This window comes from Anomaloglossus baeobatrachus, chromosome 5 (genome assembly GCF_048569485.1).
Source record: "Anomaloglossus baeobatrachus isolate aAnoBae1 chromosome 5, aAnoBae1.hap1, whole genome shotgun sequence".
Taxonomy (NCBI): Eukaryota; Metazoa; Chordata; class Amphibia; order Anura; family Aromobatidae; genus Anomaloglossus; species Anomaloglossus baeobatrachus.
The window spans coordinates 560842631-560914719 of record NC_134357.1 but is presented as its reverse complement, the minus strand read 5'-3'; the positions used below and the strand labels follow the sequence as shown (position 1 = coordinate 560914719).

The following is a 72089-nucleotide window of genomic DNA, read 5'->3' as shown; positions in this document are numbered from 1 at the left end:
TGCACGAGAGATAACAAGTGCTGATTGCATGGTCTTCTCCTCAGCTTCCTGATTTCCTGTGTGTCTCCAGCAGTGAGAAGCAAACACATGGGGAGTCAAAGAGAACAGCTGCAGAGAAGCGCACAAGCTCCAGGGCTGGGGATGTCCGCTCTGGTGCTGGGGGGGTCCGCTCTGGTGCTGGGGGGGGGTCAGCTCTGCTGCAGGGGGTGATTCATACCTCAGCAGCACTCACAGGAGTTTCAAGGTGCGCGCTCGACTCTGTAATAATGAATAGAAGGGAGAAACAGCGAGGCGGGGCTACAGTGGGTGGGCAGAGCCACGGGATACAAAGCTCACGGGCGGGACTCGGGATCAAAGGCTCAAAAGTGTGAGAGTCCCGCTGTATCCGGGACGGCTGGGAGGTTTGCAAAGACCGAACTTTACTATTTAGGTTCCCTCATCTCTGCCCACAAACCCTTATTACAGTTTAGATTATGGGTGTAGAAGAGACAAGAACTAAAAGGGGTCTATCTCTCGATGGAGAGCAAGTAACATTTATGCTACCTATCCTGGGGTTTTGTGAATTTAATGGGATTCGGTCACTAAGTGTTTACCTCTTAATTAAAAATCAGAATAATATAAAGACAGTGTCACATTAGGTACGGGGAAGTACCAAGTGAATGGCGAAAGGGAAACCCTGTGTGTAGCAAAGGAGAAGATGGTGACCTCTGACCAAGCCTACCGCAGGGCTCTGGGTTTCCTCACTGCTCTAGATAGGTTCCGCGCCTATGCACCGAGCCGGATACCTGACCCTAGGCTTACCCTGATCTGGGCGCGGATGGGACGAGGTCTTCGTCAACCCCTCTAGGCACTAAAGGACACACAGGGATAAAAAACAAGGGGAGATAATATACAACATCTCTAGATGACTCAGTAAGAAGTTCAGTAAACAACGATCCTACTGGTGTGTGCAAGCCGCCTGCTTGAATCCAGAGCTTGTGAAAGAGCTGAAAATCACCAGCCCAAGTCCAGAGAAAATTAGAGTATTTAAACCCAAGGGGAAATACAGATTATTAGCAACTGAAGTACAGAGGAGTTCCCCTGGGTCCTAAAGAAATAAGGATGAAAACCCAGCAAACCCAGCAGAGGAGATACCAGTACACTGAATACTAACAGAAGAAATAATAGAAAGTCAGGGAGTATTTTGCGCAGCCAAATGCTGTGACCTTCTATTGTCGGACACCTCAAGACTGTCTGTTACCCGTGACAGATAGTGACTCTGATTCCAATGATGTGTAATTTACTGCTAGCTGTAGTTTTGATAAAATTACTGTATTATCACTAGGGGATTATCACTAGAGAGCTAGTAAACCTGCTGCCATGTAGCCTCCATCTCCATTAGCTCTATACTACCCCACCCTCACCTGCTTGGCAGCTTTCTGTCTATGCTGATTGTACACAGCTACCAATCAGTGGTGTGGCTGGGTTTATACACAGAGGAGCATGGTTATCGATGGCTGGGGCGTTGGCTGCTGAGTTGGAGGTCTCTAGGTCGAGGGCTGGGGCCAGTAGACAGGTTGGTGGGCCCTGGACGGGGTCACTTGCGGTGGAGGTAACCGGTTCATTTGTCACCCCCTTGCTTTGCTCTTCCTCCAGGTGTTGGGGCCTTCCACTGTCGTAGGCCCGCATCCCAGCTACCGAGCCCATCATCGAGGCTCTCCACTCCTCCATGGCGTCCAGCTGCTGCTGCCTCATCCATTGGGTTAGTCGCAGCACCTCCGCCTCCAGGTCCTCTGCAGTCCATATCAATGGGCGCACCGGTGTGCCCTCTTGGCGGCCCGGGTCTGCCATCTCAAGTGCTCCTCAGCGCAGGAAGCGAAAGTATATCCGCTCCCGCCGAATTCCAGGGCAAACTCCTCACTCTTGACACCAGTAAATGGGAAGGGAGGTAGACGAGAGGGACGGTGGAGGGTTGTCAGGAGGAGGTAGGAGAAGTAGAAGGGATTGTCTGTCGTGATGCCACCTGTGGATTGCGGCCAGGAGTGGATCTCTATCTCCTGGGGCTGATGGTATTGGCAGCCGGTATGGTGTGTCTCCCCACAGGCGGAGCAGTGACCCAGGAAATGGCTGCCGGCATGGGAGAGCGGCGCCAGTTAAGGAAGAGACAGAGACAGGGTCCGGTTCAGGTCGTTTACTCACTAGTTCAGTATTGCCCGAGGGTGCCGGTTTCTGCTGCAAGGCTTCGGTCAATTCCGGAACCCTGGAAGATCGGGTCCGGTACGGTGCTCTGTGGGCCCTTCCTCCATGTGCGCTGTTCTCAATTACCATGGTAAGAAACAGCTTGGAGTGCACAGCCAAGAAATATATCTCAAATTTCAGAGGGGGGGTGCACATATCAAGCAAAACTCTATATAAATAGAGAGAAAAAGCACTTGACCAGAAAAGCACTCACTTCAAGAATAAAAATATATAATATCAATTTTATTCGTGTATCAAAAAAAGTTTTTTTTAAAAAAAAACACACATACAAAATACAATGCAGTGCATATATTTAAAAAAAACACCAAGAAAAAAATATATGCGACCCAATCCAAATCAGACTCTTCCTAGAGATGGCAGATATTGAATTGAAGTTACCATAAATAACACCAGGTTTTCAACAATTAATATAGAGGAACCAAAGATATATATAAAACTCTATATAGGAGCTCAGGCTGGAACAATCATTCTATTTCTAGATAACCTGGTGACCTAGTGTTCAAAACAGCAAACTTACTGCTCAATATAGAGAGAAAATTCCTATTATGGCAATTCTTTATCTAATAAACGGGAGAGGAGAACCTGGCCCAAATAACCTGGTGACCTAATGGTCAAAACAGCAAACTTATTGCTCCATATAGAGAAAATTCCTATTATGGCAATTCCTTATCTAATAAATGGAAAAGGAGAACCTGGCCCGACGCGTGTCGCTATTGCAGCTTCATCAGGGGTGTCACAAAGTATAGCAAACATAGACAGACATTTATACCCGTGCACATAAACAATTAAAAACACATTTCCTACCGGTGTGGTGCATGATCCTCCATAGCGTTAGTAATCAGGAAGTACTCAGGGGAACAGGAAGTCACTTTTGAGATCCTGTACAGCGCTTGCGTTAATTTACGCAAAATGCGTACGTAAAATGTTTTGTGAATAAGGAAGTGGAACAAATCCTACGGTAAAAGCGTTAAGGTACAAGGTCTCAATTACCATGGCATAAAGCGACCTGTGGACCCCCTGGTAAGATTAAGTGTCCCAGCCCGTTGACAGGTGATGCGGGTCCGCTGTGGGGTCCGGCTGAGATCCTCACCTCGGATCCTATATACCACTGTGTCTTGGGCAATTTGGGTGGTGGTTGGGAAAACTTGAAATCTTCCCGTCTTGCAGATTCTGGCCGCCAATGTGGAGTCTGACTGACCCTAGGGCTCTGCACCCTGACTGCGCCGATCCCGAGGGAGCAATTAAGCTCTCCACTCTGGCGACCATATAGCCCAACAGAGCTCTAGGAAACCCGTTTCTGCTGCTGCTCTGCTCGTGGCCCCTAGTGGATTGGGGACCTCAGGTGTGGTAGCATCCTCTAGACCCAACCAGGTTTGAGACCTCTCGTGACCCAACTAGCCTGGTCCACAGTTGGAGAAATGGCAACCTGCTATTGTGTATGAGTGGTGGAGTGGTGGAAACCGGTACCAACCTTCTATAGAACCAGAATGAGTACTACACCTTAAGTGAGGTGCAGTACCCTGTGGCGACCAAAGCCTCAGGGGCGCCACAGTACCGTCACATTTACACTCCCATATAGCCAAAATAACCTAAATAAAAAAAGAAAAGGTTGCCCTAAAATCATTATGCAATAATTCAGATATAGTAACTATTAGCCGACAAGGGGTATGGAATAGTCATCCAAAACAGGGATGACTATATAAGGGAGCTCAGATTATTTTATCCAACCCCATACACTAAGGGATTACAACTATGCATCCTTTTTCTATATGTAAAACAAAATATGCTCTTCTCATAACAAAAGCTTTTGAGAAAGGAATCTCAAAGAGAACCAACCACCAGGATTTTGCTATATGAAGTAAAGGCAGTGCCATACTGGCACTAGGATGCTGTATTCCAAGCAATGCTGTGGTTTCATAAACCAGTGCACCCTGCACTCTAAGCTGTTGGGTCAACTGTTTTCTTCCAATCAGTCCAAAGTGGCGTTTCTGATGTCGCACTGCGGTGGAGAGGCTCTCCTGGGTTTGTCCCCCGTGGGAACGAAATGACCCAATTACTACTGACCTGTTGAAATTTCTGCAGTCCTTCTTGAGAGACTTTGAGGAACCGGCTTAGGCATACCTCCCAACTTTTAAAGAAGGAAAAGAGGGACAAAGTTTGCGGCGCGCATAGCGCGCCGCGGCAAATTTTTAGGCCACGCCCCCTAACCACACCCATTTCACAGTCACGCCCATATCCACTCCCCATCCACACCCATTCAGCACAAACACGCAGGCAGCCGGCGGGCCTCCAGCACGGACACGCAGGCAGCCGGCGGGCCTCCAGCACGGACACGCAGGCAGCCGGCGGGCCTCCAGCACGGACACGCAGGCAGCCGGCGGGCCTCCAGCACGGACACGCAGGCAGCCGGCGGGCCTCCAGCACGGACACGCAGGCAGCCGGCGGGCCTCCAGCACGGACACGCAGGCAGCCGGCGGGCCTCCAGCACGGACACGCAGGCAGCCGGCGGGCCTCCAGCACGGACACGCAGGCAGCCGGCGGGCCTCCAGCACGGACACGCAGGCAGCCGGCGGGCCTCCAGCACGGACACGCAGGCAGCCGGCGGGCCTCCAGCACGGACACGCAGGCAGCCGGCGGGCCTCCAGCACGGACACGCAGGCAGCCGGCGGGCCTCCAGCACGGACACGCAGGCAGCCGGCGGGCCTCCAGCACGGACACGCAGGCAGCCGGCGGGCCTCCAGCACGGACACGCAGGCAGCCGGCGGGCCTCCAGCACGGACACGCAGGCAGCCGGCGGGCCTCCAGCACGGACACGCAGGCAGCCGGCGGGCCTCCAGCACGGACACGCAGGCAGCCGGCGGGCCTCCAGCACGGACACGCAGGCAGCCGGCGGGCCTCCAGCACGGACACGCAGGCAGCCGGCGGGCCTCCAGCACGGACACGCAGGCAGCCGGCGGGCCTCCAGCACGGACACGCAGGCAGCCGGCGGGCCTCCAGCACGGACACGCAGGCAGCCGGCGGGCCTCCAGCACGGACACGCAGGCAGCCACAGTGAGGCGGCCGGTCGCCTTCACAGACAGGCGGCCGGCCGCCTTCACAGACAGGCGGCGGGCCGCCCGCACAGAGAGGCGGCCAGCCGCCCGCAGAGAGAGGCGGCCGGCCGCCCGCACAATGAGGCGGCGGGCCGCCCGCACAGACAGGCGGCGGGGGGCGCCCGCACAGACAGGCGGCAGGGGGGCGCCCGCACAGACAGGCGGCAGGGGGGCGCCCGCACAGACAGGCGGCAGGGGGGCGCCCGCACAGACAGGCGGCAGGGGGGCGCCCGCACAGACAGGCGGCAGGGGGGCGCCCGCTCAGACAGGCGGCAGGGGGGCGCCCGCACAGACAGGCGGCGGGGGGCGCCCGCACAGACAGGCGGCAGGGGGGCGCCCGCACAGACAGGCGGCAGGGGGGCGCCCGCACAGACAGGCGGCAGGGGGGCGCCCGCACAGACAGGCGGCAGGGGGGCGCCCGCACAGACAGGCGGCAGGGGGGCGCCCGCACAGACAGGCGGCGGGGGGCGCCCGCACAGACAGGCGGCGGGGGGCGCCCGCACAGACAGGTGGCGGGCCGACCGCACAGACAGGCTCCGGCCGGGGGTGAGGGGGGAGGGAGGGAAATCAGCGCTGGGGAGATTAGTTTACTGTACCAGCAGCAGCACAGGCAGCGCTCCTCTCTATGCCACGTCTACTAGGATGGTAGGAGGGAAAAGCAGGGAGGCGGAGAGAGAGTGGGTGGGCGGAGCCCGGGAGCCGGCCGTCCCGCCCGTGGCAACGGGACAAACAACGTAAAGCGTGAAAGTCCCGCTGTATCCGGGACGGTTGGGAGGTATGCAGCATGTTAGAATGTGTACATAAGATCCCGCTGGTGGTGGCCGCAGCTTATAGGCCCCAAATCTGGTGACAGGTTCCCTTTAAAGTGAACCTGTCAGGTGCAATATGCACTCAGAGCCAGGAGCAGTTCTGGGTGTATATTGCTAATCCCTGCCTAACCGTCCCTGTATACACTAGCATAGATAAAGAGATCAAGAACAAATATTTTTAAAGATCTTATATCTTATGCTAATGAGCGCGGGGACTAGTCACAAGGGCGTTACTTCACTTGGCTAGTCGGCTCGCATAGCATGTTAGCATGTTATTACGCCCCTGTGTGAGTACTAACACGCTATATGAGCCGACTAGCCAAGTGAAGTAACGCCCTTGGGACTAGTCCCCGCGCTAATTAGCATAAGATATAAGCTCTTTAAAAATACTTTTTCTATAGATGCCTTTATCTATGCTAGTGTATACAGGGACAGTTAGGGAGGGATTAGCAATATACACCCAGAACTGCTCCTGGCTCTGAGTGCAGATTGCACCTGATAGGTTCCCTTTAAAGGGAAACTGTCACCAGAAATTTAGCAAAAAAAATAAAAGATTCCCCTCTGCAGCTCCTGGGATGAATTCTGGAAAGGTTCCTGTTGCTATTGTGCCCCCTTTGAGACCTAAAATAATACTTTATGAAGTCTTACCTTTTTGTATGCAAATCTGTTTTTATGGTCACGGGGGCGGGCTGCCTGGCGTCCGTTATTCCCCCTCCTGCCGTTGTACGCCGTCCCCCATTGCTCATTTCCATACATGAGGACGCCTTCCTCATGTAACTGTCCTCCTGAAGTTTTGTGCATGCCCAGTGCCACTCTCGCGGGAGTAAGCACTGTGCAAAGTGTGAACGCTTTTGAGGTGATTGCGCAGGCGCGAGATTATGGGCGGCGCTGTGATTGTCATCAGCAGCGTCATCCAAGTACCTTCCCATAATCTCGTGCCCGCGCTTCTCACTCTGCCTCCACCGTTATGCGCAAGCACTGGCCATATGAACCACGTTACCTATTACCATGGGCGCGAGATTATGGGCGGCGCTGTGATTGTCATCAGCAGCGTCATCCAAGTACCTGCCCATAATCTCGTGCCCGCGCTTCTCACTCTGCCTCCACCGTTATGCGCAAGCACTGGCCATATGAACCACGTTACCTATTACCATGGGCGCGAGATTATGGGCGGCGCTGTGATTGTCATCAGCAGCGTCATCCAAGTACCTTCCCATAATCTCGTGCCCGCGCTTCTCACTCTGCCTCCACCGTTATGCGCAAGCACTGGCCATATGAACCACGTTACCTATTACCATGGGCGCGAGATTATGGGCGGCGCTGTGATTGTCATCAGCAGCGTCATCCAAGTACCTGCCCATAATCTCGTGCCCGCGCTTCTCACTCTGCCTCCACCGTTATGCGCAAGCACTGGCCATATGAACCACGTTACCTATTACCATGGGCGCGAGATTATGGGCGGCGCTGTGATTGTCATCAGCAAAGTCATCCAAGTACCCGCCCATAATCTCGTGCAAGCGGTAATAGGTAACATGGTTCATATGGCCAGCACTTGCGCATAACGGTGGAGTCAGAGGGAAAAGTGCGGGCACGAGATTATGGGCGGGTACTTGGTTAACGCTGCTGATGACAATCACAGCGCCGCCCATAATCTCGTGCCTGCGCAATCACCTGAAAAAGCGTTCACATGCGCAAAACTTCGGGAGGACAGTTACATGAGGAAGGCGTCCTTGTGTATGTAAATGAGCAATGGGGGACTGCGTAAAGCGGCAGGAGGGGGAATAACGGACGCCAGACAGCCCGCCCCCGTGACCATAAAAACACATTTGCATACAAAAAGGTAAGACTTCATAAAGTATTTTTGTAGGTCTCAAAGGGGGCACAATAACAACAGGAACCTTTCTAGAAGCAGCCCAGGAGCTGCAGAGGGGAATCTTTTATTTTTATTGTGAAATTTCTGCTGACATGTTCCCTTTAACTGGTAGGGCAGCCAGGATAAAGCAGAGCTGAAGTTGTTGGGAAGCTAGGACCCAGCAGCTCTGCTCCACAGGCAGGAGACCACTGATCGGTAATAGAAGCCTGCAGATGTCACTCTGCATAGGTTATTGCCACTGCTATCTGCAGGAGATAAGTGCTGATTGCACGGTCTCCTCAGCTTCCTGATCCCCGCGTGTCTGCAGCAGTGAGAAGCCGCACAGGGGGAGTCAGAGAACAGCTGCAGAGAAACGCAGGCTCCGGGACTGGGGGGGGTCGGCTCTGGTGCAGGGGGGGGGGCTCTGCTGCAGGGGGGGGGTCGCTCTGCTGCAGGGAGGGGTCGCTCTGCTGCAGGGGGTGATTCATACCTCAGCAGCAGTCACAGGAGTAGGTGCGCGCTCGGCTCTGTAATGAATAGTAGAAGGGAGAAACAGCGAGGCGGGGCTACAGTGGGTGGGTGGAGCCGGGACAAAGCCTCACGGGCGGGACCCGGGATCAAAGGCTCAGAAGAGGGACTGTCCCGCTGTATCCGGGACGGTTGGGAGGTATGGCTTAGGTAATCTCGGCTACGTCCTCTCTTCTGCACTTGTGTCAAGGAGTTTTAACTGTGGGTCAGTACGCAGGTCAGTTCCATCTTTCCAGAGGCCATTTGCTTCCCAGGTTCCTGTTTCCGCTCCAGTACCTGAGCCTACAGAAGTAATCAGTTTCAAAATGTCTGATCTGCAATATGAAAATCTCCAAGTCATTTTTTTGTGTTTGGAGCAGAGCACCTTGACCAAACCTGTCCTTTGAAGCCGGAACCCTATTGCCTGGAATTGAAAGGAGAGATTACCCTCGGCAAAAGCAAGCCTTCTTCCTCTTCCTCATTTCAGTCCATGTTCGCATTGTTTGGACAAGTTCAGCTCCCTGAGACGGTTCATCTTTACTCCAGTTCCATTGGGAATTTTGTCGCAGGCGGAGGGGCCACGCTCGCTACGCTCGGGTCCAGGGCTGCTGCTGCTCGGTGGCTCAAGTGGTGGGCCGGACCCGGGGACTCGAGCAGCGCTCCTCGCCCACGAGTGAAAAGGGATGGTTTGTTTGGGGAGATAGTTCGTGACGCCACCCACGGGTCGTGGTGATAATGGGCACCACCGCTGCTGGTGACGGGGATCCCGGGAGCGATGGCATGCAGCAGCTAGGATGTTGGTTCCCCCTCCGTGGGTATGGGTTGGTGATCTCGGGGCCCGGTGGTGGTATGGGGAGGCAGGAAGGCCGGGGTGCAGGGTTGCAGGGGCAGCGCGGCGCGGTGACGGTTGGCACTGTTGTACTCACTCAGGCACAGATTCACAGAGTCTCTGGCAAACCAAACGGCTGGATGGACGGGTCCCGCAGCCGGCTGCAGTGTCTTTGCTCTCCCCGGACAGGTTGATGGTGGCTGTCTTTCCCTGCACCGCTGTGAATGTATTGACTCCGATGGTTGCCCACTGGTAGTCCGCTCCCCGGCGTGTATGTACCGAAGGAGCCCGTTTTGCCCGCAGGCGCTGGCCCTTGGATTTCTAGCCTATGGCGGTGGCTCTTTATCCTCACTGTGTGGACGGTTGCCTTCTGTCGGGTCTTGGTTGTGAGGGAACCCCTGTGGTCCCGGTCACTATCGGATTTGACCTTTTCGGCGGCTCCTAGCCTGGTTGGGGTCTGATGGCCCTGCCTTTGTGCTTGGTACAGATCTGCTCCCCGGCTTGGTACCGGCGGGCCACCGCCCGTCCCCGGTTCTACAGTTCCGCTGACATGCACCACTCCTGCAGACGGCCACCACCTTCTGCCGACCTTGCTGACAGTGCCTGGGCTCCTACCCAGACACCAACAGTTTTTTCCTCCTGTCACTTCCAGCTCCCAACTTAAATTGACTGCTTTTCCCGCCTCCAGGCCTGTGAACTCGGTGGGTGGGGCCAACCGCCTGGCTCCGCCCCTCCTGGTGTGGACATCAAGCCTGGAGTGTGGCAACAAGGATTTTGTTTGACTGTTGTTGCCTAACCAGGGGAGGGGGTGTGTGTGATGTTGTGTTTGTGACTACCTGGCTAGTCCAGGGCGTCACATTTTCATTCAGCAAGCTGTGGTGGATCATTATCAGATACCTATTCGACACCTTGTGAAGCCCTTGTTGGTGTCATGTGTGGATGGAATTCTCCTTTCCGAAGCCAGATGCTTCTTTGCTGAGCCTATGGAATTATGCATGGGAGATACACATTCGGAGAAGATTCCCTTTCTTGTGCTTCCAAACTTGTCTTGTCCGTTTTTTCTAGGTCTGACTTAGCTTTATGATCTTGAGTCTGTTCTGGACTGGAAATTTGGTGAGGTGCACTGCTAGGGTCTAAGATGCGATGCTTCGAGACCTGTTCCCTTCCGTACCAGTCTTCTGTGGTTCCTTTTTTCCAGCCTGTCCTGCTTTCTGCCTGTCTGCCAGTTACCGTTGACTTGGAGGAGAGAAGACCTTCTTCAGGCCTAAGGAAGAGGAGGCGTCAGAAGGGGGTACTGTAGTGCAAGCATCCCTGCACTCCTCTCTCCCTCCTGAAAGGGACACAAACTACAGTAATTCACCGCTGCGGCCGGCCCGCACCATGCTGCCTGGCTCCCCTGCTGTCCTCCACTTGTGTGGTGTGCACAGGCCCGGTAGGTGGAAGCCGAAGACACCCAAGTCATCCATGCACATGAACGGCTGCCCTTCTCTTAAAGGCCCAGCACGCCATTTCCTGGAAGTGCCTCTCAGTATATCAATGAGAGGTAGTGGGTACTTAAATCATTCTCCTACTGAGGGAGGTGCCTGAGCAACACTATTAGCATACCTCCCAACTTTTGAAAAGAGGAAAGAGGGTCAAAGCCACGCCCCTAGCCACACCCTCTTGTCAGTAAGGGTCATTCAGCAGATGCCCCGGACTGTTTATTCATAGTCATAGCAGCCAGAATTTTCTAATATTTATATGTGTCACTATATGACACATTGCTTATTTGTGCCTATAAGGCCGTGTGCTCACATTGCATAAATTCAGGTTTTTTTGATTCTGTCTGCACCAAACTACACAATCCATTTTTGCTGCATTTTTTTATGCCTTTTCTCCATTATTTAATGTGTTTTTGGTTCAGATGTGAATCTGCATTTTTAAGTGTTTTTATAGTGCAGAGAAGCTTTTTCCTGCATTTTTTTTACGCTCCACATAAAAACCTCTAGACAGAAAAAAAAAAAAAAATGCAGAGTTCAGCAGCGTCTTCTCATGGAATCACATCCACTTTGCTTGGACAATTAGGCACAGCAGGATACATGTGCAAAAAACAGCAGAAAAAAACGCACCATTTACACTACATGTGACATGTACTAAATGTTCAAGCAAAGTGAATGAGACGTCATGAAATCTCCGCCCCTTTTACGTCTAAATATGCTACTGAACTGTGTGGATTTGGTGGGTTTCTTTCTTTATAAGCTTCAGGATTCACATCTGCACCAGACATGTATCAAATAAGGGGACAATGCATAAAAAATACCGCAAACACGCAATAATCAGAGAAGATTGGTATTGTGCTCGTGATGCGGATACCTGCGAAAAAACCGCAGCATTTACACAGCGTGTGAACACGGCCTCATCAATACATTTTTATTACATTTTGTATGGGTTTTAATAAAGAAAAATAATAAATTGCGCTATTTTTTTAAACCATTTACTGATCCCCATAAATAATCTGATTGCTGTGTTGTTCGGGTCATTACGATTACAGGGACACCAAATATGTACATATTATTTGCTGATTTGTGATGTTTATTATTTTAGAAAAAAAGTGTAATAAAATTACATTATTCTATTTTTTATTATTTTTAGTAATTTTATTAGAAGAAAAAGAATCTCTTTTCCTCTCCCTGTAGAATATAGGACACAGAGATGGTGCATTGTAGGTTCATCCATATAAAATCCTCAGCATTCCTAGTGGCTCAAAAGCTTAGAAAGAGGAGAGGAGAGGAGAGGAGAGGAGAGGAGAGGAGAGGAGAGGAGAGGAGAGGAGAGGAGAGGAGAGGAGAGGAGAGGAGAGGAGAGGAGAGGAGAGGAGAGGAGAGGAGAGGAGAGGAGAGGAGAGGAGAGGAGAGGAGAGGAGAGGAGAGGAGAGGAGACACATGGATAGTTCCTGGTTTGAATCCAAGGTGGTGAAATTAAAAAAAAACATATATATTTGTATTTTTTTTCCGCTCATTTCTTTATAGTAGTTTTATGGGAAGAAATGAATCTGACTCTTTCCTTCACCTACAAAGAGATGAAGTATTTATCTATGTATCTATCTATCATGTATCCATCATGTATCTATTATATATCTATCCCCAGTGCTTTTTTTTGTAACAAAATATAAAAAATATTTGCCGGTACGCATCTCTGAGGTGAGGAGCGGGGGAAGGGGGTGCTGTCAGGCGCCGACGGCCGAGATTGAGGGGCGGGGGGAGGCATCTCTCAGCCGGCAGCTGAGATTGAGGAGCGGGGGGAGGGGGTGCTGTCATGCTGTTGGGCGGCCGGGAGATCCTGTGCACAGTTTACCTGTTGAGGCACTGGGCGGCGGTAAACGGCAGTTCCCATACAGCTACGCCCCCCCGGCCGCATTGCCGCCCCCCTGAATATAGTGCCGCCTGAGCAAACTGCTCAACTTGTCCAATGGATGGTGCGGCCCTGTTTCTCATTATTCAGTTTTGTAGTCTGTATGCTAATTTCAATCAAGGAGGGGAGCAGAGGCTGACTGGGAGAGCGGTGGCAGATGGAGGGGGCGGCGGCTGATGGGGAGAGCGGTGGCAGATGGAGGGGGCAGCGGCTGATGGGGAGAGCAGCAGCAGATGGAGGGGGCAGCGGCTGATGGGGAGGGCGGTGGCAGTTTGAGGGGGCAGCGGCTGATGGTGGGCAGTGGCTGATGGGAAGAGCAGCGGCAGATGGAGGAAGGTCAGCAGATGGAGAGAGGGGGGGCGACGGCAACTATAACTTACTGATGCGGCACTTGCAGGGATCGCTCTCCTCAGCTTCCACAGATGCCGGAGTGAAGCTGAGGGGAGCGGTCACTGGCCCCAGATCCACAGTGATTGGAGAGATCGGTCACAAGGCCGGTCTCTCCAATCAGAGATGGGGGCGGAGGGGTGGGTGAAGCAGAGGTCACCCAGCTCTAGCCAATGATCAGTGCTATAGCTGCACTGATCAAGGCTGGATTTCAATGTTTCAGCCATTTTCAATGGCTGAAACATTACAGTGGCTGTGATTGGCTGAGCGGCGTTCGTCCGCCAATCATAGCCTCCGTAGGTCCGGGGAGGTACCACCCCTCCTGAGGTCAGGCAGGTCCTGCAGCTCCAATAGCTGCTCTGCTTGTGCCTCTACTCCACACATGGCTAATTTGTATAGTTTACAAATTAGCCATGTGGACAGATCAAGAGGTGCTGGCCCTCAGCGCTCTTCAGATTTTCCAGTACGCCGTACCGGCATGTATTGCCTCAAAAACAGCACTGTCTATCCCTCTGGCTATTATCTATCATGTATCTATCTATTTATTATCTATCTATTACATATCTATCATGTATGTATCTATAATCTATCTATCATCTATCTATACATGTATCTATCCATCTATCTATCCATGTATCTATCTATGCATGTATACATGTATCTATCGTCCATTTATCTATCATCTATCTATCCATCTATCCATCTAGCTTTATAGCTTAATAATCTGCTTCTGGTTTCTTTATCTATCTATCTATCCATGTATCTATCCATCTATTCATGTATCTATCCATGTATCTATCTATCCATCTATCTATCTTTGTAGCTTAATAATCTGCTTCTGGTTTCTCATCTATCTATCTATCTATCTATCTATCTATCTATCTATCTCTATCTATCTAGCTATCTATCTATCTATCCATCTATGTATCTATCTATCTAGCTATCTATTTATGTATCTATCTATCTTAATAATCTGCTTCTGGTTTCTCATCTGTCTGTCTGTCTGTCTATCTATCTATCTTTGTAGCTCAATAAACTGCTTCTGGTTTCTCTACTGCAATACAGAGGTCAAGATTACCAAATATTCCTATCTCTTTCAATACATGCAGTGGTTCAGTGGTAGAGCTGTATGGACAATGAGTTCAAGTCCAGGCCCTCCTGGTAGACCAGAGTAGATGAGAAATTAAAAATTTAATTTATTCACTGCACTGAGGGGAGGAGCCTGGATATCAGCTGTGAGCCACGGGACTGCGGGAGAGAGCTCTCAAATCGGGACAGTCTCGCAGAATCCAGTATGCTTTTAGTGATTTGTTCCCTAGCCAGCTAGTTGTCAGGTCCACTTGTCCGCTCCCTAGCTATTACCTTGTTCCTCTCTGCCCCGTCCTGTTGGCACCTTGTGCCTCTCCTCCCTGGCCATGCTACCTGCCTCAGCTGCCCCGGTAGTTCCTGTCTATACTAGTAACTATACCTGTCCGTCCTGGCCGTGCTATCTGCCTAAGCTGACCCATTGGTTCCTGCCCATACTAGTGGCCTGACCATGCCTGTCTGTCCTGGCCGTATTACCTGCCTCAGCTGTTCTTGTGGTCAATGTCCATACTAGTGACTGTACCTGTCCATCCTGACTGTGCTACCTTCCTCAGCCATCCCAGTGGTTCCTGACTATACTGGTGACTCTACATGTTTTCATCTGTCTCCATCCTCGCCGTGGGGGCCAGCTACCACAGCAATCTACGGTAAGTAGTATTTTTTTCCAAAATGTCATATTAATTGTCATATAAATTTTTTTTATACAAAGAGGCATCTTAGAGCAATGTACATACTGCGTTGTCTGACTTACGTATAACCAACTACAAATGGCATTAAGTTGATTTTAGGTTAAATGATGTAACTTTTTATTGAAGGAGACTTAACGATGCAGAGCCAACAAGTCCTTTTCTATCAAATTCTGGAATATGTCTAATGATGGTACGCGAGATGCTACTGAATAATTATGAGGGTTTGAGATCTTTGGTTTTTTTTTAAATCAAGTTCATTTCTATTAATCAACGAAAAACACATAGCATGTATAAAAGTCCCTTTCCCTGCAAGAACAATTCGGGAAAAGGGATAAGACCGTCTCCGATCATCAAAACAACATTGAAATTATAAAATAAAATAAACAGTGCACCTGCAGCCCACACCCATCATCAATACATGGCACGAGGTAGAGGATTAATTTTGGCGTACTCCCCATAACCTAAATATGCCACGTCTTCCCCAACCACCATATGTGTGTCGGAAATATATAAGAACACCCTAGTCCAGTAATTAATTAACCAGTGATAAGGAGAAGGACCTGGTCTCCCATTCTATCTTGCAACTGTGTCGGGAAGGGAAGACCCAGCGTATCCAACGACGTCCCCAAAATCTTATAGCACCTTTTCAGTGCATTTCTTCTAAATTACACCACCCTCTCCAATCGAAGTAATGATGCCGACCGTTACTAATGAGCTCAAGTCGAACCTCCCCCCAGACATCCAAGAATACATGCGACAGGCCTTGGTTGCAATCGTATGCTGAAGACTTGTGCAATCAGGGCTAAAACTGTTCTCCAGTATTCCTCGATATTCCCACAGGACCACATCATATGCAGCAGATTAGTATTCTCCCGCCCGCATCTAGGACAAAGATCATCCGTCCGGATCACCATCTTATGCAATAGACTAGGTGTCCTGTAAACTCAATGCAATAAAAATAACTGCGACAGTCGTTGGCTTTCAGAGACAGCAAGGCTTGGAATCTGAGAGAGGACCTCATCCCATTGCTCATCCGTCAAAGGTCCTAACTCTCTCTCCCACTTTCCTCTTGTCTGCATAGGGAATTTGTCAAGGTATTTAGGTAACATTGCTGTATATAACCTAGAGAAAACACCATAGGAGCGCTCAAATGTCAACAGGCCCAAAAAAATGTGATTCCGCTCTATACTAATCCTTGCATGGTGTGTCTGTGTCTCCTAGGCATGACGAAGTTGTAGGTACTGATAGAAAGAACTGTGCGGTATCCAAAATTCAACTACCAATTTCAACCATAACAGTTTTGAGAAACGGTGGAAAATTAAAAAGTATCAAAAAGTGTTAACATATATAAATATCCATCACCCAAAGTCAAAAATACATGGTTACATAGAATGTTCCAAAAACATAACCAAACCAATTTCTAAGAAAAAAGGAACCCAAGTAAGAGTAAAACAATCAATCTTTATTGTGAAAGCAATACAAAAGGTGTCATGACAGGATGGTACATAGGATGGCAGCACTAAACCATAGTAGGAGATGAAATCACCCAGTAATCAATGTAAACAAAATAAATGAATCCATTACCCAATAACAAAGTGCATAAAGCAAGTGCATATAGCTATAAAATGAGAAAAGGATCCAAAGACAGACCAAAAAGGTCAGTATACAACCAAGTAAAGATTATACCTGTTAACATCTCCTCCTGCTGGAATGGCACCACCTCGCTTCCCTACGTCCGTTTCAGCACAAGCCTTCGTCAGGGGAGCCCCTTCAGTATCTGGGACACCAAGTAGACACCCCTATCCACCCACATCCTCCAGCCCGAAAGCTTCTGCAACTCCAACTGTCTGCGATTATGCCATAGAGACCTTTAGTTTTTCATCATGATCCCCCACCAATTCTTCCAAATTACAATCCTCATCCATTTAGTTTAGCATTACAATGGCCTTCTGTTCAGAGAAGGAGAATCCTTCAAATTCATTAAACGTTGTAAATATATTACTAGAGTAATAATGACCTGAAAGATTTCTATCCTTATCAAAAAAATGCCAGTGAGAAAATTTAAGCTCCTTTCCAGGACTTCAATCTGCTCAGCTGATAAAACTGTGTTTCAAAACCAAAATAAAATGTCACGACAAAGCATACTGATGCTCAGAGTGCAGCATAACAAAAGGGTAACAACGAAAATTGTAAAAAAGGAAGGCCTTAATGATGGGGAGAGGGGATACCTCCTGCAAATCACCGTAACATCTTTGTATGGGTCCTTCCCCCATTGTCATCACGTGCCTAAGCCTTCTCGCTCACTCTGATCTCACCCTGGCTAGTGAGAAGGCCGATGAGAATAGTAGTCTCACCACTGCACTAATACAACACAAGGTAAAGAAGACAAAGAGAAAATAGACACAAAAAGGAAAAACACTTCAAACTCTTCCAAAGAGCTAAACACCACAGCTGCAACAGTCACAACTCCTCAGCTTCTTCCAGAGACAGGCTCCTCCAAAGAGGTCAGCATAAAATGGGAAGCTGTAACCGACGTAGGATGGTAAGATACATGACTTTTTATAACACAGGGTACTGGTTACAAATGAGATGCAACTGAAATTAAGGCTACAAAGGCTAGCCAGAGTGGAAAGAGTCCTTAACCCCTACAGCACTAAAAGAAAGTAGATTCCCTCAAATCAAGTTGTAGACCTGCGAACAATAAGGCGCTGTGACCTTCTGATCCTAGACTCACCATAGGTCTCCTCAGGCACACTCATGACACATTATCCATATATGCATTTGAGTCGACCATCAGGGTTTTCGGTAGGGGGTACTCTGGCGCCGGGACTATGGCTACTTTACTCTCGATGGGGTTGTCACAGGTGGTTGGTCTTGGCTTCGTGCCCTGGGCGCTCACTCTGTTGCTGGGGAATGGGGTACAGAGATGATTTTGGCGATATACGTGACGCCACCTGTGGTGTCTGGTAAGCGGGATATACCAGTGCTGCCCGCGGGCGGCCTCTGAGGCGATGGTGATGGCAGCTTAAGATCTCTCAGCTCCCCACAGTTGGAGCTATTTTACCTCAGGGCGGCGGGTCTCTAACCAGGAGGGAAGCGACCGAGCGGTGATGGCTGCCTTCTTCTCTGACGTCGCAGTGTCCTGTCGAATGGCGGAGAGATGACACACCGAGTCAACATCAACTTAAACAAGTCCTTTTTACTAGCATATGGTTTGTTTCCAAAAGTTCACAGCAGAAACAGTTCGGTTACCAGAATGCCAATGGTCACAAGTTTCGGAGGAGATTTAATTACAGAGTCTCCCTCTGAGGTAACCTTTCTTTATCTCTTTCTCGGTCCCTGCTCTGAGGGCTCTGTGACTCCCTCTTTAACCCACTCGTTAGTCTCGTCACTGGTTTTCCCAGGGGTCTGATGCTGCACGGTTTCTTTATCTATCCCGAAACAGCGTCGTGAACTCGGCTAGGGGTTAGTAGTCAGACTCTTGATGGGTACCCGGACTCCTCTTATTTAGGATCCCAGGTTAGCGGTCAATGGTTTGGGGATAAACCTGACAAACCTCCTCGGTTCTGTTATACCGGTGTGGACCTGAACTCTTTAGCCGGCTCTCGCCAGACCTAAAGCGTCCCCTTTCCGTCTGGGTTACCCTTTTTCCTGTGTTTTTCTTTTCTTTTGGGGTACCCTCGCTCAGGACGTCGGGCCTATGTTATTTCTAGCCCTTCTTTCGGTCATTAATTTACTCTCGTCTCTTCTTGTCACTCCTTGCTGACTGACTGTTAACTCACTAACTGTCACCCAGTCGTCCTGGCAACCACGTTGCGTCTCACGCTCAGCTAGGCTCCACCTCCCTATGGACCTACTATATAAACAGTCCCAGGAATATGAAGGTAGGGGCTGCTGAGTGAATGTTACTCAATCTAATATAAGATTCTGCATTTCTTCTCTCTTTCACATGTGACCAAAGAGCACTGCACCTTGATGTTAAGGTGCTGTATTCCCCTGTAGCGCCTATCCACAGGGGCGCCATACATTCATATTCATAACCAATAAACTAGCATAACGATGGCCGGCCAGATCTACAAGTGTGCTTCACCTTTTGTGTCCCCCTTCTTCCCCATAGATTGTAAGCTTTCGAGCAGGGCCCTCATTCCTACTGTAGCTGTTGAATTATGTACTATTTTGTTTTGTTTTTGTCTATACAACCCCCCACCGGATTGTAAAGTGCTGTGAAATATGTTGTAAACTTTATATTATTATTATTATATATTCAAGTTCATTTTCTCTTGTTCCGTATTGGAGATCTTTCCATATCCTTCTTCCTCCTGTTCATTTTCTGAATTCCGAAATTCTCTGAATGATGTATTAGAATGAACATTTTGTAATCACTTACCGTATTTTTCGGACCATAAGATGCACTTTTTTCCCCCCAAATTTTGGGGGAAAGTTGGGGGTGCGTCTTATGGTCTGACTATAGGGCTGCGGCCAGGAATGAGGGTGCTGCGGTGGAGCGGGTCATCGGGGGCACGAGCAGGCTGTAGCAGCCTGCTGTGACCACGTGGGCCCGCTCATTACATATGCACGCCCATCTCTCAGCGCAGAAGCCGGCACTGACAGGTGGGCGGGAGGACGAGCGGGGACGCGCGCATAGTAAAGAGCGGGTCTGCATGATCACTCCTGGCAATTACAGCCTGGAGTGATCATGTGCGGCTGTATTCACTGCTCCCCGTGCGTCATCATCAGCGCAGGGTGCAGTGAATCAGTACACTCACCCGTTCCCGTGTGTGGAGCCGTCGCCCTGCAGCACGCGCTGTCTTCCTGTCTGTGTCGGTCAGCTGATCTGTGCTGGTCAGCTGATCGGCACAGACAGGAAGACATCGCGATGCTGCAGGGGAACGGCTCCACACACACAGGTCAGCGGCACAGAGAGGAAGATGATCGGTGCTGCAGGGAGTGAGGAAAAGGTGAGTATAAACGTTTATTTTTTTTTCTCTGTGCTATAGGATACAGGCCATATACCAGGATGGTATATGAGCACGATGGGGGCATATAGCAGGATGGGAGTATATGAGCAGGATGGATGGGGGGTATATGAACAGGATGGGGGTATATGAACAGGATGGGGGTATATGAACAGGATGGGAGTATATGAACAGGATGGGAGTATATGAACAGGATGGGGGTATATGAGCAGGATGGGGGTATATGAGCAGGATGGATGGGGGGTATATCAATAGGATGGGGGTATATGAACAGGATGGGGGAATATGAGCAGGATGCTGGTATATGAGCAGGATAGGGGTATATGAGCAGGATAGGGGTATATGAGCAGGATGGGGGTATATAGCAGGATCATATACAAGGCAGATGGATCATTACCAGGATGGGGTACCTTAGTAGAGAATTTGGGGACATTACCCCCATAACAGTGTCAGCAGCAGATCCTCGCCCCATACCAGTGTGTCATGACCACATTTTTTTGTTTAATGTTTTATTTTCCTCCTCTAAAACCAGGGTGCGTCTTATAGTGCAGTGCGTCTTATAGTCCAAAAATACGGTAAATTATCAGGATTCCAGATCTGTAAATTTTTGCAGTGTCCGTGCAATAGTTATTGTGAGGGTTTTTCTTTAAGAATTACTTTTGTGAAAGAAGGTGTTTGCCCGACATTGCGCTATGAGCCAAATGGCTATCATGGTACAGAGAAAGGCGGCAATCGATCTCCCCCTAGAAGTGGGACTCCTGGGACAAACAGGTGACAAATTTGGAGTGGGAAAAATGTTTGATCAGGGTTGGTCAGAAATAAAATCCATTTTAGTATAGGTTATTACTTATGTTGTGCTCTGATTTGGAAGAACATGAATTTCGAGCACTTTGGGAATTTCACAGAATGGATTGATAAAGGTATAACTAGATTGCTCCCCATTTTTTAGAGGCATGCAATATGTACATTGCGTAATGTTAAGCAAAGATTTGGGTAACACAGAAGAATGACTTTCAGTATCTGCAATTATTATTTTACTTGATAATAACAAAAATAAATGGTATTCACTGATAAAGGGGGTGAATAGATCAATAGAAAAATTAATCAATAGATGTAAGGGTAAGAAAAATTGAGAGTTATCACAATTTTATCAATCATTGTTGGATATTTGGCTGACACTTGTTACACTCCTGTCCCGTGTCTGGGATCTGCTGCCTTCCCCCAGTCTGATAACCTTTATTGTGATCCACATTGGGCTTTGCAATTAGCCTGACACGCTCCATGTGTTGAGCCTAACTGGCCTATATAAGGCTACCAAGAAACACACCTGTGTCCTGTTATTATGGCTTTGTCTGTGCACAGCGACCTGTCTGCAGTCTCCAGACTATCTGTGGATTCCAGTACCTCAGCTACCAATCTGCCTGTGGCTTCCAGTATGTCTGTACCTGTCTGAGGTCTCCAGGACGTCTGAGGCTTCCAATACCTCAGTTACCTGTCTGCCTATGGGTGTCAGTACCTCTGCAGCCTGTCTGCAGTCTTCAGGACTTCTGCTGTATGCCTGTATAATGCTCACCGCAGCACGGTGAGCGTGGATGTGTGAACTCACTAGACCGCAGCCTGCAGTAGCTGACCACAAGCATGACACGGGAGGGCGTAGATGGTGAGCAATTGACTAGGGTTATTGACAATCCTTAAATAGGAAAGGAGTGCGAAGGTGACCGGGAGAGGCTCCACCGGACCATGCACCGGACTCCCCTGGAGGAGCAAACGTGAGCAAACCCCTATACAGGGGCTGTCCGACCCAACCCCAGGGGGCCTAAATACACGATCTCCAAGACAGTGGTTACGACTCACCGTGTCAAAGGGAAAGAGCAAAGTCTCAGGTTAGTGTACCCAGACAGTGGCACAGCACAACATGCGAAGACACGGCAAACTTGAAGGAAGTGGAAGTGACTCTTCCGGATGTGGCACCGCTGTTACAGCAAAGCTCTGTGGACGTGGAACCAAAAGTGGAGCTTGAGACCAGCTTACAGGTCCTTTTGGCAACAGAGAAGCAGCAGTTCCGGAGGCTCAGCAAACAAGCATAAACCTAAGGATAGAAAATGTTGCCCAAGCACTTCCCATAAGGGGAGGGTGCTTTATATACACAGAGCTGCTCAGCAATAGGCTAGGAGGGAATTGCCCCCAAAATAGCTTTGTACTAACAGGACCTGCGATGATGTCAGAGGGAGGGGAGGAGTCAGAGATCACATGATCCTTTGTGCATGCAGGACTCTGCAGTGTTACTGTGGATGCAGGAGAGCAGGGCATGCGTGGGCTGTGTCAGCTTGCTGGAAATGGTAAGTACAGAATGGACAGAAGCCGTTCCAGCCCTGGTGACGCTGCGGAGAAGCCCCCGGTCCCCATGGCCAGTGGGAACCGGAGTCACAGCGCTTGGGGACGGCACAGGATGGAGCATGACAGCCTGTGACTGGTAGAGCCTCTGCTACTCGTCCCAGGTTTTCCAGGATATCTGCTACATGTCTATCCACGGCTTTCAGTCTACTGTCGGCCTACACTTTCCATTAACTCACTATCTGAGCCCTTGACACAATAGCAAGACCATGGTTCCCAATGGCGCAGTTAAACTCTTTTGGAAGAGTCCCTATACGGCTCTGCTCACGTCATACACTTGCAACAACCTCCAGCAGGAATGCAGGGCCTCAGACCTCGGAGCCTAATCCTGTCACGGTGCCGCTGATGGCTCCAGCAAGCTATTGCTTGGTTGGCAAATGTAAAAGGGAATGTGGTAGTAGGGGAAGGTGAGTAGGTGGTCGCAGGGGCTGATTCCGTAGTCCAGCTATGTGTAGTGGCTGAGCTCCCTGGTCTGGTGTGACGTTCATGTGGTTCCTGCAATGTGCAGACACCCAGATCATATGGCATGAAGTAGTAGTAGCCGGGGTGAATGCAATGCCACAAGAAATACAGACACTGGAGGGTTCATGAACAAAGAGAGGGAACTTTTACTCCACATAACCTGCAGTGCTGACACTGCACACTATTAGCCGGCGGCAAATTTTGACCACGCCCATAGCCACACCCATTTGGCAGTAAGGGTCATTCCGCAGATGTCCCGGACTGTTCGTTAATAGTCATAGCAGCCAGATTTTTCTTATATTTCTATGTGTCACTATATGACATGTTGGTTATTTGTGCCTATAAGGCCGTGGTCACACGTTGCATAAATTGTATTTCTTTTTGTGTCTGCCGCTGTCTGCACCAAACTACGCAATAACAATCTTCTCTGGTTATTCCATTTTTGCTGCATTTTTTTCTGCCTTTCCTCCATTATTTAATGCGGTTTTGGTTCAGATGTAAGTCTGCATTTTTAAGTGTTTTTATTGTACAGATAAGCTTTTTCCTGGGGTTTTTTAAACTCCACATAGAAACCTGTAGAGGAAAAAAAGCACCAAAACCACAGAATTCAGCGGCGTATTTTCATGGAATCACATCCACTTTACTTGGAAAATTAAACACAGCAGAATAAATGTGCAAAAAAACAGCAGAAAAAAATGCATCATTTATACTACATGTGAACACGGACTGATTGTCCAAGCAAAGTGGATGAGACGTCATGTAATCTCTGTCCCTGGTGAGTCTAAGGCTGTGTGCACATGTTGCGTTTTTTACCGCGGAAACGCTGCGTTTAGAACCGCAGCGTTTCAGTGGCAAATTGCATGCGTTCAGCTTTCCCAGCAAAGTGTATGAGAAAGCCGAAAAATCAGTGCACACGCTTCGTTTCTAAACGCAGCGTTTTGGATGCCAAAAATCGGTGCGGAAAGAAAAGCAGCCACAGTTCGCTGCATTTTTGTTGCGGTCCGCATGCTTTATCGGCATGCCAGAACGCAGGCATTTACTTGGAAGTGAGGTCAAGAGGTTTCCTGTTGACCTCACTTCCTGGCAAAGTTCAGGAAAGCCCCCGGTATCGCCAAAGTGCCCGCCGTGACCCCCGACCCCCCTCCCAAAAATCCAACATGGCCGCGCGCACAGCAGCGCACCGGCCGCCCTACTCCTCTGTTTCTGTCGCATGTGCCATAACACATGCGACAGAAAACTGCTCCCCAGGCCCTGCCAGGTCACCCCCTATTCCCCCCGGTGTCCCCCGGTAACCCCCGTACCTGTCACAGCGCTGATCCCCACGCGGCCCCCTCCTTCACAGTGCGCGCCGGTCACGTGTGCCGAGCAGCTGACAGCTTCCTGTGTTCAGTGTGAGCTGCGCTGGCTGCTGCTGCTCGCACTCTGCAGCTGTGACCCGGGGAGAGTGGGTGCAGATTCTTTGCACCCACTCTCCTCAAATGGAGGGTCTGCACTACTAGAAAATTGGGGACACGTTCCCTGAGCGTGCCCCCCATGTTCTAGAAGGTCCAGAGGTGACGTGGGACGTCAAAAATGGATACTGCGGACCCAATTTTTTTTCTTTTCAATAAATTGGTGAAAGAGGATATGTTTTTGGGGAGTGTTTTTTCAAATAAATTTTTTTTTGGTTGTCAATTTTTTTTGCTATTACTGTCAATTAGTTATGTCTGGTATCAAATAGACGCCGTGACATCACTAATTGCTGGGCTTGATGCCAGGTGACATTACACATCTGGTATCAACCCCATATATTACCCCGTTTGCCACCGCACCAGGGCGCGGGATGAGTTGGGGCGAAGCGCCAGGATTGGCGCATCTAATGGATGCACCACTTCTGGGGCGGCTGTGGCCTGCTATTTTTAGGCTGGGAATAGTCCAATAACCATTGCTCTTCCCATCCTGAGAATACCAGACCCCAGCTGTCAGCTTCACCTTGGCTGGTGATCTAATTTGGGGGGGACCCACGTTTTTTTTTTTTTTTAATTATTTATAAATAAATAAAAAAAACAGCTTGGGGAGCCCTCCAAATTGATCACCAGACAAGATGAAGCTGTCAGCTGTGATTTGCAGGCTACAGCTGTCTGCTTTACCCTGACTGGCTATCAAAAATAGGGGGGACCCCACGTCATTTATTTTAATAATTTTTTTTTTGGGCTAAATACAAGGCTAAACACCCTTTAGTGCCACATGAAAGGCACTAAAGGGCGCCAGCTTAGAATATGCAGGGGGGGGTGGGACGTTATATATATGTTTGACATCCATTGACACATTTTAGGCTGTGTGCCCACAATCAGGGTTTGCAGCGTTATGGGCGCAGAGTGTTTTCCCTGCGTCCATAATGCTGTGTTGTGCAGTAGAAGCACAGTGGAAGGATTTTTAGAAATCCCGTGCCCACTGTGCTTCTCTTCTCCGCAGCATAAACTGACCTGTGATGCAGCTTCTCGAGCCTCAGCAAGTCAATTTATGCTGCGGAGACAAGAGTGTTCTCTGCAGGTAGAGTAGAACTAAAGTCCACAGCAGCCTGAACCCAAACGTGGGCATGGGCAGCTGCGTTCTCCCGTGGACAACACTCACATCTCTGCAGGAAGGCTGGCATTGTGTACTGGATGTACTGTGGCACTGTCACTGGATCATGTGGTCAAAAACGCACCTGAAGAAAACGCATGAAAAACGCACGAAAAACGCATGCATGTTTGATGCGTTTTTTTCCAAAACGCATTGTTTACAATTCTCCCCTCTGCCAGAGGGTGCTTTTTTTTCAGCGCTGAAAAATACGCAATGTGTTCACATAGCCTAAAGATGCCGCTGAACTGTGCGGTTTTGGTGGTTTTTTTTTTTTATAAGCTTCAGTATTCACATCTGCACCAAACATTTATCAAATAGAGGGACAATGCATAAAAAATACTGCAAACACGCAATAATCAGAGAATAATGTTATTGCGCTGCGTGGTGCGGACACCTGCAGAAAATCGCAGGATTTACGTGTGTGAACACGGCCTCAGAGATACATTTTTATTACATTTTAGATAAAATCAATTTTTTTCCTGAACATAATTAAAAGAGAAAGGTAAAACGCTAGATGAAGAAAACATACCATGTAGAGGATGTATAGGTCCAGATATTCATATAGACTGTCTGTTGAATGGATAGTGCATCGAAATGTAAACGTGCTATAAGCCCAAAAGGCTAGAGTTGTGTATATCATAAAAAATAAAAAAGAAGAGAACCTTACCAAGGGGAATTCCTTAGTGGGGGAATGGATATGTTGAGCCTATGGATAATAAGGTACAGGGCACATTAAAAAGTGTACTCACATGCAGATGTTTAGAAAGGTTACCGATCCCAGAACGTGTGACCCACCTGTATAGGAATGGATGAAGAAAACCGGGCAGAGTATTGGTGGTCCAATAGATTTATATAGACTGAGTTGATAAGTGCAGGTGGGGAGGAAATAGCAGGATGACGCGCGTCCACAGTGGAACGCGGAACAGCGCATGCTCGAGAGTCTGAGAGAGAGACCGCATAGTGACGGCGTGCGCTCCACAGTGGAGCGCACGTGAGCGCATGCGCAGTGAATGACGGCATGCGTTACACAGCGGAGCGCACGCGGCCGCATGCGCGGTGAGTGACGCTGCAGTGTGGTTTGTAGAGGAACGTGAACCAGCGTCTGGCGTGAGGGAAATACTAATCATAATAGCGTGCGCTCCTCAGTGGAGCGCACGACCGCGCATGCGCGGTAAGATAGGAGGGAGGTAATGTTTAGGAGCGCATCAGGATGCAGAGTGTGTTCCACAGTGGAACGCCAACCCGTACGTGAATATGCAAATACAGATATGTTAACAGGAGGCAATTGGACAATAATGTATAGAGAATAGACTCAGTTATCTAAAAAAAAAAGAGGTGATCAATTATTGAACCAAAAATGATAATAAAAAGGTTAAGTAAATAAGCCACTAACCATATGGGTATTACGTATGTGTATACTATACCTCTAAATTCTTGTGCAACAGGTTAATATGTGCATAGACCAAAGGATCAGATGAATGAAGGGGAAGTAGGTGACTACGGAGCCTGAAAGGAAAGGACAAATAGATTGGAATGATAAAAGATGGACACAAGTGGAACATGTCACAATTTAGAATATAAAAATCCACAAAATAGGAAACAATCTCACCATGACACCAGGATATCCATGTTATAAATGAGGACAATAATATATGAAGTCAGGGCAGTACAATAAATAATAATCACAATACTTAGATTCAAGAATATGCTTCATATTCACGATTGAGACCGGCGGGTTCGAGAGTGCCAAGTGTATGGATCCAGTAGGCCTTTCTCTCTTTCAGTTTGCGAACCCTATCACCACCCCTCCTACCAGGAGGCACATGATCAATGACCTGGAACCTTAATTGTGATATATTATGTCCGTGGGTGAGGAAGTGATATGGAATGGGTAAGAGGGTGTACTTGCACCGTATAGTAGATTTGTGTTTACTAATTCGGTCTCGGATATGTTGGGTAGTTTCCCCAACATATCCGAGACCACAGGGACATTTGATGAGATAAACCACGAACGTGGAATCACAAGTAAAAAAGTCTCGTATCTGATATTGTCTGCCTGTCAATGGATGTGAAAAAGTATTGCCTCGGGTCAGGTTATTGCACTGCATACAATGCAAACAGGGAAAATTCCCTTTCTTGGGTGTACTCAGAAAAAGCTTGACGTGTGAGTATTTTAGAAGAGCCTATATCAGCCCTTACTAAGGTATCCTTTAAGTTCTTGGAGCCTTTGTAACAGAACAGAGGGGTTGTACAAAATTCGGGTATCGAGGGATAGGAAGATCTCAAGATTGTCTTGTTTGATTAGGGGAGAGAAAGGGTGGTATGTATTCACACAAGTGATCCTGGGGCCTTCAGTATGTCTCTGAACTGTCGGTGTGATGTCTCTCTTGGCTATGTGCTCAGGATATCCCCTAGCTATAAATTTGTTACTCATTTCTTGAGATCTTAGTATGCGCCGTTCTGGATTAGATACAATCCTCTATACCCGTTTGAGTTGTGAGATGGGTATTGATTGTTTTGTATATCTGGGATGACAACTTGAATAGTGTAGGAGACTGTTCCTATCTGTGGATTTTGAAAAGATGTCAGTAGTAATATAACCATCAGGAGATTTAAGAACCGTGGTATCCAAAAAATTGATGCTATATAGGTCTGAATATAATGTAAAAGATAAACCGGGTCTATATGAATTTAAGTCTTGGAAAAATTTGTCCAGTGAGGTACTATCACCGTCCCAAATGATGAAAATGTCACCTATATACCTTCTCCAGGTGACAATGTGACGAGTCCAAGCTGGATGAGTATGTATATAAGTCTCCTCAAAGTGTGCCATGTATATGTTGGCATATGGGGGGCCCTGTTGGACCCCATAGCTGTGCCCCTTAATTGGAGATAGAATTGGTGCCCAAAAGGAAGAAATTATTCTCAAGGACCAAATGTACTAGGTCGATACAGAAGGAATGTTGAGTCGGTGTAAAAACACTGTGTTTGTTAAGAAACCAGTCAATGGCCACCAGACCATCTTGATGTACGATAATGGTATACAAGCTGTTCACATCTAATGTGGCTAGCAAACATTGTGTAGGAACAGATGAAAGTTGATGTAGTTGTTCCAAAAAATCGGATGTGTCCTTCAGATAGGATGGTATTTTGGGAACCAAAGGAGTCAAAATTCTATCAATTGTGATGGCGAATGGGGAAAGCACAGAATCGGTAGAGGCGACTATAGGACGGCCAGGGGGGAATTGTAGATTTTTGTGTACCTTCGGGAGTGTGTAAAACACTGGTGTAATGGGAGGTTTCTGAACCAAAAAATCTGCAAGTTTGTCTATTGTATTATGTTCAAGAAAAAAATTGATTTTATCTCTGATGAGTGATGAAATGCGTGATGTAGGATCCCCGTTAATAGGTAGGTATGTGGATCGGTCACTCAACTGCTGCAAAATCTCCTTCACGTAATATATTTTGTCCATTATTACAATAGCCCCACCTTTGTCCGCCGGTTTGATTATGATGTCCTTGTTATTTTTTAAGGTAGATATTGCCCGGTTAACTTCTGCTGTAATGTTATGTTTGATATGAAGTTTGCCCTCAGTGGATGTTTTAATCAAACCACTAATGTCTCTTGAAACCAACGAGATATACGTTCCTACGGGATGGTATGTCTTAGGTGGACTGAAGTGACTGGGGATCTTTAATTGAGATCTTTGAGATGGAATGTACCCTGACTAGGTGTGTCAGTGATAGGGGAGGGATCCCCTGTAGAGAAAAATTGAGGTCTTTTTTACAACACATGGTATGTTAACCAATCCTCTGACAATTATCTCCTTGTATTATTTCTTGCATAAATCCCCCCTCTTTCGCTTTTTTTTATATATATATATATATATATATATATATATATATATATATATATATATATATATACATATAGAACTCTAGCCTTTTGGGCCTATAGCAAGTTTACATTTCGATGCACTATCCATTCAACAGACAGTCTATATGAATATCTGGACCTATATATCCTCTACATGGTATGTTTTCTTCATCTAGCGTTTTACCTTTCTCTTTTTATTTTTTATTTTTGTTTTATTTTTTCCTCTAAACTACTGACTACCTATTATGCGATTCCAGACTGAGTGACCTCCCTTATCATTCACCTTCTCATGTTTCATACCCCTCTTGGGTAATACTTCTATACTTTTTTCCTTTTCTTATGACAAGTGTCGTACCTAATGTTACCACCTCTTTGTTTTTTAACACACACTGTTGTATACACATCTATAGATGGTTCACGGGCCAGTAAACCACTTCGGACTCAGTCCAGCGACACACTGATTCTTTCTTCCCTTTGTTTATTCCTAAGGTAGGTCCCATATAACCTATACCACTTATCTACCCATAACGTGGATTTTCTTCTTTCTCTAATACCTTTTTTCATTCCCCTGTTTCAGGTATACTAAATCAAGGTTTAATATTTACCTCCTGTGGAGAATACATTTTGTACACGTACCTCTTGTATGTCTTTTGCAATTCTTTTGGTTCAATACTTACTCTTTGTTATATTTTCCCAGATTATCGTTATCTCATGGAGGACATGAATAATAAAAGTTTATTTGTTCTATATTGTTGCTTGAAGCAATGTCAGTCAAACTCTAATACAATTATGTAATTATGTTTCTTATAAAAATAAGTTTTGTTGATACACCCTGACATCATGTATTGTGATTGTAATTTTTGTTTTATTCCTTTTGTATAGAACTATTGTCCTGGAGAAAGACGCCTGAAGGGGCGATACATTGGACTTTTTCTTCTGTATATACCTTATTAATAAACAACGCGAGTTGCTGACCACAGAATTGTTCCCCTTTCTTTTTGGTGTGCTGAAGCTATTTTGAGGGTTACCATTACAGGGACACTAAATATGTCCATGTTATTTGCTGATTTGTGATGTTTATTATTTTATAAAAAACATGTAATACAGTTACATTATTCTATTTTTTTTTAATTATTTTTAGTAATTTTATTGGAAGAAAAAAAAATCTCTTTTGCTCTCCCGCCAGAAGACAGAACATAGAGATACTGCTCTGTACAATGGAGCTCTATATCCTGTGTGAGAGGCTGCATTGTAGGTCCATATATGTAAAATCCTCTCTTTGACATCAACATTCTTAGTGGCTCAACAGCTTAGAAAAGCTATGAGGCCTGCTGGACACATGTTTGAAAGTTGCTGGTTTGAATCCAATGTGGTGAAATATCCCCCCTGCATCCATCAATAATCCATCCATCCATCCCTCCATTCATCCTTGCAGCTGAACAATCTGCTTCTGGTTTCTCAACTGCAATACAGAGGTCAAGATTACCAAATCTTCCAATGCTTTTCAATACAGGCTCAGTGGTAGACCTGCTCCCTATGGAAATTGAGTGCTCGGTTCATGGGTTCAAGTCCCGGCTGCCCTGATAATCCAGAGCCGATGAGAATTTAATTTAATTTATTCACTGAACTGAGGGGAGGAGCCGGGACATCAGCTGTGAGCCGCGGGACTGTGGGACAGACCTCAAAAATCGGGTCAGTCCCGCAGAATCCGGGACGGTTGGGAGGTATGGGTGTTTTACTTCCTTCTTTTCCAGCATCAGGAGCTATAAAGAGTAAGTGTGAGACCAGGGAGCTTCCTGGAGCTGTATGAAGGATCACTCTCTGTCTCCTCCCACTTGCTGTTTAGTTCATAATGAACTAATCTCTGTCAGGATGGTAAACTAGATGAACTAGTTCACTCTGAAGATTAGTTCATTTTGAACTACTCACTCACGAACTACCCATCACTACTTTTTAGCCCTTCAACCCATTGACTACATTAACAAAAATGTATGGCACCAAAATATACCAAAACACATGTGTTTTTTGGTGCATTTTTCTGTCAGAAGATGCAGATTTCAGGGAGATCATTTCTGCACCCATTCTGCAACATGCGAACAGAGCGCAGCCAACAGAGTCGCCACAATCTACAATATTGGATTGTAGTTGATTTTTTCAGGACCTCATTTTAGCACCTCCATTCTAGATGGTTCACTAGTGAGCCGCCTAAATTGGAGTGGATTTTTTGAGGACCTCATCGTAGCCTCCACTCTGGACAGGTCGGTGCTGAGGTGACTAGAATAGAATTTTTTTGAAGATTGGCCAAAGCCTAAGGAGGAGAAGTGTAACAGAGCGCAGCAGAGTCATAATAATTTACAATATTGGATCGTAGTTGATTTTTTGAGGACCTCATTTTAGCAACTCCATTCTAGATGTTTCACTAGTGAGCTGGCTAGATTGGAGTGGATTTTTTGAGGACCTCATCGTGGCCTCCACCAGTGGCATAACACTAATAGAGGCAGGCCACTTGACCGCTATAAGGCCCGTGAGTCACTGGGGCCCGATGCCAGCACTAGCATCGCCCCCCTCCCGAGGATCACACTTTCATTTATATCGGCATCACAGATGCCAATACAATTGAAAAGAATGATGACAGAAGGAGCAGAACACTTCCTTTCTCATCATTCTCCCGCTGTGTGTCTGTGACACTCTGATGTATCAGCACAGCAGAGTGCTGTGACATCACTACTCCGCTGTGCTAAAGTGTCAGAGTGGCAGAACAGTGGACACACGCTGAGGAGACTCGGGCAGTAGGGGAATGAGGAGAAGAGAGTATATTTGTGAATTTAATCAGGATGGCCAGAAGACTATGGGGAAGAATACTACTATATGGGGGTTGCAAAATAGTATATGGGGGCTGCATATAGCTATATTTTGGCGCACAATATTATATTGGGGCACACAATATGATGGTGCATTATATGGGGGCTGCATATAATAAATGGCGGAATATATATAAGGGGTGCATACTATTATATGGAGGAATTTAAGGGGTGTATACTACTATATGGAGGAATATAAGCGGAGTATTATACTATATGAAAGAATATAAGGGGTGCATAATACTATATGGAGGAATATTAGGGGTGCATAATACTATATGGAGGAATATACGGGGTGCATAATACTATATGAAGGATCCCTTTTACATGGAATATAGGGATGAATTATACATGGAGGACTATGGAGCTGCATAATCTAATATGAAGGACTATGGGGTGCATTATAATACATATAGGACTATGAAGGTTGCATTATATGGAGGACTAATGGGGTTACCTTATACATGGACTATAGAGGTGCATTATATATGGAGGATTATGGGGCTGCATAATACAATATGAAGGACACCTTATACAAGGAATGCGAGGGTGCAATATACATGGAGAACTATGGGGCTGCATAATACAATATGAAGGACACCTTATACATGAAATGCAGGGGTGCATTATACGAGGAGGACTATGGGGCTGCATAATACAATATGAAGGACTGTGAGGCTGCGTTATAATACATATAGGACTATGGGGGTTGCATTATGAGGACTAATGGCATTACCTTATATGTGGACCATAGGGCTGAATTAGAATACATGAAGGACTATGGGGTGAATAATACAATATGAAAGACTATGGAGACTGCATTATAATACATATAGGACTATCGGGGTGCATTATAATATATGGAAAACTATGGGGTGCAGTATAATACACAGAGGACTATGGGGTGCAGTATAATATACGGAGGACTATGGGGTGCAGTCTAATACATGGAGGACTATGGGGTGCAGTATAATATACGGAGGACTATGGGGTGCAGTATAATACATGAAGGACTATGGGGTGCAGTAAAATATATGGAGTACTATGGGGTGAATTATACATAAATGACTATGGGGTGCAGTATATGCAGGACTATGGGGTTCAGTATAATATACAGAGGACTTTGGGGGGCTGCATTATAATACATGAAGGACTATGGGGAGTGCATTTTACAGTAATACATGGAGTAATACATGGAGTACTATGTGAGCTGCATTATAATATATGCAGGATTATGGGATCTGCATTATTATACATGGAGGGTTATGTAGTCTGCATTAGAATACATGGTGAGCTGTTAAGTGCATTATAATACATGCAGGACTATGGGGGCTGCAGGGGCTGCATTTTAATATATGAAGGCCTATGAGGGCTACCTTATTCATGGACTATGGGGCTGTATTATAACACATAGAGGACTATGGCATACCTCCCAACCGTCCCGGATTCTGCGGGACTTGCACGATTTATCAGGGCTGTCCCGCACTCCCGCGGCTCAGAGCTGATGTCCCGGCTCCTCCCCTCAGTGGAGTGAATAAATTAAATTAAATTATCGGCTCTGTATTTTCGGGGCGGCCGGGACTCGAACTCGTGGAGCTGTGATTCATTGTTTCAAAGGGAGCAGCTCTAACCACTGAGCTACTGCCAGTAATGAAAGCAATACGAAGATTTTGTTATCTTGACCTCTATACTGCAGGTGAGACACCAGAAGCAGGTTATTCAGCTGCAAAGATGGAGGGATGAATGGAGGGATAGAGGGATGAAAGGAGGGATAGAGGGAGGGATGGATGAATGGAGGGATAGAGGGATGAAAGGAGGGATAGAGGGAGGGATGGATGAATGGAGGGATAGAGGGATGAAAGGAGGGATAGAGGGAGGGATGGATGGATGATAGAGGGATGAATGGAGGGATGAATGGAGGGATGAATGGAGGGATAGAGGGATGAAAAGAGGGATAGAGGGAGGGATGGATGGATGATAGAGGGATGAATGGAGGGATAGAGGGATGAAAGGAGGGATAGAGGGAGGGATGGATGAATGATAAAGGGATGAATAGAGGGATGAATGGAGGGATAGAAGGAGGGATAGAAGGAGGGATGAATGGAGGGATAGAGGGATGGATGGATGGATGATAGAGGGATGAATGGAGGGATAGAGGGAGGGATGGATGATAGAGGGATGAATGGAGGGATAGAGGGATGGATGGATGATAGAGGGATGAATGGAGGGATAGAAGGAGGGATGAATGGAGGGATAGAGGGATGAAAGGAGGGATAGAGGGATGGATGGATGATAGAGGGATGAATGGAGGAATGAATGGAGGGATAGAGGGAGGGATGGATGCATGGATAATAGAGGGATGAATGGAGGGATAGAGGGATGGATGGATGGATGATAGAGGGATGAATGGAGGGATAGAGGGATGGATGGATGATAGAGGGATGAATGGAGGGATAGAGGGAGGGATGAATGGAGGGATAGAGGCAGGGATGGATGCATGGATGATAGAGGGATGAATGGAGGGATGAATGGAGGGATAGAGGGAGGGATGGATGATAGAGGGATGAAAGGAGGGATAGAGGGAGGGATGGATGCATGGATGATAGAGGGATGAATGGAGGGATAGAGGGAGGGATGGATGCATGGATGATAGAGGGATGACTGGAAGGATAGAGGGATGGATGGATGATAGAGGGATGAAAGGAGGGATAGAGGGATGGATGGATGATAGAGGGATGAATGGAGGGATAGAGGGAGGGATGGATGCATGGATGATAGAGGGATGAATGGAGGGATAGAGGGATGGATGGATAATAGAGGGATGAATGGAGGGATAGAGGGAGGGATGGATGATAGAGGGATGAATGGAGGGATGAATGGAGGGATGAATGGAGGGATAGAGGGAGGGATGGATGGATGATAGAGGGATGAATGGAGGGATAGAGGGAGGGATGGATGGATGATAGAGGGATGAATGGAGGGATAGAGGGAGGGATGAATGGAGGGATAGATGCAGGCATGGATGGATGATAGAGGGATGAATGGAGGGATAGAGGGATGGATGGATGATAGAGGGATGAAAGGAGGGATAGAGGGATGGATGGATGATAGAGGGATGAATGGAGGGATAGAGGGAGGGATGGATGCATGGATGATAGAGGGATGAATGGAGGGATAGAGGGATGGATGGATAATAGAGGGATGAATGGAGGGATAGAGGGAGGGATGGATGATAGAGGGATGAATGGAGGGATGAATGGAGGGATGAATGGAGGGATAGAGGGAGGGATGGATGGATGATAGAGGGATGAATGGAGGGATAGAGGGAGGGATGGATGGATGATAGAGGGATGAATGGAGGGATAGAGGGAGGGATGAATGGAGGGATAGATGCAGGCATGGATGGATGATAGAGGGATGAATGGAGGGATAGAGGGAGGGATGAATGGAGGGATAGAGGCAGGGATGGATGGATGATAGAGGGATGAATGGAGGGATAGAGGGAGGGATGGATGGATGGATGGATGATAGAGGGATGGATAGAGGGATGGATGGATGGATGATAGAGGGATGAATGGAGGGATAGAGGGAGGGATGGATGGATGATAGAGGGATGAATGGAGGGATAGAGGGATGAAAGGAGGGATAGAGGGATGGATGGATGATAGAGGGATGAATGGAGGGATAGAGGGAGGGATGGATGGATGATAGAGGGATGAATGGAGGGATGAATGGAGGGATAGAGGGATGAAAGGAGGGATAGAGGGAGGGATGGATGCATGGATGATAGAGGGATGAATGGAGGGATGAATGGAGGGATAGAGGGAGGGATGGATGCATGGATGATAGAGGGATGAATGGAGGGATAGGGGGAGGGATAGAGGGAGGGATGGATGGATGATAGAGGGATGAATGGAGGGATAGAGGGAGGGATGAATGGAGGGATAGAGGGAGGGATGGATGGATGATAGAGGGATGAATGGAGGGATAGAGGGAGGGATGAATGGAGGGATAGAGGCAGGGATGGATGGATGATAGAGGGATGAATGGAGGGATAGAGGGAGGGATGAATGGAGGGATAGAGGCAGGGATGGATGGATGATAGAGGGATGAATGGAGGGATGAATGGAGGGATAGAGGGAGGGATGGATGGATGGATGATAGAGGGATGGATAGAGGGATGGATGGATGGATGATAGAGGGATGAATGGAGGGATAGAGGGAGGGATGGATGGATGATAGAGGGATGAATGGAGGGATAGAGGGATGAAAGGAGGGATAGAGGGATGGATGGATGATAGAGGGATGAATGGAGGGATAGAGGGAGGGATGGATGGATGATAGAGGGATGAATGGAGGGATGAATGGAGGGATAGAAGGAGGGATGAATGGAGGGATAGAGGGATGAAAGGAGGGATAGAGGGAGGGATGGATGCATGGATGATAGAGGGATGAATGGAGGGATGAATGGAGGGATAGAGGGAGGGATGGATGCATGGATGATAGAGGGATGAATGGAGGGATAGAGGGAGGGATAGAGGGAGGGATGGATGGATGATAGAGGGATGAATGGAGGGATAGAGGGAGGGATGAATGGAGGGATAGAGGGAGGGATGGATGGATGATAGAGGGATGAATGGAGGGATGAATGGAGGGATAGAGGGAGGGATGGGTGGATGAATGGAGGGATGAATGGAGGGATAGAGGGAGGGTTAGAGGGATGAATGGAGGGATGAATGGAGAGATGAATGGAGAGATAGAGGGAGGGATGGATGATAGTGGGATGGATGATAGAGGGATGGATGATAGAGGGATATATAGATACACGACAGATAATAGATAGAGATAGAATCATAGATAGATAGAATCATAGATAGATAGAGAGATAGAATCATAGATAGATAGATAGATAGAGGGATAGAGATAGATAGATAGATAGATAAATAATGTATCTCAATGTTGGTGAAAGAGTCAGATTCATTTGTTCCCATAAAACTACTATAAAGAAATGAGGAAAAAAATACAAATACAATTATTTTATTTTTTTTATCTTCACCACCTTGGATTCAAACCAGCAGCGTTCAAAACTTGTGTCCAGCAACCTCCTGGCTTTCCTAGCTGCTCTAGCTGTTGAGCCACTAGGATTGATGATGTCAGAGGGAGGATTTCACATAAATGAACCTACAATGCAGCCATCTCTATGTCCTGTATTCTAGAGGGAGAGGAAAAGAGGATTTTTTTTCTTCTAATAAAGTTACTAAAAATAATAAAAAAAAATAGAATAATTTAATTTTATTGCACTTTTTTATAAAATAATAAACATCACAAATCAGCAAATAAAAGGGACATATTTGGTGTCCCTGTAATCGTAATGACCTGAACAACACAGCGATCAGGATTATTTATGGGGATCGGTAAATGGCGGGAAAAAAAAGGCGCAATTTATTATTTTTCTTTATTAAAACCCATAAAAAATGTAATAAAAATGGATCACTGAGGCCGTGTTCACACATAGCGTAAATGTGGCATTTTTTCTGCAGGTGTCCGCGCCACGAGTGCAATAACAATGTTCTATTATTATTGCGTGTTTGCGGTATTTTTTATACATTGTCCCCCTTATTTGATACATATTTGTTGCTGATGTGAATCCTGAAGCTTATAAAGAAAGAAACACCAAATCCGCACAGTTCAGCGGTGTCTGTCCACGCACCAGGAGCGGAGATTTCAGGACGTCTCATCCACTTTGCTTGGACAATTAGTCCATATTCACATGTAGTGTAAATGCTGCATTTTTTTCTGCTGTTTCTTTGCACATTTATTCTGCTGTGTTTAATTGTCCAAGTAAAGTGTATGTGGTTCCATGAAAAGACGCCGCTGAATTCTGCGGTTTTCGGGGGGGGGGGGGGGGGTTGGGGGGGGGTTTCTCTGGAAGTTTCTATGTGGAGCTTAAAAAATGCAGGAAAAAGCTTCTCTGTACAATTAAAAAAACACTTAAAAACGCAGATTCACATCTGAACCAAAAACGCATTAAATAATGGAGAAAAGGCAGAAAAAATGCAGCAAAAATGGAAAAAACAGAGAAGATTGTTATTGTGTAGTTTGGTGCAGACAGAAACAAAAAGAAACAGAATTTATGCAACGTGTGAACACAGATTGATAGGCACAAATAAGCAACATGTCATATAGTGACACAGAAATATAAAAAAATTCTGACTGCTATGAATATGAATGAACAGTCCGGGGCATCTGCTGAATGACCCTTACTTCCAAATGGGTGTGGCTAGGGGTGTGGCTAGGGGCGTGGTCAAAATTTGCCGCTGCGCGCGCCGCATGCTTTGTCCCTCTTTCCTTTCTTGAAAAGTTGGGAGGTATGCTATGGGGGTGCATTATAATACATGCAGGACTATGGTAGCTGCATTATAATATATGGAGGACTATGTGGTGCAGTATAATATATGGAGGACTATGGGGTGCAGCATAATATATGGAGGACTATGGGGTGCAGTATAATATATGGAGGACTATGGGGTGAATTATAATACATGAAGGACTATGGGAGTTTTATTATAATAATTGGAGGGCTATGAGAGCTACCTTATACACGAAGCACTATGGGAAATGCATTATAATACAAGGAGGACTATGGGGCGCATTCTAATAAAATGAAGGGTTACGTGGGACCCAATATACTATATGGAAGGCTATGTGGGGCCATTATAGTATTTGGAGAACTATATATATACGAGGGGGGACAAAAACACAAGCTTGGGATGGGAAAGTTTTGTGCTGATGGAAAGAGGCTCTTTCCCGCAGCACCCAGCTTTCCAATGCTCTGATATGGGAAAGCTGTGTGCTGAGGGAAAGATGTATATCAGAGCATGGGAAACCTGTGTGCTGAGGGAAAGATGTATAGCAGAGCATAGAGAAGCTGGGTGCTGAGGACAAGATGGATATCAGAACATAGGAAAGCTGGGTGATGATAGAAAGAGGGATTTCAGATCATGGGAAACCTGGGTGCTGAGGGAAAGAGCCAAGTGTTAACGTCATTATCCCATACCCCAAGTGTCAGCGTCATTATCTCATACCCCGAGTGTCAGTGTCATAATCTCGTACCCCATGTGTCTGTGTTGGGGGGGCCAGGTCCAAACTTTGCACTGGGGCCCATCAAACTCTAGTTACACCACTGCTCAGTACAGAGATGACTAGTTCGCAGTTGTTGCACTGAGGTTCATGATTTCTGGGCATTGTACTGTCTATAAGGCCAGTCACACTGGCGTATGACTCGAGAAAATCTTGCATTGCACGCGGCTTCATGTTAGACAATGATGCAGCTCAGATCTACGATTTTTTTTCTTCAGTCCCAATCGGACTGAGAAAAAAATGGCAGCATGCTGTGATTGCAGGGAGTCTCGACTCACTTGCACTCATACATGTCTATGGGTGCGTGTGAAACATCGCACTGCGCTCGAATGACATATGGATATACGCAAAGACAAGTAATGGAGAAGATGGGGAGATTAATCCCTCCCTCTCCCCTGCACCTGTGATCCGATCACTAGATCGGATAACTGTATAATGACACTTGACTCACACTCGCAGCAGAACCTGACCCGAGTGCCATTAGCATATCGCATCTGATACCTTATGCTAGTGTGGCTCTGGCCTAAGGAAAACCTTCTGTAGAGCAACTCCATTCTAGTTTTCTCAGTACAGATATGACTAGATCGGAGTTGTTGCACTGAGGCTCATGATTTCTGACCTCACTGTACTGTTTATAAGGACGTCTGGTGTACAACTCCATTATAGATGTTTCAGTACAGAGATGACAAGATTGGAGTTGTTGCACCTAGGTCCATGATTTCTGGGTATTGTCTATAAGGACGTCCTCCCTGCAGCAACTCCATTCTGTCTCACTACAGAGGTGACTAGATCGCAGTTGCTGCACTGAGGCTCATGGATTCTGAGCTCACAGCACTGTCTATAAGGACGGCCTCAGCCAGTCCATGCATTGTGTTCCGAGATTGTACAGACGTGCATAGATGTTTGAATAAGCCCTTATACAGATTACATGAAAGCTCAGGGCTAAAGTCGCCAGGATCAGACAACAATCTGATGTGTATGGGGGCTTCCCGACTTACCTCGAGAATGGATGTCAAGGGATAGTAGGAACTGGCGTGTTTAAATTCCACTTGTTGATCCTTTTGTTCTCTTCAAAGATAATCCACCACCAGAGGAGGCGACATCTGCTCTCATATAGAGAACACATGAACATTTGGCCGAGCACTCCTCTATATGATAGTCAAGAGAGAGCTATCGGCCAGACAATTGTAGGGATTATTTACGGGCCTTAAAGGATTTGTTTAGTGAAAACAAGTTATCACCTATCCATGGGCCAGGTGATCACCTGCTGATCAGTGTCAGATCACTGGGACCCCCGCACCGATTGGGAAAACGGAGAATTTTTATCCATATGTTTCAGGTATGTGTGACATCCGTTTTTAACACGGATGCCACATGTACTCATGCTATTCTATGGTGTTCCTCACACATGTTTTCACATGGACCGCGTGGCCCCACGTTTCTCTGCACACAGACATGTCCGTTTATTCTCCGGCAGCACGGGTGTCACACACTGATGTGATCTGTGTAACACGTACCGGAGAAAATACGTGTCTCTGAAATAAAATTATATATTATACTCTCTTGTCTCCAGCCCTGTTGTCACTTGCTTCAGATCCCCGCTCATTATACTTAATGAATATGCACTGCACGGAGGACCTGGAAGCAGCAGCACCAGACACATCAGTGCCAGGGACAGCATCGCAGGGAACTGGTGAATATCCAGCCTTATGTGTGCAGTGAGGTTAGGAGTATCCAAGGAACTCTGATGATATCCTGACGACACCCACGCTACTGTGGGTGTCGCGACAGTGACTTCACAGGTTCATCAAAGTTCATTGGGTACTCCAATGATCCCATGACGTTACTGCTGCGACACCCACAGTAGTACGGACATCACAGGGGTGTTATCAGGATGTCATCTGAGTTAATTGTGAACGCTGATTAACCTGTGAAATCACTGCCATGCCCACACACATACTGCTGACCTGAGCTCACCTTATGAGATGCAGGTCACTGCACAGAAGCATACACAGCAGTGTGTGTGTGTGTGCTCTCACAACCAATAAGGAACGTTCATGTCACGGGCGGAGGGGCCGCGCTCGCTACGCTCGGGTCCGGGGCTGCTGCTGCTTGGTGGCTCGAGCAGTGGGCCGGACCCGGGGACTCGAGCAGCGCTCCTCGCCCACGAGTGAAAAGGGGGTGGTTTGTTTGGGGAGATAGTTCGTGACGCCACCCACGGGTCGTGGTGATAATGGGCACCACCGCTGCTGGTGACGGGGATCCCGGGAGCGATGGCAGGGAGCAGCTAGGATGTTGGCTCCCCCTCCGTGGGTAGGGGTTAGTGATCCCGGGGCCCGGTGGTGATACGGGGAGGCAGGGTAGCTGGGGTGCAGGGTTGCGGAGGCAGCGCGGCGCGGTGCCGGATGGCACTGTTGTACTCACTCAGGCACAGATTCACAGAGTCTCTGGTAAACCAAACGGCTGGATGGACGGGTCCCGCAGCCGGCTGCAATGTCTTTGCTCTCCCCGGACAGGTCGATGGTGGCTGTCTTTCCCTGCACCTTTGTAGAATGTTTTGACTTCAATGGTTTCCCAACGGTAGTCCGCTCCCCGGCGTATATGTACCGAAGGAACTCGTTTTGCCCGCAGGCGCTGGCCCTTGGATCTCTAACTTATGGCGGTGGCTTTTTATCCTCACTGGGTGGACTGTTGCATTCTGTCGGGTCTTGGGTGTTAGGAAACCCCTGGGGTTCCGGTCACTCTCGGATTTGACCATTGTCAGCGGCTCCTAGCCTAGTCGGGGTCCGATGGCCCTGCCTTTGTGCTTAGCTTCACTCCGCTCCCCGGTTCGGTACCGGTCCTACGGTTCCGCAGAGGTCCACTAACTCCTGCAGACGGCCACCACCGTCTGCCGACCTTGCTGACAGTGCCTGGGTTCCTACCCAGACACTAGCAGTTTCTCTGCTGTCACCTTCAACTCCAAACTCCTCTCTACTCCACAACTCCTGAACTTGACTCTCTTCACTACTAAACTAAACTAACTGCTTTTCCCACCTCCAGACCTGTGAACTCCTCGGTGGGTGGGGCCAACCACCTGGCTCCGCCCCACCTGGTGTGGACATCAGACCCTGGAGAGAGGCAACAAGGATTTTGTTTGACTGATGTAAATTATCCAGGGGAGGGGGTGTGTGTGATGTTATGTCCGTGACTACCTGGCTAGTCCAGGGCATCACATTCAGTTCTCCATTGAACGTGACAGCAGTATGGGATCGATGCGGCCGCCCCAAATTGGATTTCGGCAGACCAGAATTAGGGCTTTGATAGAGAAATAAATTGGAAATGAAGGTGTGTCTTGTCTTTACTTATTGAATGATTTTCTCTTTTTATGTCTTTCCAAGTTTCCTTTCGGGGAACGTCATGGACCTCACCATGGATTATGGCAGAACTTTTTTTTTTTACAAAAAATCAAATAAATTGGTGAATGAGAGCTGAGTTGGAGTTTTTTTTTGCTCAAATAAACTTTGTTATTCTCCTTTCAACTACTGGATTAGTAGTAGGAGTGTATGCTGGAGCTGGCATTAACCTCACAAATATTACCCCATTTGCCATTGCACCAGAGCAACGGGAAGAGCCAGGTCCAGCACCACAATTGGTTCATCTAATGGATGTGCCACTTCTCAGGCGTCTAAAAATTCAAATCTAAAAAAAAAAGCATGGGATTCCCTCTTATTTTTCATAACCAGCCAAGGTACAGCAGAGAACGGAGTGTTGCAGCCTGCAGCTGTTCCTGTGCTGGACATGAAAGTTGGTGGGAAGACCATGTAATTTGTTTTGTTTTTTTTTTAATTAAAAAATAAAAATGGTGTAAAACAGCTGGTCAAGCTAACTAACTATCTCTATATCACTATTCTATCAGTTCTATTCATCTTTCTATATCTATAAATTTTCAGGCTCTACACATTAAAAAAAAACAAAGAAAAAAAACCAAAACCATTCATTTCAGTATCCTATTTTTTTTTTTTTTTTACGGGTACCACACGGTCAACCATACCGGTACGTGTGACTTGCACATGTTTAAACACGGACGTCTGAAAGGGGCCTTATAGATACCCATCTACTGAATGTACTATCGTTTTGAGTTGCTGCAAATTATGATGTTCTCCTCAGAGGCTAAAAATACTTCTCAAAATTTCTAAGTAGTTACCCCTCTGTAAAATATGTAGTGTGACCTCTGCCAGAGCCTGTCCTATGGATCAGTGGTGGCACCAGCTTCAGACGCTCAGCGAAAAGCAACTTACGTCCCTTTACATAAAATAGATAAAAAAGGTTCCGCCCCATATGACCTGAATCAGGCGGTGTGAGCCTCATGGAGTTATGTTGCCACAAAAGGAGGGAAACACCAAGAAACACGACTGGAGCCTAATAAATGTGGGGCATAAGCAAAGATCAGGGGGGGGGGGCTAAAGATAAAATAAACTGTCAGCGAGATCTGAACAATTTACTATGGGCCTACATGCGAGGACCGAGGAAACTACCTACAGCAATGTGTGACTGCAGCCCGATACAGATCCAACCGCAGGGACTAATCACTAATTTCACTCCGAGCTTTATCATTATGGAAATGAACATTCATTCCACTTCTACAACAACTTTATTAAACAAGTATAACACGAGTTCTAAAAAAAAAGTATATTCATATAGTTTTATTTTTATAGAGAACCATTGATTCCATGCTGTACATTGGAACGGGTTACACACAAAATACAGATATAAATTACAGTAAATAAACCAATCCTCACAGACTGGTACAGAGGGGAGAGGCCCCTCAGGGGCTCACAGTCTACAGGGTAATGGGGAGGATACAGAAGGTCGGGGATACAAATATATAACAATCAACTTTACAAATCAATACATACAATTAAGCCATGTTGGACATTGGAGACAATGAAAGAAAAAATCTTTTGTATCATAGTCCCGTGCGATTAAGGTGTAAAAATTGTATTTCTGCATTTACCATAAAAATCCTCTCGTTAAATGCATTGAAGGACACAGGAGGTGTGATGTGGATTACACCCCACTGTTCTCTCAGGCTCTAAGGTGGGATGACGGGGGCAAATATATCCAGGTGCCAGTAGTCACAAGCTGTATTTGAAAAACAAAAGGGAAAAGATTAATAACACACAAGAGTTCCCTGTGCGAGCCCCCCCCAACATGCAACATTGCGCCCTGCCCAGCAAGCCCCCCGAAAGTGAAGCATCACCCTCTACCTAGTGCGAGCCCCCCCAAAGTGCAGCCTCTCTCCCTGCGAGCCTCCCAACGTGCAACAAGGCCCCCTTCCTAGCGCGAACCCCCCACCATGTAACACGGCTCCCTGCTCAGCGCGCTCTGCCAACCCCCACCAAAGTGCAGCGCCACCCTCTCCCCCAGCGAGCCCCACCCCAACGTGCAGCCTCTCCCCCCAGCGAGTCCCACCCCAACGTGCAGCCTCTCCCCCCAGCGAGCCCCACCTTAACGTGCAGCCTCTCCCCCCAGCGAGCCCCACCCCAACATGCAGCCTCTCCCCCCAGCGAGCCCCACCCCAACGTGCAGCCTCTCCCCCCAGCGAGCCCCACCCCAACGTGCAGCCTCTCCCCCCAGCGAGCCCCACCCCAACGTGCAGCCTCTCCCCCCAGCGAGCCTCACCCCAACGTGCAGCCTCTCCCCCCAGCGAGCCCCCCAAACCTGCAGCGTTGCCTCCTGCCCCCTGCGAGCTCCCCCAAACGTGCAGTATAGCCCCCTGCCCAGTGTGGGCCCCCCAATCGTGCAGCATCGCCCCCTGCGAGCCCCCCAGACGTGTAGCGTCGCCCCCTGCGAGCTCCCCCAAACGTGCAGTATAGCCCCCTGCCCAGTGTGAGCCCCCCAATCATGCAGCATCGCCCCCTGCGAGCATCCCCAGACGTGTAGCGTCGCCGCCTGCGAGTAACCCCAGACGTGCAGCGTCGCCCTCTGCCCAGTGCGAGCCCCCCAAACGTCCAGCGTCACCCCCTGCGAGCCCCGCCAAATGTGCAGTATAGCCCCTGCCCAGTGTGAGCCTCCCAGACATGTTGCGTCACCCCCTGCGAGCACCCCCAGACGTGTAGCGTCACCCCTGTGAGCACCCGCAGACGTGTAGCGTCGCCCCCTGCGAGCCTCCCCCAGATGTGCAGCCTCTACCCCCTGCGAGCCCCCCCAGACGTACAGCCTCTCCCCCCGCGAGGCCCCCCCCAGACGTGCAGCCTCTCCCCCCTGTGAGCACCCCTACACGTGCAGTATAGCCCCCTGTGAGCACCCCCAGACGTTCAGCGTCGCTCCCTCTGAGCACCCCCAGACGTTCAGCGTCGCCGCCTGCGAGTAACCCCAGACGTGCAGTATAGTCCCCTTCCCTGTTCAAGCCCCTCCAAGCGTTCAGCGTCGCCTCCTGCGAGCGCCCCAAACCTGCAGCGTTGCCTCCTGCCCAGTGCAATCTCCCCAAACGTGCAGCGTCGCCTCCTGCCTAGTGTAACCCCCACATTCCTTATGAAAGCCTTCACAGCATCACCCCCTGCTCTGTGTAACCACCCCCATAAGCCCACTTTCTTATTGAAGCCTCTAAAGCACGGTGCTGCAGCGTCAGTACATTCCCCGTGCGATATACACGAGCTGCAGCCCACAGCACTGACAGGAGACACTGCTCTGTGCCCCCAACATCCAGGCTGAGACCCCAGAGCTATAACTAATGAGGAAACGCTGAATATTCTCCCACCTCAGGGTCAGGATCCGTCCGCTCTGCACAGAGGAGCCCGAGCACTGCTGCTTCCCGCCCACAGATCAGCACGGCAATGAGGAGGCCCCGCCCACTGCTGAACGTTTCCACCGGACTGAGGAGGCCCCGCCCTTTCCGGTGACGTCATTGCCTCTAAAAATCAACTCCTCTCCAGAGCTACCTATACTCTTCCGAGAACAATTGCTCAATAGAAGGGAATTCTCCTGATTGCCCCGTGAAGGATGGATATGGACAGGGACAAGATGGCGGAGAGGATATTACACCTCACCCTAGAGATCCTCTTCCGGCTTACTGGAGAGGTGAGAGATTCTGATGACGTCACATTACATCATTCTTATCTATGGGAATAACAGATGGAGAGAACTGGAGAGGTGAGGACTCTGGAAATGTCTGGAGTGAGATTTCTTACTGTGTCTCTCCATAACCAGGATTACACAGTAGTGAAGAAGACCTCTAGTGAGCGCTGTCAGGCCCCTGTGTCTGAGGGATGGGGAAGACCCCTGAGCCCAATCACGGGGCCTCACCCCCCCGATACATGAGGACATCAATGACCAGAAGATCCTAGAACTCACCTACAAGATGATTGAGCTGCTGACTGGAGAGGTGACACTGCTGGGAATGCTGGGACATTATACAGTAACGCTATGAAGGGATCGGGGGTGACGGTATCATTGTATGTGTCAGGTTCCTATAAGGTGTCAGGACGTCACCGTCTATTTCTCCATGGAGGAGTGGGAGTATTTAGAAGGACACAAAGATCTGTACAAGGACGTCATGATGGAGGTTCCCCAGCCCCTCACATCACCAGGTAATAGACAGGACTAAATACACACGGCCTATAATTATCTGTATGTAAGGAATGAATTCAGCCCCTGTATGTGTCTCCTCCAGGTCTATCCAGTAAGAGGACAACACCAGAGAGATGTCCCCGTCCTCTTCTCCCACAGGACTGTAGACAAGAAGATCCCGATGTTCCTCAGGATGTGTTTCCTCCAGCTCTATCCTGTAAGAGATTTCTACTCGTACTTTCTGCACTAATTTTGTGTTTACATTTTTATACTTCCTGCTCTATTTTTTCAGCTGTATTTTCTTTGCTTCTTCTGCTATTGTTTCCAGTGCCTTCTCTATGTCGTTATGAAGGCAACTCAAAGACCTGCAGAGGGTTCATGAATACCCTGTTTCCCAGAAAAGATGACCTACACCGAAAATAAGCCATAGCATGATTTTATTGGATTTTTGGAGGATGCTTGAAATATAAGCCCTACTCCAAAAATAAGTCCTAGTTACAGTCAGGACCAGCGTTGGGAGGAGTCAAACTGCGCAATTTCTCAGGAACCCCAGTCTTAGGGACCCCATCAGTTGTATTCTGAGGTTGATTGTTTAAGGACCTTTGATGACTTCAAAGTCATGTGACGTTATGTAACTAAAGGTCTCTTAATTGCAGGAGTCTAAAATAACTGAACAGGACACAGGCTGGCATTAGGGGAAAGGGAGCGCAAACTGGACAATTTCACAGGTCCCCATTCTCCTAGGGGCCCCAGTGTTTATATGCCAATTATAGGACTGCTTAAGGACCTTTTTGACATCATGTCATGTTACCAAAGGCTGGTGTGTGTGTGTTCACGCTAATTTTAACCAGCTTTGCCAAAATGGGCAGAGCTTGACCAGAAGAAGGGTGTGATGCCACCGCTTCTCTAATTCATAACAAACTGTGGAGTTCCCTATACCAGAAATCTCAGTCCAGTCCCTGATGTCATTTGTCAGTGTCCATTGCCGGTTTTGATGAATTGGAGCTCGAATGCTTGTCTGCACAGACCGCAACACCCTGCTACCTGCTTTGGTTACAAAGCCTAAGGATGGGCCATCAACTTTGTAGTCCCGGACAATCCCGTTAAATATCCGGCATCTGTCTGTAACTATTTTATGTTCGTCTTTGAAACAAAATCTCTTTTGAAATTGTCTATGTTGTGGATCCATGTTACAAGGAGATTTTTGTAGGTTTTTCCAACTGTCATGGCGGTGTCAGGATCTGTGGAAATTATAGATTCTGGTACTCGGCATGGTAACTGCTCTGATATCTGTGAGCAGTGCAGGGAGATGCAGGCGTCGAAACACAGGCTTGGGCAGTCTAGCAAGAGTTATTCTCTGCTGGGCTGCTTGTTAATGTCTTTGATCACATGCTGTAGAGGAGAAAGTAGCCATTACTCCCTTTCTGTATATGCTGGCTGGACTATTTCATTAATGCCAGCTATAGGTTACCTATACTGGTCTGGTGAGGTGTTGTGACCCAGACTTACAGGTGGTTGTTGTGTATTATTGCTATGAGCTGTTGTGGTGTTAACCCTCGTCTTTTTCTTGCTGCCTTTCTGCTCTTGCTTTTCTCCTTAGTCTCTCACTGTTTATTTCTGTGAGTTTGCAATGTGTCCTGTCTGTCTTAATCTGTGTTTCCATCATATTCCTACCCCTTCCTTCCTTGGGGGATAACAGATTAGATTTGGTCAGGAGAATAGTAAGGCACGATACTCAGGCATCTCCATCTTCAGGGGTAATCGAGAGGTTAGGAACAGTTTAGGGTCCCCTAGCGTGAGGGACAGTAGAGCAGGCCCCTGTCCCTCATTATCTTGCAGTCACATGGTGACAATCAGATTATTTACTGTAGCACATTCTAGAGAACTGGTGCTAGTAATGGGAGATTCAAATTAACGAAGATGTAACTCTTAGATAGGGATGGGCGATCCCGATTTGTAAAGATCGGGGTTCATACCGATCACATAGTGATCGTGTGCACGTTAGCGATCACGAGCTTTCCTGGAAAGCTTGTGTTACAGATCGGGTCCACGGGCTGTAAAAAGGAAGCACATTATTAAAAAAACATTATGATCATACTTGCAGGTCCCGCGACGCGTCCTGCAGACTGTCTCCCGGCCGCTTCTGCCTCTGTGATCATTCATTGCTGTGCCGCCCGGTAACCAACACTGGACTTACAGGACCTTCAATGACATCATACCCATGTGACCAGCTGGTATGAATGTTGTACAGACATTGGCTTACAGACTGGTCACATAACTATGACGTTTCAAAGGTCCTCTTAACTTCCGGGGGTATTCACTGCACTGCTCGGCACTCGGCAGTCATCGGCTGTGTTTGCGGTGACGTCAGGGTTCACCGGAGTCCATGGCTTATACACTCGATTGAACTTTGACTGTCACTGTGCGAGTGTGGCATCACGGCGCTCAATCTCCAGACAGCAGCAGGTCGGCTGCATGTGTTTCCATGTAGCTGAAGCGCTCCTGTCCTGAGATCAGTCTGTGCGAGGTGATGCCCATGTGAGACGCAAGTGCAATCATCTCCTCACTGTCATGCTGCTTCTTGCTCTGTAGAGAGCGATGTAGCAGAGCTGACTTGCCTCTCTGCTTCACTGTGTATAGACTATGTCTGTGCACAGTGATGAAGCTGACATTGCTCTACCTGTACATTACGTCGGACTAAGGATTTTTTTATTATAAAGATGGATTCTCTAAATGTTTTTTTTTTGTTTCTAATAAAAAAATGTGTGTTTTTTACTGTTTACTAGAAATTCATGGTGGTCATGTCTAATTTGGCGTTACACCATGAATTTCGGGCTAAGTACCATCTGAGAATACAAAGCTGGTATTAACCCCTTTATTACCCAGCGTGCCACCGCCATCAGGGCCGCTAGACGAGTTGGTTAAAGCACCTGGAAATGGCGCTAAGAAACAATGCGCCATTTCCAGGGGCGGCTGCGGGCTGCCGAGAATCCCAGCCCCCAGCTGCCTGGCTTTATCTGACAGGTGATCAAAATACAGTGGGAGCCCACGCATTTTTTTTTTTTTATTATTTAAAAAAAAAAAATAATTAATGGGCTTCCCTGTAGTTTGATTGCCAGTCAGGTAAAGCCAGGCAGATGGGGGTGGGGGTGGCAGCCCGTAGCCGTCCGCTTCGTATCCACTGAGAATCAAACATACCGTGGAGCGCTACATCATTTTTTTTAAATGATTTATTTTTCTATAACTATATATTGTCTACATTTTATATATGTACAATGTGTGTGTGTGTATGTGTACAAAGCTATGCCAAAAAATTAAGACCACTGCAAGTTTTTCTGATTTTTCTCTTTATATATTTTTGAGTAAAATGTAAATTGTTCTTTTATTCTATTAACTACTGACAAAGTCTCTGAATTTACAATTTACATTTTACTCAAAAAAAAAAAAAAAAAAATATACCTATAAAGACAAAAATCAGAAAATCTGAAAAAATTGCAGTGGTCTCTTAATTTTCTCCAGAGTTGTATAATCTCTCTCTCCCTCTCTCCCTCTATTAGTGTGTGTGTGTCTGATATATGTATAGATAGATAGAGATAGATAGATATATATACACACACACATATACACACACAAAGCTCTGCCAAAAATTAATATACCACTGCACAATTTTCAGTTTCTGTTTTCTTAATTCTATTAACTACTGACAAAGTCTCCGAATTTCCAAACAGAAAATGTATTTATTTTACAACAATTTTACATTTTACTCAAAAAGTATACCTATAAAGAGAAAAATCAGAAAATCTGAAAATTTTGCAGTAGTCTATTAATTTTTGCCAGAGTTGTGTGTGTGTGTGTGTGTGTGTGTAATATATATATATATATATATATATATATATATATATTATTGTGAACGTTGCGCCCTGCAACGTGGGGGTTTCACTCGCTTGCAGCGGTGTGAGGTAGCTTCAGCAACACACGTACACAGTCTCTTCATAGAAATTCTGGCAGTTTATTTAAAAACACTCAGCATAAACTGCCCTCAAACATAAACAATAAGTCCATAATGGAAGTTTAGCAACTTCCCTACTCTCTGGCTCCTGCCAGCGTACAACTCTAGCCAAGGTTCCTTCCAGCACCCAGGGCCCTCTGCAGACCCCTGTCTGTCTCTCCTCCAGGAGAGATTCGGCCCTACAGCCCTGGCCTGGCCGCACTCACCTCAGACTCTATATCAGAGCCTTGTGATCAGCCTCCATGCAGGCTGAAACACCCAGAGCTCCTGGCTCTGCTCTAACTTGTTTCCAGTCCACACACTGGACATCTAGAGCCAGCCTCTCTCTAGACTGCCCTAGACACACTTCTTCCAGGTTCAGAGACAGGATTGCTTTAACCCATGGAGCCACACCCACAGGTGGTAAGGAGTGTGTAATCAGCATCACACACCCTTCCATGGCTCTGCATGTAATGCAATCCTGTGGAACCACAGGTCCCAGCCAGCTTCACATTGCAGAGCACCCACGCTTCTGCAAAACATACCGGCCCTTTGTAATACAGCCGGTTGATACCTCACATACCCTCCCCCTCTGTTCAAACCCGTAGGGGAGAACACTTGCCAATGACCTGGGGCCGCGAGACAGGGCATCCCCGCTGCCATGCCCCACCAGTTGAGAGGGCCGTCCAAGAGCAGTAGTCCCTGAGGCATCGCCCGACACTGTCACCAAACCCTGTCTGGTCAACCTAGGGTTAAAGGACGTCCCATTTCCAGACCGTTCTCTCCCTGACCCCCTCCCAGGGTCACCGTAGTAGAGAGACATGTCCCCAGTCAAACCTACAGTCTTGTCCGAACCTAGGCTTTCTCGAGTACCCCCAAGGCTACTGTCGGGAACTCTAAGCTCATAGCAGCCACTATCTACAGTACATCGTAGGTTAACACTCTGTCGGCGATTCCTTTTATCGCGCGTCTGAACTACTGGACCGACACGCCATCTTACACTTCTTTCCTCTGAACAACGGGTGGAAGACGGCTGCTGTCCCCCACACAGTTGGCGAAGCTGCTCCTTAATTTTCAGGTTTTCTTGCCACAACCGCTCCATGTCACGTACATGGTGTACCCGATATTCAATAAGGCTTCGAATGTTTCCAAGACTCTCTACAGTCCCGACACAGACAAACGGAACCATACCAGCTTCCCTGGGTATCTTGCTCTCATTAGCAGCAGGGATTCTTAATCTCACCAATCCTGATTTATTCACCACGTCTTGCATGACTCGTCCGGTTTTTCCAATGACTCTCCCCACCAGAGCCCGGGGTACTTGGACAATATCTTCCGCCAGACTCTGCGCTTTCCTTTTATACTCTAGCTGTCTAGTGGCTTCTTCCTTTTGCAGTTGGACTTGCCACTTCATACGAACACATCTGAAGTGCATGTCCTTTAGAATAGCCACCCGCTGCCCAGTAATTTCCCTGGTGGACAATATCACTAACTGTTCAGCCCCTGGGGTACAGTAGACCTCACACGCTTCCACAGCTCTCTTAAATTCGTCATGCATGCACTCGGTGGCACACGCTTCTCTTAAGTCCTTAGGTATATCCACCATGCACTTGACTACAGAAGTCTCATTCATCCCTGCCACATGCTTGTCAAGTTTAGCTTCCAGAGTCAGCTCTCTTTGGGCCTCCCCTGCTTCAACATGTTTGGTCAGGATTGACACTCGCTGCTCCATCTGCTCCAAGGCTCCCTGGGACTTGGACTGGTACTCTGCCAAGCGACTTCGGAGCTCAGCCACTTCTTTCTCCAGCTCCCTTACTCGACTCTCAGTAGCCTGCCTAAGAAGTATCTCTTGTTGCAGATGGTCTTTGCTCATCCTCTTGAATGAGTCTTCACTTGCGGACCTCTCTGGTCTACGACACACTATTTCTGAGGCTTTTTCCATCTCGGCTTCAGAACGTTTGGGTTTCAGGCTCTTAGCTGAGCCAATCTTCTTGTCTGCGATCTTGGTCTTACCCACTGAGTCAGTCAGGCTCTCAGCTTCTGATGAGACCTCATGTCCAGACTTCACCTCTTCCTCAGAGGCTCTTTCCGCTTTTACAGCACCTGCTGTGTCTTGGGACTTCACTGCATTCCCTCCAACTTCCACTTGGGTCTCTGCAGTGTCACCCTCTGCCTTCTCTTGGGCATTTACAGCATCGCCTTCTACCAGGGTGTTATGCCCTTCAGCACGGTACTCTGTTCTTCTTAGAACCTTGGCACCATTTTCAACATTCATCACTTCACCACTGGGTAGCTTACCAGTCTGCTCACCATGACCTTTGTGGATTTGTACTCCACCAACACTGCCCTGGATTCCTTCTCCTATATTGTTCTGTAGGATGTCCTCTCGTACAGCGCTATCATCCAACAGACCTCCAGCTTCATGCATGGAAATTATAGGAGACACCGCCATTACGTCTTTGGTCGGTTCCTCCCCTGCAATTTCACCCTGCTGGTTTCTGTCGTGACAATGTGTCAGTTCAGTCTTTGATTCCTCTTTCTTTTGCAGGATATCACTGTCTGACTCTTCCGTAGCAGGTGTTACTAGCACCATGTTTTCATTAACCAGGCATATCACTTTCTCTGCACCCTCAGACGGCCTACACTGTGCCCCCTCTCGGCGCTTATTACGTCTTCGGCGTCGGGAGGAAGTTTTGCCCTTCTCGCCCATCTGTACCACACTGTACTCGTTTGTCACCTTACTAGAGTCAGTGTCTTTACTGGAGTCATCATCACTCCCCCTGGCATCCTGGACTATCATGTCCCCACTTAACCAGATATCTGCCTCCCTTTCTGGAGCTACCCCGTTTTTAACGGTCACACTATCGGTTATTCCCTTAGTCCTTATGACACTAAGTTGGGTCCGTCCATCATTTTCTTTGGTCACCCCTAACTTAGGACAGTCAATTTTAGGAGGTGCTATCTCCTCCTTACCACACATAACTGCACAACAAGGACCCCTTTTCACCTCCCAATGTGGTGGGGTTTCCTTTGGGCTGTTCCGGCTCTTACACAAGCAACCGTATACGTCCCCCTGCTTCCACAAGTGCACAAATAATTTAGAGTCCCAACCTATAATAATTGGGTGCAGTAAATCTGAGACTACAGCAACATCATGAGAACCACTGTCCCAGGCTGTCTTAATGACCACTCTGGAGACCGGGTATTCTGTCTCATTACTGTGGGTGCAGCCGACGTGGATCTTCCTTCCAGGAATCAAGTGGACATCAGAGGTGGCCCTCACCAGGGTCACCAAGCTCCTTGAGTCTACGACTCCTGTTACAGATTCCCCATCCACTTCCACGGAACACAGACGTGGCTTCTCGTCGGATGGGTGGTCTATATTGCAAACAGGACACTTAAGGCATGAACACTGTTGTCCCTGGCTACAGTCCATCTGCACCACTTCACCCTTGGATTTGGGATGCTCCGCTCTCTTTTGGGGGACCACCGCTTTCTGGGACTCCACCCCCTTATGGCCAACCACCCCTTTATGGGACTCCACCCCCTTATGGGCAACCACCCCTTTATGGGACTCCACCCCCTTATGGGCAACCACCCCTTTATGGGACTCCACCCCCTTATGGGCAACTATTCCCTTCTGGGACTCCGCCCCCTTTTGCGGTTTCCATGTAATGTCCTTAGCCCCCAGTTCACACCGTTTGCCCTTGTCTCCCTGGGCACCCAGTGTCCATACTGGCCCCTGAAGGGAACGCTCAAACTGGTCCATGGCTGTGACATCGCTACACACCGACAGCTCCTGCTGTCCCCGGACCAGGAACTGGTACAGCTCCTCCACAATGTCCGCAGGGACCATTCCCTCTTTTTGGCTTTCAGCCCCCACTGCTGTCACTGGACCTCCAGGCACATGCTGTTGGTGCTGCTGACTCTGCAGCAGCTGGTTCAGGAGCTCCTCCATGCTGTAACGAAAAAGAGGCACAGGAGGGGCGCTCCAATGGGTAATACCCGGTGGTCAAAGACAGGGGGGGGGTTAGAGAACCACTAACCTTTCCGGGTTGTACCGCCCGTACAACCAGGATCTCCAGCCTGTGGTGTATCACTGCTCACCAAGCAGGGCCTTGCAATTCCGGCTGGCCTGGAACCTCCAGTCGCTGGACTCTCGCCACTGCAGCACGGGTCCCCAACGACCTGCTGATTCACCACCAGGTGCTTGAGAGCGCTGTCCCTGTTCGTGGACCCGCCGATCCACCGCCAGCTGCTTGAGTGCGCAGACAATTTTCGTGGACCCGCCGATCCACCGCAAACCGCTTCAAAAAATTTTCGTGGACCCGCCGACCCACCGCAAGCAGTCCGTATCCACAGGAATATGTTCTATGCCGTTGCCCCTAGCAACCAGGCTGCGTTGCCCCTAGCAACCAGACCGCATGCCCGCATTCGAGACACCATATGTGAACGTTGCGCCCTGCAACGTGGGGGTTTCACTCGCTTGCAGCGGTGTGAGGTAGCTTCAGCAACACACGTACACAGTCTCTTCATAGAAATTCTGGCAGTTTATTTAAAAACACTCAGCATAAACTGCCCTCAAACATAAACAATAAGTCCAAAATAGAAGTTTAGCAACTTCCCTACTCTCTGGCTCCTGCCAGCGTACAACTCTAGCCAAGGTTCCTTCCAGCACCCAGGGCCCTCTGCAGACCCCTGTCTGTCTCTCCTCCAGGAGAGATTCGGCCCTACAGCCCTGGCCTGGCCGCACTCACCTCAGACTCTATATCAGAGCCTTGTGATCAGCCTCCATGCAGGCTGAAACACCCAGAGCTCCTGGCTCTGCTCTAACTTGTTTCCAGTCCACACACTGGACATCTAGAGCCAGCCTATCTCTAGACTGCCCTAGACACACTTCTCCCAGGTTCAGAGACAGGATTGCTTTAACCCATGGAGCCACACCCACAGGTGGTAAGGAGTGTGTAATCAGCATCACACACCCTTCCATGGCTCTGCATGTAATGCAATCCTGTGGAACCACAGGTCCCAGCCAGCTTCACATTGCAGAGCACCCACGCTTCTGCAAAACATACCGGCCCTTTGTAATACAGCCGGTTGATACCTCACAATATATATATATATATATATATATATTAATTATACTGGTACACAATATATAGTTGTATAAAAATAAGGAAACAATTAAAAAAAAATGATGCAGCGCTCCGCGGTATTTTTGATTCTCAGCGCACATAAAGCAGACCGCTACGCCCACCCCCATCTGTCTGGCTTTGCCTTGGCAATCAAAATACAGGGAAGCATTTTTTTAAATCTTTTTTTATTTAGCTATTTAAAAACATAATGCCTTGGCTTTCACTGCATTTTCTATTGCTAGCTAAGGGTAATCCAAGCAGCTCCTGGCTGCTAACGCATACTCCTTGGTGTTAACTTCACTGGCAACACTGGCAATGGAAAACCCAGGGAAGCTTTTTTTTTTTTTTTTTTTTTAAAAAACAAACAAAAGTGGGCTTTGCCATATTTTTGTATGCTACCCAGGTACAGCAGGCAGGAATGGGCTGCCCCCAACCCCTAACTGCCTGTTTGTACCCGACTGGGAACCAAAAATATAGGGAAGCCATTTTTTTAATTAGTTCATGAAATAATTAAACGAAAAAAAAAATCCATGGGCTTCACCCAATTTTTCTGTCTAGCCAGGTACAACTAGGCAGCTGGGGATTGGAATCGTCAGTGCAGGGTGGCCCAAGCTTTCTGGCCCCCCCCGCTGCAAATTGCAGTCTGCAGCTGCCCCAGAAACTAATGCTTTCATAGAGGCGCCATCTTTTGGCGCTGTATTCAACTCTACCAGCGGCCCTGGGTAATAAGCGGTTAAAACCAGCTTTGTTTTACTAGCTGGTATTAAGCCCGAGATTCTTAATGTCAGGCAAGTTTGACCCGGCCATTAAGAATCTCCAATAAAGGGTTAAAACAAAGACACTACACAGAGAAAAAATACTTTATTAGAAATAAATACAAAGACACACTTATGGACTCCATCTTTATTACTCCCTCTCACCCTTTCACAATCCTGGTCTTGTCACTGATCTAGCTCTGCTATATCAGAATGCACGAGGGGGAGGAAGAATGCTGCTGCTCCTTGCGCTGTCTAGTCACTTAATGAGTGATCAGAGGCTGCGGGTTGGTAAGCGGTGACGTCACCACTGCCACCGTTGCCGTAGTAACCTAACGAGCGGGTTACTATAGCAATGGTGATCTCCGATCACCTGATTCCCAGTGCCGCTATTCAGCACCGGCTGTGGCAGCCAATCCCTGCGTGTGGGCTGACTCTGTAAAGAGCGCCAACATGCAGGGAGGGGGAGCAGAGCATGTGCCCCAGCATCTCGCCGGTACACGGCAGTCGCCGTTTATACCGAGCACAGAGAATGCTCAGGCTAGCACTGTCTGCCGGCGAGCATGGTGACACTACAGGACCTTTGCATGACGTCATAGTCATATGACCCAGTCTGTAGCCAATGAGATAATACAACATTCCCACGTGACTGATCACATGGCTATGACGTCACGGAAGGTCCTTTGGTTACCGAGAGGACACATTGATGATCGTACTCGGAAGCAGAAGCGGCGGGAGACAGAGTGCAGGACACGTTGCAGGACCTGTAAGTATAATGACACTGTTTATTAACTGTATTCTTTATTTAACAGCCCCCCCCCCTCGCCCCATCCCATAACTGTAAAGTCCAAGATTGGTGATCGGACGCAAGATTGTATTATCTCTATCTTTACAAAATGATCGGACGAGTCTCCCCGATCCCGACCATCGGGAGGATCTCCCATCTCTACTCTTAAGGCTGCTTTACACGCAGCGACATCGCTAGCGATGTCGCTCGTGAAAGCACCAGTCATTTGTGCATCACGGGCAAAACGCAGCCCGTGGCGCACAATATCACTATGATGCGTCACACATACTTCCCTTCCTAGTGACGTCACTGTGGACGGCGAACAACCTCTTTTTTAAGGAGGAGGTTCGTGCGACGTCACACAGCGTCCCGCCAATAGAAGCGGATGGGTGGAGACCAGCCGCATTAACAACACGCCCACCTCGTTGCCGGCAGGACGCAGTACGTTGTTTTTCGTCATTCCTGGGGTGTCACACTAGCGATGTGTGCTGCCTCAGGAACGATGAACAACCTGCGTCCAAGCACCAGCAACGATATTTGGGAAATGAACAACGTGTCAACGATCAACAATTAGGTGAGTATTTTTGATACAAATAAAAACAAGGTCAGTGCTAAACCCAATGTTTCAATTGGTTCTGCAGCTAATTTTTTAGGCAAAAAACCCTTTATTGCCTGGGGAAAAATAAATTCATATGTATAATATAGAAAGGATAAACCCTATATATAAATTTGCGCTGAACCACAACAATGTAAACTTGGAAAAAAATAGTATTTTATTTTATTCTCCACTCACACAATAAAAAACAAGGAGTTTCACACAAACTCTATTATAATATACCACAAGTCAATAAAGCATATGGAGCCTCGGCCGACGGCTACCATCTGCTAATATAGATTACAAAAATACAAGTACTTGTATACAATTTGGAATTGTGATAAAGTTACTAAATAAAAATATTAAATAAAAACCTCAAGGAAGGTTTTCTAATAGTTCACAATGTGCACAAAACAAATCTCTGTTTTAAGGATAGATGACTTCTGTACTACAATAACATAAGTTCTTTAAATATTGCTTTAATTCGTGCACTCCACAAAAGCCGCACTTGCCTTTATCAGGATTATTATTGTCAGCACATCTAGCGTATTACTGCTCAATATTTCCAAGAATGTAGCAATTTAGCAGATAGTTGCCGTCTCTGCGCTACAGGTTTCTCGGTACCTGGATACAAAGTCTCCAGCAGAATAAAACAGTCTGTTTTTGCGCTGTGAGTTTTTACATGTACCTGAGTATAGGGTTTAAACAAGAACCCAGCAGGTTTCTCCCTTGTGCAGGCTCCTGGATTCCTGGAGACAAGATACTGCCTGAGCGCTTTTTAGAAGTACCTGATCACAGGATTTTTAACGGAGATATAACAAATCACTCCCCTGTGTAGGCGCCTGATTTCGTGAAACGAAGATACCGCCAAGGCTTTCGAATTGCGGCAGAGCTCCTAGGTGCAGGATCCTTCCAGATTCCAGAGGATTAGCTAGGGCGTTAACCCCTTTGAGCAGATTTGAGATCCAGAAACTTGATTAGACACACGAACCGGCTGTTCTGCCGTAAAAAGAAAATAGGTGCACTGAGCTTGATCCGACACGTGTTTCGGGGGCGTTACCGGTCCCCTTCCTCAAGGATAGCCCAACCACCAGCTGAGACCCTATTTATACTATAGCTCATTGCAATAACATTAGAACAAACTACAGAGAAAAAAAAAATGGTATGAAGACATATGTTTTACTAATCGGCTATTTGCAAGCCAAATCTAACACCCTCAATTTAATACAATAAATATAGTACAATAAATACATTAGATAATTTAAAATTCCATTAATAGAATGAATCAATAAAAATGGAAAAAATGATATATGTATTAATATACCACCCAACATATCCATCATAACAAAAAGGGAGACCTGATATCCTTATTACCATTTAAAAGGAAACCATAAAAGAAAACCGCAAATTTAGATCATACTTTATTATAAAAAAACTAAAAATATAAATATAAAAATGTAAGAATATAATAAATATATAAAAATATATAGCAATGTATAAAATATATATCTATACACGAGGGAGGTAGGGATATAAATAAATATGGATACAAAGATGAATACAAATATTAGTATAAATATAAATAGGGGAGGTGGGGGGTTTAGTCAATTGAAAGCAAAAAGTTCAATATCATTATTTAGTCCATTTGGTTTTAAAGTGTTTAGCTCAAAGATCCACTGACTCTCAGCTCTGGACATTTTTTTAATAAATCCCCACCCCTCCAATCCTTTGTAATTTTCTGAAGGCCCCAAATTTTGGATCCCCCAAGAGATCCTCCATGTTTTAATGTATAATGTTTAGACAGGGGTTGTTTATTGCATTTATTTTTAATATCTCTAATAGGCTCACCAATTATTTTATGTAGGGATCTTATAGTCCTCCCAATGTATCTTTTTTTGGCAGGGACATTGAATACAGTAGATCACTGCATTCGTTTGGCAAGTAATCAGATCCCTAATAATCTCTTCCTGTCCTTTTAAAAAACTTTTTCTTGTTTCGCTTTTTATATTCTTACAAATAATGCATTTTTTACATGGAAAGAAGCCTTTCATACTCCCAATACTACCTTTAATCTGTCGATTAACCATACTTTTTTGTATACTCGGTGCAACCAAATTTCCTATATTGTTTGCTTTTCTATAGGTAAATTTGGGTGCAATAGGAATGAGATCCCCTATTACTTTATCATCTTTGAGTAAATTCCAATATTTTTTTATAATGTTTTTTAGAATTTTTGCCTGCCCCGTATATTGCAAAATTCTGGGTACATTAAAATCATCCAATTTATTTTGTTCCATTAGTACAGTAGCCTTCTTCTGCAGTAACTTTTTCCTTGAGATTTGTTTAGTCTGTTGGTATACATCTTCTAGAAACCCTTCTTTATAGCCTTTCTCCAAAAACGTTTTGGCTAAATGAACTGCCTCTACTTCAAAGTCTTCTATTTTTCTACAATTTCTGTAACCCCTGATATATTGGCTCTTTGGGACGTTTAAAAGCCAACTAGGTAGACGGCAGCTAGTTAAAGAAATGTAGCTATTGCTATCGGTAGGCTTATGATATGTTTTAGTTTCAATTCTACCATCTTCAATAAAAATAATCAGATCAAGAAATTGAATTGTTTCTTTACTAAAGGTAGAAGTAAACTATAAATGAGGGAACTTTGACTACCCGATCAAATGAACATTCATTTGGTCGGGTAGTCAAAGTTCCCTCATTGAATTTTTAGAGGGCTTGAATAGGAGTGATTTCCATCTACAGTTTACTTCTACCTTTAGTAAAGAAACAATTCAATTTCTTGATCTGAATATTTTTATTGAAGATGGTAGAATTGAAACTAAAACATATCATAAGCCTACCGATAGCAATAGCTACATTTCTTTAACTAGCTGCCGTCTACCTAGTTGGCTTTTAAACGTCCCAAAGAGCCAATATATCAGGGCTTACAGAAATTGTAGCAAAATAGAAGACTTTGAAGTAGAGGCAGTTAATTTAGCCAAAAAGTTTTTGGAGAAAGGCTATAAGGAAGGGTTTCTAGAAGATGTATACCAGCAGACTAAACAAATCTCAATGAAAAAGTTACTGCAGAAGAAGGCTACTGTAATAATGGAACAAAATAAATTGGATGATTTTAATGTACCCATAATTTTGCAATATACGGGGCAGGCAAAAATTCTAAAAAACATTATAAAAAAATATTGGAATTTACTCAAAGATGATAAAGTAATAGGGGATCTCATTCCTATTGCACCCAAATTTACCTATAGAAAAGCAAACAATATAGGAAATTTGGTTGCACCGAGTATACAGAAAAGTATGGTTAATCGACAGATTAAAGGTAGTATTGGGAGTATGAAAGGCATCTTTCCATGTAAAAAATGCATTATTTGTAAAGAATATAAAAAGCGAAACAAGAAAGTTTTTTAAAAGGTCAGGAAGAGACAGTTATTAGGGATCTGATCCCTTGCCAAACGAAGGGAGTGATCTACTGTATTCAATGTCCCTGCCAAAAAAACATATATTGGGAGGACTATAAGACCCCTATATAAAAGAATTGGTGAGCATATTAGAAATATTTAAATGCAATTAACACCCCCTGTCTAAACATTATACATTAAAACATGGAGGATCTCTTGGGGGATCCAAAATTTGGGGCCTTCAGAAAATTACAAAGGATTGGAGGGGTGGGGATTTTATTAAAAAAATGTCCAGAGCTGAAAGTCAGTGGATCTTTGAGCTAAACACTTTAAAACCGAATGGACTAAATAATGATATTGAACTTTTTGCTTTCAATTGACTAAACCCCCCCCTCCTCCCATTTATATTTATACTAATATTTGTATTCATCTTTGTATCCATATTTATTTATATCCCTACCTCCCTCGTGTATAGATATATATTTTATACATTCCTATATTCCTATAAATCAGGGGTGGGGAACCTCCAGCCCGCGGGCCGTATACGGCCCGTGATGACTTTTTATGCGCCCCCCAGGCAGATTCCCGGGGACCGCTGTGCTCTGGCAGCAGCACCGCTTTTCCCGGCTGCCAGCCCTTTAAATCCCACTTCCTGATGCCCTGAGGGTAGATGCTAGAATGTATGGGCTCTATCCAGATCCTGACTTCCAGGACCTGACTGCAGCCCATACATTGTAGGCTTAACCCCGACCTGTGCTAGTGTGCTCTGGTGGGCGGGGTAAGCTGCACGCTGCGTTAAGTCACAGAAGAGCTGCAGCAGATTTACCAGCCTGCCGGACCTGTGCTGTGTGTGTGACTCCCTCTCCCTGTGAGTACTCAAACCCATCGCTGCCACCCCCTCCCCCGATCAGTGCTGTGTACCCCCTCGTGCTGTGTGTACCCCCTTGTACAGTGTGTACCCCCTAATGCTGTGTGTACCCCTAATGCTGTGTGTACCCCCTAGTGCTGTGTATACCCCCTAGTACAGTGTGTACCCCCTAATGCTGTGTGTACCCCCTAGTGCTGTGTATACCCCCTAGTACAGTGTGTACCCCCTAATGCTGTGTGTACCCCCCAGTGCTGTGTACCCCCTAGTACAGTGTGTACCCCCTAATGCTGTGTATACCCCTAGAACTGTGTATCCCCTAGTACAGTGTATACCCCCTAATGCGCTGTGTACCCCCTAGTACAGTGTGTACCCTCTAGTACTGTGTGTACCACCTGGGTGATGTCTATGCCCCCCCAGTGCTGCCCATGCCACGGTCAGTGCTGTCTGTGCCGCCCTTATACTTTCCGTGCTCCCCAGTGCTGTGTGCCACCCCTCAATACTGTGTACCCCCCAGTGCTCTGAACTCGCTACTGCTGTCTGTACCCTCCCACTGCTGTCTATGCCCCCCAGTCCATGCCCTCCTGTTGATGTCTATGGTCCCCCAGATTTGTCTGTGTCTCCCTAGTGATGCCACCTAGTGCAGTCCGTGCTGCCTCCCAGTGCAGTCCGTGCTGCCTCCCAGTGCAGTCCGTGCTGCCTCCCAGTGCAGTCCGTGCTGCCTCCCAGTGCAGTCCGTGCTGCCACCCCGTGCAGTCCGTGCTGCCACCCAGTGCTGTCCGTGCTGCCACCCAGTGCTGTCCGTGCTGCGACCCAGTGCTGTTCGTGCTGCCACCTAGTGCTGTCCGTGTCCCCAGTCATGTCTGTGCCACCACCAGGGTTGTCCATGCCCCCCTACTGATTTATATGCCCCAGCCCCTCCTGTGATGTGTACTCCCTGTGTCTCCTGTAATTTATGCGCCCCAGCTCCTCCTGTGATGTATATGCCCCGAGCATCTTCAGACCGAGACAAACCTGGAAAAGCAGCTGTGAGAAACATGTATATATATATATATATATATATATATATATATATATATGTGAGATATATATATATATATTTTTTTTTCCATTTTTATTGATTAATTCTATGAATGGAATTTTAAATTAATTATCTTAATGTATTTATTGTGCTATATTTATTGTATTAAATTGAGGGTGTTAGATTTGGCTTGCAAATAGCCGATTAGTAAAACATATGTCTTCATACCATTTTTTTTTTTCTCTGTAGTTTGTTCTAATGTTATTGCAATGAGCTATAGTATAAATAGGGTCTCAGCTGGTGGTTGGGCTATCCTTGAGGAAGGGGACCGGTAACGCCCCTGAAACACGTGTCGGATCAAGCTCAGTGCACCTATTTTCTTTTTACGGCGGAACAGCCTGTTCGTGTGTCTAATCAAGTTTCTGGATCTCAAATCTGCTGAAAGGGGTTAATGCCCTAGCTAATCCTCTGGAATCTGGAAGGGTCCTGCATCTAGGAGCTCTGCCGCAATTCAAAAGCCTTGGCGGTATCTTCGTTTCAGGAAATCAGGCGCCTACACAGGGGAGGAATTTGTTATATCTCCGTTGAAAATCCTGTGATCAGGTACTTCTAAAAAGTGCTCAAGTGTTATCTTCTTTCCAGGAATCCAGGAGCCTGCACAAGGGAGAAACCTGCTGGGTTCTTGTTTAAACCCTATACTCAGGTACATGTAAAAACTCACAGCGCAAAAATAGCCTGTCTTATTCTGCTGGAGACTTTGTATCCAGGTACCAAGAAACCTGTAGCGCAGAGACTGCAACTATCTGCTAAATTGCTACATTCTTGGAAATATTGAGCGGTAATACGCTAGATGTGCTGACAATAATAATCCTGATAAAGGCAAGTGCGGCTTTTGTGGAGTGCACGAATTAAAGCAATATTTAAAGATCTTATTTTATTGTAGTACAGAAGTCATCTAGCCTTAAAACGGAGATTTGTTTTGTGCACATTGTGAACTATTAGAAAACCTTCCCTGAGGTTTTTATTTAATATTTTTATTTAGTAACTTTATCACAATTCCAAATTGTATACAAGTACTTGTATTTTTGTAATCTATATTAGCAGATGGTAGCCGTCGGCCGAGGCTCCATATGCTTTATTGACTTGTGGTATATTATAATAGAGTTTGTGTGAAACCTCCTGTTTTTTATTGTGTGAGTGGAGAATAAAATAAAATACTATTTTTTTTCCAAGTTTACATTGTTGTGGTTCAGCGCAAATTTATATATAGGGTTTATCTTTTCTATATTATACATATGAGTATTTTTGATAGCCAGCGGTCGCTCGTACGTGTCACACGCAACGATGTCACTAACTAGGCCGGATGTGCATCATGAATTCCGTGACCCCAACGATATCTCGTTAGCGATGTTTATGCATGTAAAGCGGCCTTTAAGCCCGTTTTACACACTACAATATATCCTACGATGTGTCGGCGTGGTCACATCGTAAGTGACGCACATCCGGCATCGTAAGGTACATTGTAATGTGTAACAGCTACATGCGATTGCGAATGAACTGTAAAACTTTCATCGCACGCACGTCGTTCATTCTTCATGAATTGAACATCAGATTGTTCATCGTACCCGGGGTAGCACACATCGCAGTGTGTGACACCACGGGAACGATGAACAGATCTTACCTGCGTACTGCGGCTCCCGGCCAGCAATGCAGAAGGAAGGAAGTGGGCGGGATGTTTACGTTCCGCTCATCTCCGCCCCTCCGCTTCTATTGGCCGGCTGCCGCGTGACGTCGCTGTGACGCCGAACGTCCCTCCCACTCCAGGAAGTGGACGTTCGCCGCCCATATCAAGGTCGTATGGACGGGTAAGTACGTGTGACGGGGGTTAATTGTTTGTGTGGCACATTCAACAAAATTGAACGTGCTGCACATACGATGGGGGCGGTTACGATCGCATACGATATCGTATGCAGAATCATAACATGTAAAGCACGCTTAAGATGTCGAAATTGGACAATAGATTTAGAATACATTTTTTCCTAATTTAATTTCTGATATTATGGTTTTAAAAAAAAAAAATTACTTTCAAGATAATATCATTAAAAATAATAACATTGTTTATTTTTAGCACATGACTGTATTCGGAGTTCAGATGGAAATCTATTATTTTCAGAATTTAAAACAGATGATGAAAGTATCACACATAATACATATGAAGAGCATGCTGTTGTCCCAGATTTACCTCCAGTTCTTCCTTGGAAAGCTTTATCATCAGATCTTTTCAAACAAGTTCAAAATTCCGATTTATCACAGAATTGTAAGCAAAATAAAAGTTACAGAAGGGAGGTGGAACATGGAACGGATCCTACAAGGGAGAAACCATTTTCATGTTCAAAATGTGGGAAATGTTTTACCAGGAAATCACATCTTAATATCCACCAAAAAACTCACACAGTGAAGAAGCCATTTTCATGCTCAGATTGTGGGAAATGTTTTACTCAAAAAATAACCCTTGCTAACCATCAAAAATATCACACAGGTGAGAAGCCATTTTCATGTTCAGAATGTGGGAAATGTTTTATTCGGAAATCAGATCTTGTTAGGCATGAAAGATCTCATACAGGGGAGAAGCCATTTTCATGTTCAGAATGTGGGAAATGTTTTATTGAGAAATCACACCTTGTTGTGCATCAAAAATCTCACACAGGGGAAAAGCTGTTTTCATGTTCAGAGTGTGGGAAATGTTTTTATTGGAAATCAAAACTTGTTGTGCATCAAAGATGTCACACAGGGGAGAAGCCATTTTCATGTTCAGAGTGTGAGAAATGTTTTAATTGGAAATCAGAACTTGTTGTGCATCAAAGATGTCACACAGGGGAGAAGCCATTTTCATGTTCAGAATGTGGGAAATGTTTTATTCAGAAATCAACTTTTCTTGGGCATCAAAAATCTCATACAGGGGAGAAGCCATTTTCATGTTCAGAATGTGGGAAATGTTTTATTCGGAAATCAGATCTTGTTGTGCATCAAAAATCTCACACAGGGGAAAAGCTGTTTTCATGTTCAGAGTGTGGGAAATGTTTTAATGGGAAATCAAAACTTGTTGTGCATCAAAGATGTCACACAGGGGAGAAGCCATTTTCATGTTCAGAGTGTGAGAAATGTTTTAATTGGAAATCAGAACTTGTTGTGCATCAAAGATGTCACACAGGGGAGAAGCCATTTTCATGTTCAGAATGTGGGAAATGCTTTAACTACAAATCAGATCTTGTTAAGCATCAAAAATGTCACACAGGGGAGAAGCCATTTTCATGTTCAGAATGTGGGAAATGTTTTATTCATAAATCAGTTCTTGTTGTGCATCAAAGATGTCACACAGGGGAGAAGCCATTTTCATGTTCAGAATGTGGGAAATGTTTTAACTCAAAATCAGATCTTGGTAAGCATCAAAAATGTCACACAGGGGAGAAGCCATTTTTATGTTCAGAATGTGGGAAATGTTTTATTGAAAAATCACACCTTGTTGTGCATCAAAAATGTCACACAGGGGAGAAGCCATTTTCATGTTCAGAATGTGGGAAATGTTTTATTCAGAAATCAAATTTTGTTAGGCATCAAAGATCTCATACAGGGGAGAAGCCATCTTCATGTTCAGAGTGTGGGAAATGTTTTATTCGGAAATCAGATCTTGTTGTGCATCAAAAATCTCACACAGGGGAGATGTTTTCATGCCCAGAATGTGGTAAATGTTTTAATAGGAAATCAGGTCTTGTTCACCATCAAAAAAATCACACAAAATAAACCATTTTTACGTATTGAATGTGGAAAATATAATTCTTATAAATCACATCTTGCTAAACATGTGAAGAAGTTGCACGGAGAAGGAACCTTTTTCATGTTGTGAATAATTGAAATGTTTAACTGGTAAATCAAGTCTTGCCGACATCAAAAAACCAACAGAGCGGAGCAGCCATTTTTGCTTTCAGAATTTGCCAAATGTTTTTATCATTAATCAGGTCATGTTGTCAGATGAGTCACACGGGATAAGCCATCATGATGTACTATAATTCAAAGGGTTTTCTCCTAAAATCGGCCACAGTTCCTTAAGTAAGAATTTGTGAGTAAAAGAACCATTTTTTCTTTCTTTTTAGAAATTATTGTACTTTTTGGACCATAAGACACACCTAGGTTTTGAAGGAGGAATATAGGGAAAAACTTAATGCAAAAATGTGGTCATGAAGCACTGATATGGGTAGGATCTGCTGCTGACACTGTTACGGAGATGAAATCCCCCAATTCTCTACTAATGTCCCCCATACCGGGCCCCTTCCAGGTATATGTCTCCCATACTCGTATATACAGTATGTCTTTCATCCTAGTATATATGTTGCCCATCTTTATCCCATCCTGTTATATATGGCTCTTGTCCTAGTATATATGTCCCCATCAGTCTATATATGGCCCTCATCTCGGGCCCATTCTTGTATATATTTCCCCATCACGCTGCACACATAAGAAAATAAATGATTATACTCAATATCCCTCCGCCCTCCCGGTGCACGGTGTTCTCTTCTGATGCTGGCAAGTGACTTTAGCATGTAAGCAGCACAGCGCATGACATTACTGCCATGTGCCCCCAGTTACACGCAGACGTAAGCTGCCAGAATATTCACAGCTCCCCACAGCTGGGATTATGGACTTGGGGAGCAGTGAATATTCATTCTCTACTAGACACAAGTGATTGCCCAGCCACAGCAGTAAGCCTAGTGGCTGGGTGATCATGTGTACCCAATATTAAAGAGAATGAATATTCACTGCTCTCCATGCAAATAATACCACCCACCTCTTGGTTGGCACTGGCTTCATTGCTTAGAGGTTGGTATGGGGAGCAGTGAATATTTATTTTCTTTTTTTAGCTGGCACACTGTTAGCCCTTTTGAGAGCCTTTAGGAATATTTTTGAATAGTTTTGATACTGGATTATATTTAGATAATTTACTAATCTCAGGTTGCCTACTGCTTTATTTACTTAAAAGTGCAGTCCCAGATTAGAGATAGGAACTCTGAAGTATATCACATTGTATATAATTACATTTCAACTCTTGTTTTTTTTTAATAAATACTTGTAAAATACATATTCTTCATGCCTAGTTTTATCTATTGTCTAGATGTGATGATTTTGCCTCAGAACCTGTGGAGTTGAGGCAGAGCTGTAGATATTTTGCACAAAAATATTGAGGGGAGAATTGAATCGCACTATGCATGCTAGATATGTGGAAGTTGTTAAGACGCTCTTTTCTCAATTCATCAAAGCTTTTATGTAAAAAAAATTGTCAAAGCTCTGAAAAGTCTCAAAAATTCGGAAAGTTGTGCCAACATTAGGCGGCTTTTGGCACTTTCACTCCAAAATTGGCAGAGCTTGGGTGGGACAGGGTCGTGACAGCAAACGTTCTTTAATTCATGACGAGCTGTGGCGTTCCTTATGTCAGAAATCTCACTCCAGTCCCTGAATGAAGTACTATTTCTAGCATGACACAAGGAGGCACATGCCACTCGTCAAACGCTCCAAATAAAACTAAAAAACTAAAGGATTTTTTTATGTCTGATATCCAAGGGATTATTTTTTTTGTAGGGCTACTCAAAAATAGAGATGAGCGGACCCGTTGAAGTTCGTGTTCAGCTTTTTCAATCGGACTTTAAATAAAGTTCAGTTCGGGAACCGGACTTGTCCTGAACCCCATTGGAAGTCACTGATTGAGCAGTTAAGGTCTCCGCCCACATGCATCTAGCCATTGGGTGGAGTTTTATCCTTGTACACAATACATCCTATAACGATGTTTTTACCTCCCCGGGAAAGCCATTCAAACACTGCAAACGGCTTGCACTGGGCCGAACACTGAGTGTACCCGAGCACACCGATGCTAGATCGAGTGGTTAGAATACATAAAGCACCCGAACTCCGAACTGTAACACTGATTTTTTTTTTAAAAAGTCTGTACTTGGTACAAACACCGAACTTTACTATTTAGGTTCCCTCATCTCTGCCCACAAACCTTTATTACAGTTTAGATTATGGGTGTAGAAGAGAGCAGAACTAAAAGGGGTCTATCTCTCGGTGGAGAGCAAGTAACATTTATGCTACCTATCCTGGGGTTCTTTCACAATTGCAGAGTGTGCTCTAATAACATGAGAGAGATAACAATTAATAGGCATGATTCATACAAAAAAGTACCATGGGGAAAAATGGACAACTGAATTGTCAGGCAAAGGTACAAGCCAAAGTAAGTATCCTAGGATGTAGGAGGCAAAAAAGCATAGCAAAAGGAGAGCATGATAGTGAGACATGTATAGAAGGAGAAGGAGAGAGGGAGAAGGAGAGAGGGAAAAAGAGAGAGGGAGAGGGAAAGAGAGAGGGACAATATTGCAAATTATTTGAGAACATTTTAAACAAATGTTCTTTTGACATTATACTGCTCACAATTGACTATCTGCAAAAGGAACTGGTCAGCATAGACGCCAATATCAAGAACATTGAGACCCAACTCTCCCAGACCCTGAACGCTACAGCTCTAGAGGAACTCAAGACCAAGTGTGCCTCCACGATCTCAGAGTACCGTGACATGCTGCAAACCCGCAAACGTGATAAATTCTTGCGGGATCAAGACGATTATTTGAAGAACCGCATCTACAGATGGCATACCTCTGCACCTACGCGCAACTTCTCCCTCTCTCTTTCTCCCTCTCTCTTTCTCCTTCTATACATGTCTCACTATCATGCTCTCCTTTTGCTACGCTTTTTTGCCTCCTACATCCTAGGATACTTACTTTGGCTTGTACCTTTGCCTGACAATTCAGTTGTCCATTTTTCTCCATGGTACTTTTTTGTCTGAATCATGCCTATATTAATTATCTCTCTCATGTTATTATAGCACACTCTGCAATTGTGAAAGAACCTTACCTCCCTTTATGCATTTCGGTTGTCCTATGTGACCCGTGCCATCCAGCTGTAACCATTGATGTACGTTCTTTCTCTACATGTACATTTTTGTATATTTTTGTATTTATCCTGTACATATTTTATGTTTCACTTGTACATATATGCACTCATTTTGTCATTTTCACACCTTTTCAGGCAACTACCTTGAGAAAGGCTCTACGCCGAAACGTCGGTGTTGCTCTGGTTTAAGGTTCACTTTTGCAGTGTGTCAATAAATCCACTTGCATCACAAAAAATTCTCTTGCTTTCATTTTGAGTGCTGGGGTCACATACTATTTAGGGATCTCAGATTAGGCCGGTGGTTCTCCCATACCAAGCCTGGCAGGTTGTCCTCCGGCTCTCCGGTGTGAGCCTCAGCTCCCGGTTTCCTCCCCTCGGCGGCACAAGCTCCCCAGTAGGGAGCAACGGATCCTTCCGCTGCCAGGTCAAGGGAAGCGCCGCAGGATGCCCAATCAACTGCAGCCCAATCTGTGGCTGCCAGGTGCATGGCAGCAGGGTTAGGGTCTTGACAGGGGTCGGTGGCCTGTGTTATGAATCAGGGACCGATGAGGATCAAAAAATCTGGAAACCCAAAAGGTAACAGAGTGGCTGGAATCTTAACGGACTGCAGACCTAATCCTGACACACAATTAGAAGTAGCCGTGGGACGAGCCTACGATGACTTATGCCTGCTTCACACGAGTCGATCTCTCGTGCGATAGCACGAACGATTGTACCCGCCCCCATCGTTTTTGCGTCATGGGCAAATCGCTGCCCGTGTCGCACAAACTCGTTTAACCCCCGTCACACGTACTTACCTTCCAGACGACCTTGCTGTGGGTGACGAACGTCCACTTCCTGAAGTGGGAGGTACGTTCGGCATCACAGCGACGTCACGCAGTGGCCGCCCAATAGAAACGGAGGGGCGGAGATGAGCGGGATGTAAACATCCCGCCCACCTTCTTCCTTCCACATAGCCGGCGGGTGCCGCGGGACGCAGGTAAGCTGTGTTCATCGTTCCCGTGGTGTCACACGGAGTGACGTGTGCTGCCACGGGAACGATGAACAACCGGCGCCATTTTAATTAAACAATTTTATACAACTGAGCGACGAGTACACAACTCACGATTTGTGAGCGATACTGCGTCGCTCAGAGATGTTACACGAGACTATGTCGTGCGCTATGCCGGATGTGATAGGAAAACACATTACAAAGCTAGAAAAACAGATTCAGCAAAGATGAGGCCCAAACTAACTTTATAGGAAAGAATAGGAAGGAGCACTGTCTACAGCCGTAAAAACCCTAATAAATACCAGCACGCCTGAGGCCACACGACCTCTCCCCCACTATATCAGCACTCTGCTACTGGAATCCAAAAACACTAATATAGATGAGGAACTTAATTAATACCAACCATGACAAAACACATTGCAGAATCATGGAGCTAAGTATACAGACACTCCCAGCAGGGGATGATCCAATTCCACCAAGAACTTCACACAGACAAAATAGGAATCAAGCATTAGTATCAAAGCAGAAACAATAAGCAGAGGTACAAAGACCACTTATCTGAGAGGAGTTCTGGTAGTGAGCAGGGCTGGTTTCAGAATGTCCTTAACACACAGGATATCCATTGAGCACCAGCAAGTAACAGGAGAAAACTGCTCAGTTATATAGTCCAATCTGAAATACCTGTTGCCAGTCCTCCACAGGTGTGTGGCTTTCATTCCATAAATCAACTGCACCGCCAGGCCTGACCACAAGAGGGAGTCCCAAACTGGAAAATATATTCACAACAGGCCTGGTCTTC

The 72089-nt window shown here is 46.5% G+C and overlaps 1 protein-coding gene across 1 annotated transcript; it reads left to right on the top strand.

Moving 5' to 3' along the window:
• The first annotated feature begins 46479 nt into the window (after positions 1 to 46479).
• Positions 46480 to 69503, top strand: LOC142312321 (uncharacterized). The gene is made up of 4 exons (XM_075351250.1): positions 46480 to 46559; positions 46641 to 46764; positions 46848 to 46961; positions 65432 to 69503. Exons 1-4 carry the CDS (start codon positions 46536 to 46538, stop codon positions 67102 to 67104), a joined length of 1935 nt encoding a protein of 644 aa, XP_075207365.1. The 5' UTR covers positions 46480 to 46535; the 3' UTR covers positions 67105 to 69503.
• Positions 69504 to 72089: the final 2586 nt, after the last annotated feature.

Excerpts from the sequence above, each read along its gene's own strand:
- LOC142312321 (XM_075351250.1), top strand. The coding sequence starts at position 46,536 with ATGATTGAGCTGCTGACTGGAGAG. Across the intron at positions 46,560-46,640 it reads TTGAGCTGCTGACTGGAGAG|GTTCCTATAAGGTGTCAGGA; the intron begins GTGACACTGCTG and ends TGTATGTGTCAG. Across the intron at positions 46,962-65,431 it reads GTTTCCTCCAGCTCTATCCT|CACATGACTGTATTCGGAGT; the intron begins GTAAGAGATTTC and ends GTTTATTTTTAG.